The sequence below is a fragment of the Dermacentor silvarum genome, chromosome 10 (assembly GCF_013339745.2).
Source record: "Dermacentor silvarum isolate Dsil-2018 chromosome 10, BIME_Dsil_1.4, whole genome shotgun sequence".
NCBI classification, from domain to species: Eukaryota; Metazoa; Arthropoda; class Arachnida; order Ixodida; family Ixodidae; genus Dermacentor; species Dermacentor silvarum.
Window position 1 is genome coordinate 120,067,452 of NC_051163.1, and position 72,089 is coordinate 120,139,540.

General features: G+C 47.2%; 1 long non-coding RNA gene across 1 annotated transcript; it reads right to left on the reverse strand.

Annotated features, from left to right (window-relative positions):
• Positions 1-1,757: 1,757 nt before the first annotated feature.
• Positions 1,758-28,445, reverse strand: LOC125940812 (uncharacterized). The gene is made up of 3 exons (XR_007464022.1): positions 28,085-28,445; positions 26,450-26,613; positions 1,758-1,940 (listed from the first exon to the last, which is right to left on the reverse strand). It is a non-coding gene; the product is annotated as an uncharacterized LOC125940812 (long non-coding RNA).
• Between the last annotated feature and the right edge of the window lie 43,644 nt (positions 28,446-72,089).

Here is a 72,089-nt window from a genome sequence, read left to right on the forward strand (position 1 = left end):
CATGAATACACAAATAATACAATGCAACGTGAGAGGACTCCTACACAACCTCGATGACGTCAAAGAAATCCTACACAGATTTAATCCTAAGCTGTTGTGTGTTCAAGAGGCACACGTTAAATCTACCCACACACTAAACAATTTCTCACCCATAAGGGTGTAAATCAGCTTGTCCCCAGACGAACACCCTTTGCCACCTATTGGGTGCTTAAAAAAGGGTGCTAGAAAAGGGTGCAGAGGCCAGCACCCTTAAGGAAGGGTGCACAGCATAAAATTTTAAAGGGTGTAGTGGTCGCACCCTTACTAAAGGGTGCTATTTCACCATAACACCCTATAAAATGGGTGCTGGAAGGGTGCTCCACATTGATTCACCCGAGAAGCAAAAGCCGAGGATTGATGTACGACCGCAAATGTGTCCACAAAGGTAGAATGCTCTACTTCGCAGACAATGCCGCGTGACAGGCCGCTTGCTAGCAACTGATATTTGGACAAAACAATGTATATATATATATATATATATATGTAGTGGGACAATATGCATCTTTCCCATCCATGAATGACACTTGTCACGGATTTCATAAATGTTGTATAGCTATACCTATTTGTGGACCAAAATGCACAGCATCAATCCAAGGCTCCTGCGTACCTGCACACATGCATGCCCAGGAGATGGACGCTTGGTCTCCATCCAGACATGCATGCCATGCAAACAAAAAATTGATTCAGGAAAACAATGCATAGGGACCATTCGTTTCCAAGGAAATATACGATTGTTGAACTGTAACAGTCATATTTCCCTTGCAACAAAGGCAGAGAATATACACTATACAGCACCTGGTCATCTCTTGCTCATTTGAGAAATGCGTGGCACAGGTGGGTTTTTGTACACATAAGATTGCGGAATAGTTTTGGTATCAAAGTAAATTTATTAAGAACGTCAGTAAAATAACGCAACACAAATACATATCACCTGACCTATTTTAATACAGCATTCAACTTCAAAAAGAACAGTTGCTAACTTTGCATATGGGAAATGATCCGCAGCATCGTGTATACTCCGCTCACCTACCACAACAGTATATGAGATCAGCTTTCGTAACTACGTAATAAGCGAGAAGTACGTATCAACCTTCTAGAGCTTTTATTTTTTTTACGACTAGAATCTTGCTTAGTTATTGAAAGTTAAAAAGAGCTAATGATGTAATGCAAAAGACAGTTTACCTGTAACATTTAGATAAGAAAGTGTTGAATAGTTTAACCCTTTCTGTAATGCATATGAAAAATGCCAACAGTGACCGAGACCAAGGAACGCCCCACATGGAGAATGCTTCTAAGTTTTAACAATTTGTGGTGCTGACAATAGAAAATTGTTAGTGTAATCATTTTATGGCTGACAGGTAAATGATCAGAAAGCAGAAAACCACATGCTGCCAGTGGGATCCTAACTAACCACATCTGAAAATAATTACACTAATAATTTCCAACTACTAACACTGCAAATAAAAAACGAATAGCGTTGCCATAAGCTTGCCTTGTTATCGGTGACTGTTGGCTTCCTTCATATGTATTGCAGAAATGGTTAGACAAAACAAAACTTGCATCTGAAAATTACAGCTAAACTCATGATGAGGTAACAGTGCACAGCTTCAGCACATTAAACATGGCACACATTTGACAACATTGTTCAAGAACTTTGTAGCCACTACTCTAGGGGTACTCAATGTGAGCCCAAGGAAAATACGCTCCAACACCAGAAGAGTGTTGAACAGCTTGCGGTCGTACTGGATATTGAAGAGCCAGTAAGCAGATAAAACAGCCGCCAGCCCCTCCTCCCCATTTTTCACTGCAAACATCTCGCGGTCCACCTTGATGTGGAGGTCAGCCTCTTCAACGTCTTCTCCAGAAAATATGATGCAAGAGGTTGCAGGAACGCTCGGGTCCTGTAGTGGCAAGAAAAAATATTGCATCATCACCAACAGACCATGAATAGTATATTGTCACCTCTTCCTACTTATTCACCCTTTATAAAGCTATATGCAGGTTATACACGATTTCAATGTAAAAAAACAATGTTAACAATACAAATGGCTAGTTGACATTTATGGACCCAATTTTGGTTTATGCCCGACGCAAATTTTGGGACCACACTCGGCAGTGTCCAGACTTCTTGAGATGGAGGCTTTATTTTATAATAATATGTTCCACAGGATTTGCTGAGGCCAAAATTTGCACAGAATTTGCTTAATTTAAACATTGCTGAGAACTAAAACAGCGCACTTCTCTTGCAAGCTGTTTTGTGCATGCCATTTTAAATTCCACTTTCACAAAAAAGTGAGTGCATTACAAGGCAGAAGCAAAAATTGCATCCATAATCCTTCATGTGATAACACTGAGGACAACACTGGAAACTATCTGGCATATATATATTGAATAAAATGTGATAAGACGATTTATTAGACGTCTCACGCAATCGAGGCAGTCCACGAACGCTGATGGTGCGCACAGCGACAGACGCAAGGGCACTTCTTCCTCTTCTTCACTACAATGGCCCCCGGGAGAGATGAGCCATCCTGGCGACCTACGGCGTAGGTAGGATCAGGGGGTCATAGTATGGCTTAAGTCGGCTGACATGAACCGTGTCACGTCCGCGATGTCTGAGGTCGTGTGATGGCGTCACAGGCTCGACAACGTAGTTGACAGCCGAGGTACGGTCGATGACGCGGTAGGGACCATCATAGCGTGCAAGAAGTTTGGTTGAAAGGCCAGGGCTGTGAGGTGGGATCCACAACAAAACAAGGGAACCAGGCGGAAAATGTGGTGTAGGCACGTTACTGTCATGCCGCAGCTTTTGGCGACCTTGGGCGGCGGTCGTAAGGGTACGGGCGAGCTGCCTACAGTCCTCTGTGTATTTGGCGGCTTCAGACACTGGCGTGCATTCAGAAGCGTCGGGTCGGTATGGGAGTAGGGTGTCCATTGTACACGAGGGCTCGCGACCATATAACGGAAAGAATGGCGAAAAGCCAGTGGTAGCTTGTGTGGCGGTATTATAGGCATACGTGACGAACGGCAAAACAGTGTCCCAGTTACTGTGGTCCGAGGCAACGTACATAGTCAACATGTCACCGAGTGTGCGGTTGAACCTCTCTGTCAAGCCGTTCGTTTGCGGGTGGTAGGCGGTAGACTTGCGGTGAACGATGCTGCATGCAGCGAGAAGGGCTTGTATTACTTCGGACAGGAACACACGCCCCGGGTCGCTGAGCAGTTCGCGTGGTGCTCCATGTCGAAGAACGAAGTTCCGCAAGATGAAGAAGGAAACGTCACGCGCAGAAGCCGCCGGAAGTGCGGCAGTCTCGGCGTAGCGCGTCAAGTGGTCGACGCCTACAATTATCCATCGGTTACCCGAGGAACTGTACGGAAGTGGCCCGTATAGGTCTATGCCGACGCGATCAAATGGCCGCGCCGGGCAGGGGAGCGGCTGTAACTCGCCAGGAGGGCGCTGTTGAATTTTACGCCTTTGGCACGCCGTGCAAGCGCGTACGTACTGGCGCACGAAGTGATACATGCCCTGCCAGTAGAAACGCTGCCTCAGCCGAGTGTACGTTTTCACAACGCCGGCGTGACCATTATGAGGAGCGGCAAGAAAATAAGCGCATATGTCAGTACGCATGTGTCGTGGTATCACAAGCAGCCATTTGCGACCATCAGGCAAATAATTTCTGCGGTAAAGGACGTTGTCGTGGACAGCAAAGTGAGCGGCTTGGCGACGAAGTGTTCGAGAAGAGGGTGTGACGGATGGATCGTGGAGGAAATTCAGCATAGTTGAAAGCAGGGGATCCTTACGCTGCTCGGCCGGCATATCAGCGACGTTGATCGTCGACATGGATGCGAAGGGCGTTGACACTGAAGCCACATCGGAAGGTAGCGGGGATCGGGAAAGCGCATCGGCGTCGGAGTGCTTTCTGCCCGATCGGTAGACAACGCGGATGTTATATTCTTGTAAGCGAAGTGCCCAGCGGCCGAGGCGACCTGACGGATCTTTCAACGAGGACAGCCAGCAAAGGGCGTGGTGGTCGGTAACAATGTCAAAAGGGTGACCATATAGGTATGGACGAAATTTGACGAGAGCCCAAATAATGGCCAAGCACTCTTTCTCTGTGACAGAGTAGTTGGCTTCTGCCTTCTTTAAAGTGCGACTCGCATATGCGACGACGTACTCGTCGTAGCCGTCTTTCCGTTGCGCTAGGACTGCACCAAGTCCGATGCCACTGGCGTCCGTGTGTAGCTCTGTGGGCGCTGTCGGATCGTAGTGTCGAAGAATCGGCGGCGAAGTAAGTAGACGACGTAGTTGCTTGAAGGCGTCGTCACACGAAGTTGACCACGCGGAGATGCCGCTGCTAGCCGTAAGCAAATTGGTCAGTGGTGCGATAATAGTGGCAAAATTGCGCACAAAACGCCGAAAGTAAGAGCAGAGCCCTATAAAGCTGCGGAGTGCCTTAAGAGTAGTGGGCATCGGAAACTCTGCGACCGCGCGAAGCTTGGCTGGGTCAGGAAGTACACCATCCTTCGAAACAACGTGTCCCAATATTGTTAACTTGCGGGCAGCTAAACGGCACTTTTTGATTTTGAATTGGAGGCCGGCAGAGGTGAAACAGGTCAGGATCTCACGCAAGCGAACGAGGTGCGTCGGGAAATCGGGCGAAAACACGAAATATCATCAAGATAGCATAGACATGTTTTCCACTTGTAGTTACGAAGGATAGTGTCCATCATACGCTCGAAAGTAGCGGGCGCGTTGCAGAGCCCGAATGGCATTACGGTAAATTCATACAAGCCGTCGGGCGTGACGAAAGCGGTCTTCTCGCAGTCGTCTTCAGCCATCGGCACTTGCCAATAGCCGGAGCGAAGATCCAAAGATGAAAAGTAAGCCGCGCCTTGTAGGGAGTCGAGGGCGTCATCTATCCGAGGCAGCGGATAGACATCTTTACGAGTTATCTTATTGAGCCGACGGTAATCCACACAGAAGCGTATTGAGCCGTCCTTCTTGCGTACTAATACTACAGGAGACGCCCAAGGACTCTGGGAAGGCCGAATGACGCCACGATGCAGCATATCGTCGACTTGCTCGGTAATTATTTGTCGCTCGGCTGCCGACACGCGGTATGGTCGCTGGCGTAATGGTGGATGGGAACCAGTGTGGATGCTGTGAGTGACGGTCGCCGTACGTCCCAGGGATGGTTGGTCGCAATCAAACGACGAGCGAAAATTCTGAAGAAGCGCGAGGACTTGCTGGCGGTACGCAGGTGGCAGATCGGCGTCCAAGGCCGATTCAAGAACGTCTGATGACGACGACGACAATGATGATGATGATGATGAGGCGCACAGCAATGGAGAAGTGAGGGCGTCGAGCTCTTAACAGGCCATGTCGTCGGTAGTATCGAGAATGTGAAGCGGGTCAAGGGGCTGAACACGACCAAGGGATTCTCCACGCAGTAAGGTCACAGGGGATTGAAGCGGGTTGCACACAAGCATAGTGGATAATCCAGATACAGTGTTGAGGACGGCAAATGGTAGAGGTAGAGCCTTGCGACGTAGAAAAATAGGCGATGGTGTAAAAAGCACCGTAGCGTCTGGCGCGGCGGAGCAAGATACGGGCACAAGAACCGACATTTCGGGTGGTATGTTTGTATCGGAGACAACCTTGAGCTTGGCGGCCTTACTTTCAGAAGGGTCAGGCAGCGAGGCTTCGGAAAGCGGGAAAAGCACCACTTCGGCCCGAGCACAGTCGATGATGGCACGATGGTGAGACAAGAAGTCCCAGCCAAGAATGATGTCATGTGAACATGAAGGAAGCACGAAAAATTCAACAACATAAACAACATCGGCAATGAGCACTCTTGCGGTACATTGAGCGAGCGGCGCTATATGCTGCGCACTCGCGGTACGCAGTAGCAAACCAGACAACGGCGTGGTGACCTTGCGGAGCTTGCGACAAAGCTTTTCGTCCATAACAGAAACCGCAGCCCCAGTATCAATAAGCGCAATTGTGGCGGTTCCTTCAACCAAAACGTCCAGTAAATTGCGTGGTGACTGTGCAGGCCTTGCAGAAGTCGCGAAGCTGGCAGTTCGTGCCTGCAGAACTGCAGCAACTAGTTTCCCTCGCTAGGTGACTGGCGACGACGTAAGGGGGAAAGCGAGCGACGACGTGGTGACGGAGAACGATGGTTGCCGAAAGGGCGTCGAGAAGACGGCGGATACTCTGGGTCGGGATGCATGGAATGGCCGGTAGCATCGTGGGAATATCCATACCCAGGCGTTGAGACAGCAGGGTTAGTAGGTGGCATGCGACGATGGCAGAAGCGCGCGACATGGCCGGCGAAACCGCAAGCGAAACATATGGGTTGCTTGTCGCGTGTGCGCCAAGGGCTCTGAACTTGGCTTCGAGGCGGAATAGGAGGCGACACGGGAGTTGGCACTGCTTGAGGTCGCACTGTCGCAGGAAATGCGAATGTCGGCGGCGCAGGGCGCGCTGCGACTGCGGCAGGGGCGTAGCCAGCAATTTTTTTCGGGGGGGGGGGTTCACCGGCCCGACCGGGGGGGGGGGGGGGGCAAGCGTCTGCTTTCCTCTACGTGGCGTGATCGATAATAAATATCGGTACTTTAAGCAGACTCTATACATGTATATCAAAGACATGGGACCCCCCCCCTCCTCCCTCGCGTGTGCTTGTGAAGAAAGTAAGTAAAAAGTAAAGCAAGCTCAGTACAATACAGTAAGCACGACAGGTACAGTGGGCGTTTGGAGCAACGGTCTCTCATCGCGCCACTGAATGGACCAGTCTTCGAAAACGCATCATTGAGACGACCCGCCCGATCGGAGAAGCCATCATTAATTGTTAATCTTCGTTAAGCGTAGGTGATGTCGTCCTCGTCGGGGCGAAGTGCGTTTCACAAGTCAAGGCCGGCTATACACGTGAAAATGCATGCGTGACCAGGCTATACCTACTCCCATAGCAATAACTTGTTCGCTGCGTCCTTGCGCTAGAAAACTTAAGAAGGCGCAAAAGCGGGGAAGGCTTTTTTTTTTTCGAAGCTTTCGTCGCCCTGCTCCCTCATACGAGAAGGTTGCATTTCCTGCGGCAAGTGCATGGGCCGCTGTGTCTTCCGCTGTGTGCGAGTGTGCAGCCGTCATTTGCCTTTACGTCAACAGATTCAGAATTGTACAGAATATTTCACCGCACAGCATAGATATGGCATGTGTACGCATTTTAAGTTCCCCGCAGGGGCGTCTGCGTAAGCAGGCGTTTGGTGCGTTGCGACACCACGTACCCGAGCACATGAGGGTTGGACCCTCCCGCGTGTAGCCGTGCGCGGCTTAGCCGTGTTCGGGGAAAAGGGGATCCTGGGGGTTGAGCCGATGCCGGGTGTTTGGACCTTTACGGCCCCTCGGCAGAGGCAACACACCTCTTTGGCCTCTGCTTCACGTAGACGGCACCCCCGGACTGACCCACCCGGGGGAAACCGGTGGTCGCCTTTTCCTGTCCCCCTCTCCAACCTTTTGCTTTCCTATCTCCTTTCTTTTACTCTCCTATCATCTCTTCTCTTCCGTCACTTCCTAATTTTCACAGGCGGCTTGGGTTAACCTTGTGTATGTGCCCTCTCTTGGGTATCTTATATTGGGTTATAGCAGCAATGCACGGCTGGCGTCTGCAGCCTTACACGTTAAGTGTTGCAGCGTCCCCTAGTTGGGCTCCGTGGTGGGTGGCCGCCATTGCCGCCGAAATAAACGATATTAACATGGGAACACCTGCATTTCCCCGTCTACTTGATCGTCACCCTCACAAGAGGGGACGCACCGATGAAATATTAAGCCTTTTCAAACCTAAAGAAATTTTTCCTCGTTTCCAAGTTGTACATAGTGAAAAAAACAGAAAAACCAGCTAGAACCCTATCCCCTTTCCTAGTTGCAAAAGGCCTGACTGAAGCACTTGGCCCTGGCTATAAGGTCACCAAAATGGCGAGCGGGGACCTCCTCCTTGAGATCCGTGATAAAGAGCAACACAGTAAAATAAACAAGCTTGTGGCATTTGGAGACATTCCTGTTACCGTTTCACCTCATCGGTCTATGAATACAGCACGAGGAGTAGTGTCTGATGCAGATCTTATCGACTTGTCCGAATCCGAACTATTGGAAGGCTGGAAAGAACAAAATGTAACCAACGTACAGCGCATCATTATCAGACGAGACAACAAAGAAATTCCTACAAAACACCTGATTTTGACCTTTGCCACTTGCGATCTGCCACAAACCATAGAAACCGGATACACAAAGATAGCTGTCAGACCATACGTACCTAATCCAAGACGATGTTTCCAATGTCAACGATTTGGCCACGGCTCGCAGAGCTGCCGTGGTCGACTCACATGTGCGAAATGTGGAACCCAAGGCCATTCCTCAGACAACTGTGAAGCGACACCGCACTGTGTAAACTGTGATGGTGAGCATCCAGCTTACTCCCGATCTTGTCCCAACTGGAAAAAAGAAAAGGAAATTATCACTCTAAAAGTACGTGAGAATATCTCTTTCAAGGAAGCACGTAAAAGGTGCTTACCTTTCCACAGCACAACCTATGCTGATGCGACGCGTCAGGGGGCAGCGTCGCACCGGCCTCCGCCACTTGTCCGGCCTGCGCACAGCGAGCGGTCGGCGGTGGCGCCCCCCGCCCCGGTGGTGGCAGCAGTCCAACCTGCTCCACCCACCCAGCCACAGAGACACGCTACCCCAGGTACCTCGGGTCTCAAGACCAAGCCTCATCAGGCGAGGTCTGAAAAATGAACAAGCAGCCCGCACGTGCGGGCATCCAGTGCCTCCCAGGAGGCGATGGAAACAACACCGGTACCTTTGGTGCCGAAGAACCGGCGTGGCTCTCTCGAGCGCGCCAAAACAAACAAAAAACCCATAACAGGGCCGGACGACGGTCCTGTTACCTAAGACACTACACACCTGAACACAGAACACTCCTCCTCTCTTCAATAAGATGGCGGTACAAATTATTCATTGGAATGCCCGTGGCATTCTAAACAACTTAGATGACATCAAGGAAATAATACAAGAATTTAATCCTAGGCTGTTCTGTGTTCAGGAAACACACCTAAAAACATCAAATACAAATTTCCTAACACGCTATACATTATTCCGCAAAGATCGCGATGATGGTCACACCGCGTCTGTCGGCGTGGCCATTATAGCACAGAGGTCAGTTGCTTGCCAACACCTCCATCTTAAAACAAATCTAGAGGCTGTAGCAGTTAGGGCAATACTCTTTGACAGGTTGGTGACAGTCTGTTCATTGTACGTACCACCTGAACATCGTTTGCAACTTAGAGAACTTGAAACACTTGTTAATCAGCTCCCTGAACCATTCATTTTAACAGGAGATCTGAACGCCCATAACACGATGTGGGGCGACTTGCGCTGCGACGCAAGAGGGCGTATTGTAGAAGACTTCCTTTTGTGTTCTGGTGCGGTTCTGCTGAATAAAAAAGAACCCACCTTTTACAGCGCCACACATAAGACATTCTCTTCAATAGATTTAACCATAGCTTCTCCAACTCTGATGCCATACCTTGACTGGAAGATCATAAAAAACCCTTATGGAAGTGACCACTTCCCTATTGTTTTAAATTTAACAAAACAAGCTGGCTGCCCTCCACAGGTTCCCCGATGGAAAACCGACTCGTCGAACTGGGAACTGTTTGAAAAGATTACGTACTTGAAGTGGGATGATTTGGTTTCCTTTAATATAGATGAAGCTGTGGAATATTTGACAGGTTTTATCATAGACGCCGCTGAAAAATGCGTAAAACAAACTAACGGACTTGCTAATAAGCGTCGCATACCTTGGTGGAATGAGGAATGTAAAGAGGCACGGAAAAAACAAAATAAAGCTTGGGGCCTGCTCCGCGACTCTCCAACTGCGGAGAATCTCACTAATTTCAAACAGGCAAAATCACAGGGCAGGAGAATACGCCGACGTGCTAAGCGGGCTAGTTGGGAAAGGTACATAAGTAGCATCAATTCTTACAAGGATGAGAGTAAGGTGTGGAACAGAGTGAACAAATTAAAAGGCCGGGAAACACTACCACTTCCCTTAGTAAACACTCAAGGTGACAGTATGAAAGATCAAGCTGATTTCCTGGGCGAGCATTTTGAAAGCATTTCCAGTACATCCCACTATGAGCCAACTTTCCTAAAGTTCAAGGAACACGCAGAGCGGGAGCGCCTCAAACGAAAGGGCACAACAGAAGTGACCTACAACCGTCCATTTAGTCTCGCAGAACTCAAGGCTTCTCTCAGTTCTTGCAGCAACTCAGCACCAGGTGGTGACCGCATAATATACGAAATGATCAAGAACCTGCACTCAGAAACATTAAACACGCTTCTGTGTCTTTACAATACCATGTGGTCATCCGGACATATTCCATCCTCATGGAAACAAGCCATTATCATCCCAATTTATAAACAAGGCAAAGACCCTGCATTAGCCAGCAGCTATAGGCCAATAGCACTTACAAGCTGTATGTGCAAGTTATATGAAAAAATGGTGAACCGGCGTCTAATCTATTATCTGGAAAGCAACCGTCTACTTGACCCCTTCCAATGTGGTTTCAGGGAAGGTAGGTCAACAATAGACCACCTCATTCGCATTGAGGGAAACATTAGAGACGCTTATATACACAAACAATTCTTTTTATCTGTATTTCTGGACTTGGAGAAAGCCTATGACACAACATGGCGATTCGGAATCCTTCGAGACCTATCTGCAATGGGTGTACGCGGCAACATGTTAAACATGATAGAAAGTTACTTGACTAACCGCACATTCCGCGTTAGAGTGGGCAATGCCCTGTCCAGAAGCTTCATTCAAGAGACTGGTGTGCCACAAGGGGGCGTGCTTAGTTGCACCCTCTTCATTGTGAAAATGAATTCCCTTCACAAAGCCATACCATCCTCTATGTTTTACTCAGTATATGTCGATGATGTGCAGATAGGATTTAAGTCTTGTAACCTTGCAATATGCGAGCGTCAGGTTCAGCTCGGACTGAACAAAGTTTCAAGATGGGCAAAGGAAATGGTTTTAAGCTAAACCCCCTCAAAAGCTCCTGTGTACTTTTCTCTAGAAAGAGAGGCTTAATACAAGATCCTGATATTATGCTCCACGGACAACACATACCAATCAACACTGAACATAAATTCTTAGGCGTTATACTCGACTCGAAACTGACATTCATTCCTCACATCAAGTATATCAAAACTAAGTGCCTGAAAACAATGAACATCCTGAAAATACTGTCACACACAACATGGGGTAGCGACAGGAAATGCCTCACGAACCTCTACAGGAGCCTTGTACGATCGCGTTTAGACTACGGCGCTGTAGTGTATCATTCTGCTGCCCCCAGTGCACTCAAGATGCTCGACCCTGTGCATCATCTTGGTATCCGCCTTGCCACCGGTGCCTTCAGGACAAGCCCTGTCCAAAGCCTCTATGTCGAGTCGAACGAATGGTCCCTTGATCTACAACGGTCATATTCTAATTTTAATTACTTTCTAAAAGTACATACTGATAAAGACCATCCTTGTTATTCTATCATCAACGATATGACCTCTGCAACACTTTTTCATAACAAGCCTGCAGCGAGAGAGCCATTCTCGCTCCGTGTGAGGAGGCTGAGTGAAGAAATGGACGTCCCGCTTTTTGAAAATCGCCTAATGGCTCCTGCTAAGCCGTTACCGCCGTGGTTGTGGCGCACCATTGACTGCGACACGTCATTTGTGGAGGTAACGAAGCACGTTCCAGAGGCCCACATTCGTATGCATTTCCTAGAGTTACAATTTAAGTACTCGTGCCCAGAATATTACACAGATGCATCTAAATCACATGCCGGCGTATCATATGCAGTCGTCGGCCCAAACTATTCGGAGTCCGATGTTCTCCACCCTCACACAAGCATCTTTACAGCAGAGGCGTATGCACTATGGTCCGCTGCGAAACACATCAAGCAGTCAAAACTACATAAGGCGGTCATATACACAGACTCATTAAGCGTCGTTAAAACATTGACATCATGCTGCAAACACAAAAATCCAGTAATTGTTGAACTTTTCTCTCTCCTATGTGCTATTTATGCCTCTGGCCAACATGTAACGCTATGCTGGGTGCCTGGACACAGAGGTATTGAAGGTAACGTGCTAGCAGACAGAATGGCAACTTCCTTAGATACAAAATCTTGCGACATATCCATAGGTGTTCCATTTGTTGACCTAAAGCCATATTTGCGGAAAAAACTGAGAACGTACTGGCAACATCAGTGGGACGCTGAAATTCTTAATAAGCTCCACGTGGTTAAGCCACATTTGGGGTATTGGCCATCACTGACCAACTCAAGACGAAGTGATGTCCTATTCTGTCGTCTGAGAATAGGGCACACTTATGGAACACATAGCTTTTTGTTGACTGGCGGTGAACATCCATTGTGTAGTAGATGTGGAGACACCCTCAGTGTTCAGCATGTCCTCCTGGAATGTCGCGAAGCACAAGCCGAGAGGAAAAGACACTTCCCCTTAGCGTACAAGCAGTGTATACCACTTCACCTAGCACTGTTTCTAGGCAGAGAACCGCTATTTGACATGAAGTCTGTCTTAGCCTTTTTAAATGACGTTCGTACACTCAATGTATTCTGCCCAAGAAATTCGTAGCACGGCCTCCTGCGAGAGGCCGCTGTTGCGATGTCAACCCTTGTTTATAGCACATGCCTCCGGCCCTTGTACTCAAGGTACCTGGTGAGGCTGTTGTGCTACTGGTCATCCATCACTTTTTCATTTTTAAATACGTGTAATGTTATCACAACCTTCCACCTTTCAACTCATAGCATACGCCACTTCAGTCACTATCATTATTTTATTACCTATATGTTTTACGCCATTTACAGCGACAGTTTTTAGGCCCCTTTACAGCCATGTTACATCTACCATGAGAAACTCATTGCCCGCGTCATAACAGCTCATCGATTACATTACCACTTGTCATGGCGCTCTTTGGCCATACCTGGCCCTTGCGCCATAAAACACCACACATCATCATCATCAACGCATTTTAAGTAGTGCGTGCAACTCATTTCTGCTTCACTTACGCCGGTGCTAACAGCAAGCGGCCTTGTACCTCACAGGATCTCGACTGATTGGTGTACTAGTGATTAGAGCACTGCACGGGCTCGGGCTTACCCGAAAGCCCGGGCCGGGCCGGGTAGAACTGTTTTTTCACGGGCTCGGGCCGGGCTCGGGCCGGGCTCGGGCACGGCGTGTACTTTTTGACCCGGGCCCGGGCCGGGCTCGGGCTTTCTGGTGGTGTGCATGTAACGTGCAGCGAGTTATTCTCGGGCGTCTCAATTCTGAAAAACATTATTTTTCGGTCTCGGGCCGGGTTCGGGCCGGTTTAGAGTCGGGCTCAGGCCGGGCTCGGGCCTAAGGTAAAGGGGTGGCGGGCCGGGCCGGGCGGGTAACGTAGATTATTTCCGGGCCCGGGTCTCGCCATAAAAGTTTTGATCGGGCTCGGGTGGGCCGCCCAACGTAAAAACGGGCCCGGGCCGGGCCCGGGCTGAAAAAGTCGGCCCGTGCAGTGCACTACTTGTGATGCATGCAGGAATGAACTCCGGTCTTGTTCAGTGCATAGTGCACATAATCAATTTCTCAGGACGCGTGAACTACGACGAGAACTGTCAGCGCCTGCAACAAGAGTTTACTTACGCTGTACTGCGCACAGCAGTAATCCATGCTTGTCGGCTGTCTGTTTCGTTCATTCTGTTGCGAGTCGGTGGAATTTCACTGCTGGCATCAACCCTTCGTGTGTACAATGCTGGTTTGGGATTCCACAACACAACAGTAACAACCAGCCTTCTGTAGGGGCGCAATCGCATACAAGAGACGTTTCGCGCGCAGACTGGCTACGTTCACACTTAGGAAGCGGCAAGCGGGCGGAAAGGCCAAAGCGGTCGGAAAATCTTTTCCGCGCATGTCCAAGTTGTTCACATTTGTTTTGCTAACGCCGCTGCCGCTTTCGTCCAAATCCATCTAGTCTGCGTACGTGTGTCGGCGTGGTGGCGCTCATTATCGCATTATTTCGAGCGGTATGTTCATTCATTGACCCACCCGTCATCAAAAGTGATCATTTTGTGCAACTTCGCGTGTCATTTGCGACCTTCGGTAAATTCCTCGTTGGCGTTCCGTGATTCTCCTCACACGGGCGCGGTAGCGCTGAGTCACAGGTTGGTGCCTAGGCGTGATTATATTTCTTTAATAGCTTTTATTTACAAGTTGTAATAACATTTCATCATTTCGTATTATTGTCGGCGCCTCCAGGACACCAAAGCGGCAACGGGAACACCAAAGCTAAAACCCGGGCGGGCCCTTGTGTTGGGGCTCGCCGAAGCCTGCGCGTCCTACGTGAGACCTACGCTCCCAATCTATCGTCGCGACGAGAAAAGCACCCCGCGACTTCTGCAACATACCGTACACGTGCACGAATTATGGAGCGCCAACGAGGAATCTGCCCAACTATTGTCTGCCGTGGAAGTGGAAGAAGAAATGGCTTTTATACTTCTACCTACTTGTTTTCTAGAAATGGACAATGAATAAACGAAAGACGCGGACACCTTGGAAACGGTGGTGGTGGGTTCGCCTGGCTTTGCAAAAGCGTGAGACGTTGGGTCACGCCAAGGCTTCGTTGCCGCACCTCCGGTCGCGCGACGTTGAATACTATCGCGAGTATTGCTGACAGTACGTTTTAGTACCACTCTTATCGTAGAGCAAGGGGTGGTTCTTGATCGCGTCGATCAGCATTGCAGCCTACACTTTTGGTGCCATGTTCAATTTTACGACCGGTTGTTTACATCCTGGTGTAGCTTCCGGTCGAGCAGAACGACTTTCCGCCGCGTTTCCACTTCGCCATAGCGAAAAAATCAGTCCGAGACCGATTTGGCTCGCCGCTTGTTTTTCTGTCTGTTTTGCCGCCTATAGCGGGTGGATGTTTGCAAGATTTTGCCGCTTCCGACAGCTCCGAGACCAAGTGTGAACGTAGCCTAAGATCCTGCGCGAGCGCGGCCTAACCGGCACCTGAAGGGAAGCGGCGGAAATGTATACGGAAATTTCGACCACCTGGGGTCTTTAACGTGCACCTAAATTTAAGTAAACGGACCTCGAGCATTTTCGCCTTCATCTAAAATGCGGCTGCCGCATTTGTTGCTTTAGAATGCGGCCGCCACATTCTCGCCCAATACCTCAGAGAGCGTCAAAGCCTTGACAAACACCGTGACAGTTTTTTTCCATATGCAGAAATGATTCGCTTTAAATTACCAACCCAAACGGAAGCGCCCAGGAATAAAATTGTGATAGAGTAGCACCGGTTCCTTGAATTATGTCAGCGCGAAGCGATGTGAACAAAGGGTGGGTAAGTGGGGCGGGGGGGGGGGGTTGCGGAAAAAATTTCGGGGGGGGGGGGGTTTGAACCCCCCCCCCCTGGCTACGCCCCTGGACTGCGGCATAGGTCAGAGGTGCCGCTACGGGAGGACATGGTTGAACCAAAGGTAGCGAGTCGGCAAGTTCCTCGCGAATGGCTCTCCTAATGGGAGCGGCCAGAGATGTGTCAGGCTGTAGGGGTCGAGCGCTGAGAGGCAGCATAGACAGTTGGCGCGCCACCTCCTCACGAATAAAATCCTTAATCTGAACGGAGAGTGAGGATTCTGGCGAGGAGTTGGAGGGAAGCGTGAGGCCCGAGAGAGAGTGGCCGGGTGGAACAGCGCTGCGCGCAAGGACCCTCTGGCGACGCAGCTCATCGAAGCTCTGGCAAAGAGTGACGACAGCTGCGACAGATGAAGGGTTTCGCGCGAGAAGCATTTGAAATGCGTCGTCCTCGATGCCCTTGAGGATGTGCTTCACCTTGTCCTCTTCACTCATGGTAGAATCGACGCGGGCACAAATATCGACGACAGCCTCTATGTAGCTGGTGTAGGTCTCGCCGGGCTGTTGAGCGCGCTGGCGTAGACGCTGTTCAGCACGGAGCTTTCGTAAGGCTGGGCGGCCGAAGACTTCCGTGAATGCTGCCTTGAAAGCGGACCAGGTTTGGAGGTCCCGCTCAAGATTGCGGAACCAGAGGTTCGCAACGTCAGCAAGATAGAAGATGACGGAACGTAACTTCGTCGGGTCATCCCACTTGTTGTTCTCACTGACGCGCTCATAGGTAGAGAGCCAATCTTCCACGTCTGTCTCACCGGCTCCGCTGAAGACGGGGGGGTCCCGCTGCCGCTGGACGGCGCCGCAAATGATGGGCGCGGCGGAAGCTGCAGGCGGATTGTCGGTAGGCTCGAGCATGGTAGCGGCTGAAGCAGTCGGCAACGTTCGGCTGCGAAGTTCCAGGGTGAGGTCGGGGATTGCAGCACCTCCACCAAATGTGATATGACGATTTATTAGACGTCTCACGCAATCGAGGCAGTCTACGAACGCTGATGGTGCGCACAGCGACAGACGCAAGGGCACTTCTTCCTCTTCTTCACTACAAAATAAATACTTTTTGCAATTTAGGAAGGTGATTGGCCCTTGAAAGTGGCATTTTCAGTTCCATTTTTAAAGGAGTAGACACCTTATTTTAGTCGCATGTTTTCTTCTTTTAAATGATGCGGTAGACATAATAAATGGTTGGCCATATGGTATTCGCATTGCCAAATAATTATTATTTGAATTTATTTTCTCATGTTCCAATTTCAGTTTTATCAATCCAACGAGGGCTGTGACGTGCAGTTGAGGTCACGCAAGACATGAAAAAACGACAATATAATCACTGATATAGTTTCTATTCACTACAACGCTTAAACACGTTTCAAGAGCTATAGACCACAAATGATGTATCAGCAGTTATATTGCAGCTTTCTTGCTGTCTTGCGTGACCTAAACACCAACTACACATCAAAGGCATCGTTAGGATGAAATCAAAACAAAATCATGGAATAAATTCAATTATAAATTATTCTGCGTTCGTAGGCCAATAATACTGGGTGATCATGAATATTAATGTCCAATGCATCATTTAGAAGAAAATATGCATGCAAAAATTTGGTCCTTAAACTATAAATTCTTGGTGAGCTATTGTCCTATACAACTTCATGTTATTTCTGGCACCTAGTTCCAAGACATATTTCAGGTTCTTTGTCGCTATTACTTCGTGGTTGCTCGGGCCCTGCTCATCACCACACTTGTAAATGAAGTCTCTCTCCAGTCCATTGGCATTCAAAATTCCAGTAATGTTATGCTTGCTCAGGCCCTGGTCGTCACCCCCCTTGTAAATAAAATAATCTCTTCAGTCCATTGACATTGCAAATGCCAGTAAGGTTAAGCGTATAAAGTCTGAAGACGCAACATGCTGTGCATTCATAATGGTAGCTGGCAGCTCCCCGGGGAACACTTTTATGCTTTTAGAGTACTTGCTTTACGTATTTATTCACTACTTTGTTTGAAATATGATTCTTAAGATTGTTTTTATATTATTGGCTCCCAAAATTGGGGGAACCACCTATACAATAGTGCAGCCATTGTCCGTATATGGTATTTATCTACCATGTTTATGTGCCATATGTTGCTAGGTAGCAAATACACAATAACCAACAATTGCTTAAGAAAAGTAAAAATTTCCTGAAAAAGAAACACTGCTTAAAAACATCAGTAAAAATGCAAACAAATGCAAATTATACAGTGGATTCTCTTGCCCAGAGAAGTCATGGCTGCTTCAGGTCCAACGTGATTTATTTGATTTAACCAAGCGCACCACCAGTTGGCAAGTGTTCCCCTCAAGCACTAGCTGTAGAATGAAATCTCAGTGCAGTTTTTGGAACTATCACAGGCGCACCATATGGCAAGGCTTTATGACGTCCCTTACCAGACAGCAGCAGTCCTCGAATAACAACCATATATTTAGGGAGTAGGACCTTTGGTCATTTTTTTATTCTACAAACTTTTTCTGTGGTTGTTGTCAAGCATGTTTATTTTTTTCGGTGAATTATTGACAAATGAAATATTGATTTTTTCAAAAGTCACTAAGAATCCAAATCTCAGCGTTCTTGTTCGCGTTAAACGTTTAACCAGCCCCGCAGGGGCGTCTGCGTCAGCAGGCGTTTGGTGTGTTGCGACACCACGGGGGTTGGAACACACCAACACACGGGGGTTGGACCCTCCCACGCGTAGCTGTGCGTGGCTTAGCCGTGTCTGGGGAAAGGGGGATCCTGGAGGTTGAGCTAATGCCGGGTGTATGGACCTTTAAGGCCCCCCGGCGGAGGCAACACACCTCTTTGGCCTCTGCTTCACATAGACGGCACCCCCGGGCTGACCCACCCGGGGGAAATCGGTAGTCGCCTTTTCCTGTCCTTCTCTTCAATCTTGGTCTTTCTCTCTCACTTTCAATCTATCCTGTCTTCTTTTCTCTTCCATTTACTTCCAGCATTCCTGGCGGCGAGGGTTAACCTTGTGTGTTATAACCACCCTTGGTCATACGTATTTGGTTATAGCGGGTGCGTACAGCTGGCGTTTGTGGGACTTGTGTTTACAGGTCCTACATCGTCCCCTTGTTGGGCTCCATGGTGGGTGGCTGGCGTTCCTGCCGAAAAATTATTATTTTTGATGGCTTTTTCTTTCCCTGCATTACCAGATCGCCCCCTTAAGCGGGGGCGCACCGAAGATGTATTGAAATTTTTTGGCCGGCAAACTGAAAATTTCCCTCGATTCCACGTAATCCATTGTGAAAAACCCGAAAAGGCGGTGAGAACGATCTCACCTTTTCTTGTTTCAAAATGCCTGACAGAGACAATAGGGGCCGGCTACAAAGCTACGAAATTGGCTAGCGGCGACCTTCTTCTTGAACTCCGAGATATCAAACAACATGAGAAACTGCAGAACCTCGTATCAATTGGAGACTTTCTTGTCACTGTGACCCCACACCGCACTATGAACACCAGTCGTGGCGTTGTTTCGGATGATGATTTGATGGAGCTAAGTGAGGCAGAACTATTAGAGGGATGGAGTGACCAAAATGTGATCAATGTCAGAAGAATCAAGATGAGGCGTGACGGAAAAGAAATTCTGACCAAGCATCTTATTCTAACCTTCGGCTCAAGTGTACTGCCCGAGACTATCGAGGCAGGCTACATAAAGCTCAGAGTCAGGCCGTATATCCCTAATCCCCTGCGATGTTTCAAATGCCAGAGGTTTGGCCATAGCTCACAGAGCTGTCGAGGTCGAACTACTTGTGCCAAATGCAGTGCTTCTGAACACACATCTGAGTCGTGCAACAATACTCCACATTGTGTAAACTGTGATGGCGAGCATGCCGCATACTCGCGGTCCTGCCCATCCTGGAAAAAAGAAAAAGAAATTGTCACGATTAAAGTCAAACAAAACATTTCGTTTAAAGAGGCACGAAGGCAGGTGTCCTACCTCACAAAAACCAGCTTTGCCGATGTGACGCGTCAGGGGGCAGCGTCGCAGCGGCTTCCGGCTGCCGTCCGGCCCACACGTAGTGAGCCGGCGGTGAAGCCATCTGCCCCCTCGGCGGCTGCAGCTAGCACTGCTCCGCCATCCCAGAAGGGGCCATCGACCTCCGGGCTGGTGGCCTCCAAGGTCTCGTCCCTCGAGACGAGGCCTTCACCGCGATCAAACCGTTCTCAAGAGCGGGTGTCCAGCGCTCCGCAAGAGCCGATGGACACATCTTCCAGCCAGACGGCGCAGCCAGCGCCAAAGGAGCGGCGAGAATCCCTCGACCGCTCCAAAAAAGAAAAAGCCCGCATCACAGGGCCCGACAAGGGCTCTGTAAGTTAAGTTAGTGTTTTCACACGAGACACACAGCACAAACATTGTCTGCAACATGAACACACAGATACTACAGTGGAACGTCAGAGGATTACTTCGTAACCTCGACGACATCACAGAACTCATACATAAATTTAATCCGAAGGTGCTGTGTGTCCAAGAAACACACTTAAAGCCTAACCAGTCCAACTTTCTGAAGCAATGTGCCATTTTTCGTAAAGATCGTGACAATGCTTCTGCCTCGTCCGGAGGTGTAGCCATAGTTGTAAATAAGTCTATTGCCTGCCAACAGTTTGCCCTACACACGCCTCTCGAGGCTGTATCCGTGCGAGCGATTTTATTCAACAAGCTTATAACCATTTGCTCCATTTACATACCACCCAACCATCACCTGAGTAAAACGGAATTTTACAGCCTCATCGACCAGCTCCCAGAACCATACATTATCACTGGTGATTTTAATGCTCATCATACTCTTTGGGGAGACTCGCGATGCGACGCGAGAGGTCGGCTCATCGAAAACTTCCTTGTTAACTCCGGTGCGTGCCTGTTCAATAAGAAGGAACCAACATATTACAATATCCATCATAGTTCATATTCATCAATAGACCTGTCAATTGGCTCTGCCTCACTTTTCCCTGACTTAGAATGGCATGTAATTAAAAACCCATTTGGAAGTGATCATTTCCCAGTAACCCTAAACTTAGTAACCGAACATGACTCTCCTCCCCATGTCCCTCGCTGGAAACTGGCCTCAGCTGACTGGGAATGCTTTAGGGAATCCACGTACTTATCACGAGATTTTATAAATAATTTTACTATAGATCATGCCGTATCATATTTTACTGCTTTTATCATTGACGCCGCTGAGAAGTTCATTCCTCAAACAAGTGGCACTTCATTCAAAAGACGGGTCCCCTGGTGGAATAACGATTGTAGACAGGCACGAAGGAAACAAAATAAAGCTTGGGGCAAACTACGTGAATGTCCTACGGTTGAAAACCTAACAGAATTTAAACATGTTATGTCCCAGGGAAGAAGGACGCGAAGACAGGCTAAGAGGGCAAGTTGGGAGAGGTTTCTCTCAGGTATCAATTCGTATACTCAAGAGGCAAAAGTATGGGACAGGCTAATGAGGCTAAAGGGAAAAGAAATCCATCCGTTGCCGCTAGTGAACGACAAAGCGAACAGCTTGGAAGGCCAAGCTGACGCTCTTGGCGAACACTTCGAGCGCGTGTCCAGTTCGAATAATTATTCTGACGCATTCCTTAAGCACAAACAAATCGCAGAACGCAAGGCTATTGACCGTAAATGCAGACAGAATGAACCCTATAACATGCCATTTAACATCGCCGAATTGAGAGCCTCCTTGACTGCCTGTCGGAGCTCTGCACCTGGACCCGACAGGATCATGTACGACATGATTAAACACATTCACAGTGATACTCAAATAACGCTACTCGCACTTTTCAATGCTATATGGGCTGCCGGATACCTACCTACTGCATGGAAAGAATCCCTTGTCGTTCCGATTTTAAAACAAGGACCCCACATTAGTAACAAGTTACCGCCCAATAGCCCTCACAAGTTGTATCTGCAAACTCTTTGAAAAAATGATAAACCGTCGCCTTTTACACTTCCTTGAGTCAAACAAAATTCTTGATCCATATCAGTGCGGCTTCAGAGAAGGACGGTCTACAACCGACCATCTCGTGCGCATCGAAGCAAACATTCGTGATGCTTTCATACATAAACAATACTTCTTATCCGTGTTCCTCGATATGGAAAAGGCGTACGATACGACCTGGCGTTACGGAATCCTACGCGATCTGTCGGCAGTGGGCATCCGCGGTAATATGTTAACCATTATTGAAAGCTACCTACACAACCGCACATTCCGGGTTAAAATAGGTAATGCACTGTCGCGTCCATTTATACAGGAAACAGGTGTACCCCAGGGAGGCGTGCTCAGCTGCACACTGTTTATCGTGAAGATGAACACACTTCGTGCCTCATTACCACCGGCTATTTTTTATTCTGTCTACGTGGACGATATACAAATGGGCTTCAAGTCCTGTAACCTGACCGTGTGCGAGAGACAGGTACAGCAGGGGTTGAACAAAGTGTCTAAGTGGGCAGACGAAAACGGTTTCAAAGTTAACCCCCACAAAAGTTCCTGTGTTCTTTTCACAAGAAAGAGAGGCCTGATTCCAGATCCTTGTGTAGGACTGTGTGGACAGCAAATACCTGTGAACAAAGACCACAAGTTTTTAGGCATTATACTTGACTCTAAGCTAACTTTCATCCCATACATCAAATATCTCAAAGCAAAATGCCTAAAAACAATGAACCTAATGAAGATTATATCTCACACAACATGGGGCAGCGACAGGAAGTGTCTATTGAACCTTTATAAGAGTCTGATTCCTTCACGACTAGATTATGGGGCTGTAGTATATCACTCTGCCGCCCCAAGCGCACTGAAGATGCTAGATCCCGTTCACCATCTAGGTATCCGACTGGCCACAGGCGCTTTCAGAACAAGCCCTATTGAAAGCTTACATGTAGAATCGAATGAATGGTCACTCCATCTGCAGAGATCATACACCAGTTTCACATATTTCCTCAAAGTACACTCTACTCATGAACATCCGTGTTCTAAGACCGTTAACGATTTGACGTGTACTACACTTTTTCATAATCGACCCTCTGTGAGACGGCCTTTTTCACTGCGTGTGAGGGAGCTTAGCGTTGAAATGGATGTCCCACTCCTCGAACATCGCATAATGCCTCCAGCTAAACTGCCACCTCCTTGGGAGTGGCAGGTGATAGAATGCGATATATCTTTTGTAAAAGTTACAAAGTACGCAGCAGACATCGAAATTGGAATGCATTTCCGTGAACTCCAATCTAAGTATTCGTGTGCTGAATTCTACACTGACGCATCAAAGTCGCACGCTGGCGTATCTTACGCGGCAATTGGTCCCTCTTTCTCTGAATCGGACGTATTGAACCCTTATACAAGCATCTTTACTGCAGAAGCCTATGCGGTGCTGTCTGCGGTTAAACACATTAAGAAGTTAAAACCACAGAATGCAATAATATTTACGGACTCCTTAAGTGTCGTAAAGGCACTAATGTCTATAAGAATACACAAAAATACTGTTTTTATTGAGCTTTACACATACCTGTGCAATATTTATTCATCTGGTAGACATGTGACAATATGCTGGGTTCCTGGCCATAGAGGCATTGAGGGTAATGAACTGGCAGACAAAGTGGCCACATCAATTACATCTCAAGCAATTCATCTTACCGCTGCTATTCCTGCCATAGACCTCAAGCCTTTTTTGCGAGCGAAACTGCGAAACCACTGGCAACGCTTGTGGGACGCCGCAACAAATAATAAGCTCCACTTGATTAAACCACAGCTAGGCTTCTGGCCCTGTACAACAGAAACACGACGAACTGATGTCCTATTCTGTCGTCTCAGAATAGGACACACATATGGTACTCACAATTTTCTGTTGACTGGTAACGAGCCTCCAACCTGTGGTCGATGTGGTGAGAGGCTGAGCGTCCTCCATGTCCTCCTGGAGTGTCGGGAAGCCGAAACAGAGAGAAGAAAACATTTTCCTCTTGCATACAGCTATTGTGTCCCGCTCCATCCGTCCATGTTTCTTGGTAAAGAACCACTTTTTACAACCAAAGCAGTCCTTGCATTCTTGAACGATGTTATCCTACATGTCATAAGCCCAATAAATTCGTAGCGCATCCTCTCGCCAGAGGATGCCGCTGTGACAGTAGTTCAGTATAGCACCTGCCTCCAGGCCCTTGTGGTTCAAGGGCTCTGTTTAGGCAGTAGTGCTTTTGCCAATTACAACATGTGAAATAACTTGAATATCTTCACTCTTTTTTCAATGCATTCTTCATTTTCATAGTAAACGTCATTGATCATTGTCATAACCTTATTACATGTAGATTTTACGCTCTTTACAGCGACTATTTTTAGGCCCCTTTACAGCCATGCTTCATCTAACGTTTTATCCACGCCTGATAATTTACTATTCATGTACCACTGACACGCTATTATCATCGCCTTGGCGCTCTTTGGCCACATCTGGCCCTTGCGCCAATAAACCCTACTAATCATCATCAAACGTTTAACCAGTAATTATCGTGTAATGGTAATGCTTCGAGCTATGCTTGTGGAAGGAATTGCTATCATTAAAAAAATAACACGAATTAAGTAAGGTAGCCAACAGACAAAACCGCAAGTGGAAGTTTTACTTCTCTAAGGACTATAGGCTGACATGTTAGCACTGGCTGGTCACGGTGGGTTCAGCAAATGACATGACGTAAAAAAAAACACCCTTTTCCCTTGATGTGCTAGTGAAACTCGTGGAAACTGTTCGAGTTTTTGTGTATATCGAAAGCCTACACACACACCGGCAGATACCTGCAGTTTGGCTCAAACCACTCCATATCCCACAATACATTGGTAGTCGCAACGCAACTGAAAAGACCATCTGCAGTTCAAGAGAGGAGAGAAAAATATAGGAGAAAGCGATTATCATGGACCTCTTGAACAATGGCTACAAAAGAAGCTTCATTCACCACGTGTTGCAACAACTTGACCTGGGCGCCCACACACCCCTCAAACACTTTCCTACACGAACCGTCAGTATTACTGCCTTCCGTCAGCCATCCCTTCGGATCTCCGTCACGTACATTTATGGTATAAGCAAACAGCTAGCATGAGTGCTGGGAAAGGAGGGTATCCATGTTGTGCAAAAACCCACATCAACGCTTCAGCGGCTCATACCACGACTATAAGATCGGCCTCCAAAAGAAGTTCCCATGATTAGTTTACCAGGTGCCTTGTGCCTGAGTGCTACACCTCCTACATCGGTGAGACGAACTTCCCAGAAAGCATTCAGCTGCACAAAAACGATGTAGGCAGTTTCAATGCAGAGCGCAACGCCCTCGCAGAACATTGTGAGAAGCATGACCGTCGCATTAACTTTGACGGCACCAGTGTCATTGGCACTAAAGCTAACCACATGAGGAAGCTCTACCTAGAATCGTGGTATATGCAAGCCATGCAAGGAAACCTGAACAAATTCACGGGAGCACTTCCAAGCGTATAACTGCACGACCTTCAAAGCCACCGGCAAGCACGACAACAAAGAGACCTAGACCAGGAAAGGTGGAAAGCACAACACAAGACTGCTCAAGAACGATATGTGTGGTCTTTCCGAGCGTCAGTTTTAAATTAAATCAAATCTTGGCTGGAGAGTCGTCCTTTACTGACAATTTTTTTAATAAGCCTGACAGACTTCTGTAGATGTTTACCTTTATAACTAAGATATGCACTCGCGTGTGCACTGCAGGTGTTGCAAAAATGGTGCGCTGCACTTTGACAGTGCTAACATTCTAGATGAAAGCAAAGATCACACGTAAACTCCTGGAAGCGCATCATACGAGGAAAAGATGCAATACCTCCGTGAGCAAAGCTTCAGTTTGCTTGTACAGATCAAAATAAGACCTTTTTCTGCCTCAAGATAAGATGCACCTTAGAGTGTATGTCGGCCCTAAGTTCACCATTGAGACACGTCTTTCGTTTCGCATTGTGTGCATGCATGCACGATGCAGCGTTTATATTTAGCCTGCCATGTTGCAAGAAATTGTTTGCGAGGTCTTGCGCTGCAGTTATGTCCTCGAAAAATCTAGTTTTTTCAGAGATCACGTGGACCTGACTACGCAGACTGAGAACTTATCTTCACAGGAATTCAGGTCGGCCATTTAAAAGTCGTTTATTCCTTTTTTAATGGGCCCAGATATCTGTTCCGATATAAATTAAGCTTGCCGTGTTTGACGCAGAACTATCACAGTAAAGCACAGTGCGTTTATGATTAATTTTGAGCTAAGCTCATGGGTACTAAACATTCATTGTAGCAGAACAAACTCGCAAGAAACTTATCTGCTCTTGCACAAAGATGACAGACCATTAAGTTCTTTGACATTGAAAGACAGAATCCGAAGTGCTGCAACTGTTAGGATGCCTCCAAAGCGAAAGGTTTATAGCGAACACTTTAATGTACTTGTTTAGTATCTTCCTAAAGTTCCCTAAATCTGTGACAAAGGTTGGTTTTGAAAACTATTAACGCTGTGATTTTCTGTCACTAAAAGCAAATGAACACTGGTGCTAGGGTAACATCCCCTTATTTATGTCGACTGCACCTTGAAGACCTTTCCCGTCAAGAATATTCTGTGCCTGCCATGGCACAGAATATTCTTGATCTACGCATGTAACTGTGCAACACTACGCCAGTTTATTTCCATTCCACAGATCAAACAACCTACCATTAAAGAATTTAAGTTTTAGAGAAGATATGAGTTGAAAACCTGAAGAACTGTCTTAAAAGAACCAAATAATTGAACACAGATGTAGTCTAATGTTATGCCTATGAGACGAAACCCTGCAAAAATAATGTCACGGAGTGTAGGTCTAAAAGCTGCCGATGAAGCCTTTGTAACAGTACTCACGTCGTGTTCGCATCCTCTCCGGTGACATCTCACGAGCCTTTTGAAGTGATGCCATTACACTTGCTTCGCAAGGGATGTGTTTCATTTCTGCCATTTTCACAATTTTGTTGATCCCTTTTGCAATACAAGGTGATGGGTCAATCTTAGTCAGTCTTGCAAAGTCACTGCAAAATTGCAAAAAAAGATGTGTCCGAAGTGCACTACAAGAACCAAGCAAATACATAGCAGTTATTTTTACCATCATGTTATCTACAAGCACACAATTTACATTGAAGATTTGGCAAACGACAGATGTAAACAATCCAAGTGAGCACTCTGACCTCACGAAATAGAAATGGCATTTTTCTTCTGAAGGTGTATGAGAAACTGAAAATTTCTAGTCACACAGAAAAGAAAACCAAGTTATGGTGCTCATTTCATTGTTTACTCTTTTTTTATTGAAATAAAAATGAATCGAGTTGCCCCCATGTCTTAGCCACCACTACCCTTTTTCGCTTAACACAGAAAAGTTTTAAAAAATTGTCGCAGTTTCACCCGAAAGGCGAAGCATCAATTGCGATAGCAAATTAGTAGAGAGCTATACGGAGTAAGCATAGTAGTTTTATCAGCTGTATAAATTTGGACATGCAGCAGCATCAGCAACGCGCAGTACTGTTGTCGACGCCGTCGTCGTGCCCGCGTTCGCACCGAACGTGCCCGGCGTTGGTGACTGTTGCCGGTGCCTCTGCGGGTGGCTCGGAGGTTTTCGATGAGATCTGAACAGGACACTCGTCGAGCAGCGCCGGAAGTCTTTACCCACCTTCTGTCTCCCAACGTTTTTACATAAATAGGGATTTGGTGCGGCAGCTAAACGTCGCCTCCCCTCCCTCCTTTCCCCCACCCCCGGCCTTTCACGCCATGGAAGAAGTCGTATTTGCTCTCTCTCTCTCTCTATATATATATATATGGTGATTGTAAAGGAGAAAAGAGATGCTTAATTCTGCAGCCCTTCATGGAGCACAGCGCAGAAGCGCGTTTGTCTTCCGCCATGTGTTCGCTCGCCATGAAAGTGCGCGTCCCTCGCGCCCTTTCAGTCGCACATACAGCATACGGCGATTTCATCACCGTTGACGTCATACGGAACCTCACGGCGACGGCAGAAATCCGCTTTGGAGTGTCCATGTAATTGCTATCGCAATAATAAAAAAGAAAGTCTTGCTTTCGGTAAGTTCAAAAGTTATCTCTTCAACACAGTTCTCTAGTATTTTTCACACATAAGCACTATGCACACACACACACAATGTAGTTCAGTCAGTATTCATCACAAATGCCAGTGTCTTCATACAAGCGTTGAACGACTTTCATTGATTTGTGGTGTAACTTTTGATGGCCAAGCGTCTGTGGCGCAAGGACAGCCTTGGTGACATAGCTAATGAGTCTTCTGCCCGAATACATTAGAGCACTAACTTTTTCATCAGATAAATATGTAGAGAGCAGTAGTCTTTTTTTTAGTACACTAGAACATGTGTGTGCATTAAAATTAGTTTTTAAACCATTTACAAAAGCTCTAGTTCTTTTTGAATGCAGCCGCCTCCACAACCATGCAGGCTAAGTTAATGTAAATGCTGTTTCATACATAGTAGCAAAAGTACTTACCCTCTCAAAGCTCATCATGTATGGGTACTTCCTCTTCGCCTCATGAATATTATTTATCAAGGCCATCCTTTCAATGATTTGATCCTCGTTAGGGGAGCATTTGTGACATTCACAACTGAGCCAGTCCGTGTGCATTGCAAAACTTGTTTCGTCTTCTCCGGCTATTGTAGAGATAGCAACATCCTGAGGGAAGCAACACCAATATAGCTGATTGCAGCATAACTACACCTGCACTATGCAAGGAAATATTTCAGTAATGTTCAAGAGGTATTGTCAAAAGTTAACGGCCTCATTTACAATCCTTTTTATGTGATACATTTACACCAACACACAACTACGTAGGATTTCGTCAACCATGAAAATAGCTAATTAGGTGGATTAACATATAGCCTTGTTCCCACCTGCTAGACAGGCAGCAAACCCACAAAGGACTGTGGTCGAGCACCAAATAACTTTATTAGTATCCCAAAGGCCTCGTTTCAACTGTATCCTTCCCCGCAGGGGCGTCTGCGTCAGCAGGCGTTTGGTGTGTTGCGACACCACGTACCCGAGCACATGAGGGTTGGATCCTCCCGCGTGTAGCCGTGCGCGGCTTAGCCGTGTCTGGGGAAAGGGGGATCCTGGGGGTTGAGCCGATGCCGGGTGTTCGGACCTCTAAGGCCCCCCGGTGGAGGCAACACACCTCTTCGGCCTCTGCTTCACATAGACGGCACCTCCAGACTGACCCACCTGGAGGAAATCGGCAGTCGCCTTTTCCTGTCCCCCTCTCAACACTTTTTCTTTCTCTTTCACTGTCTCTTCTTTCCTGTCTATTATTATCTTCTCTTCACTTCCAAATTTCTGGGCGGCAAGGGTTAACCTTGTGTGGCTAGCCAGTCTTGGTTATGCTGTATTTGGTTATAGCAGTGATGTACAACTGGCGTTGGCAGGATTCCGATTACAGGAACTCCTGTCACGTCCCCGCGTTGGGCTCCTTGGTGGGTGGTTGGCATCGCTGCCGAAAATCCCAGCTATACTCATGGACAGTGCCTTCCCTAAACTCCCTGATCGCCCTCAAAAACGAGGGCGCACGGAAGATGTATTTCAATTTTTTGGCAACAGAGCACAAAACTTTCCACGATTTCACGTCATCCATTCTGATAAGCCTGAAAAGACAGTGAAAATGATCTCACCCTTCTTTGTCTCGAAGTCTCTGACTGAAGTTCTTGGCCGAGGTTACAAAGCATCAAAAATGGCAAGCGGTGATCTGCTTCTAGAGCTCCGCGATCAGATACAATACGAAAAACTGTCGAAGTTAGTGTCATTTGGGGACATCCCAATAACACTGACACCACACCGTACTATGAACACCACGCGCGGCGTTGTTTCAGATGATGATTTAATGGAGCTAACCGAGGCTGAACTATTGGAGGGCTTCAGTGAGCAGAATGTAATAAGCGTTAAAAGAATTAAGATGAGGCGCGACGGGAAAGAAATCAAGACTAAGCACCTGGTGCTCACTTTCGGCTCAAGTGTCCGGCCCGAGTCCATCGAGGCCGGATACATCAAACTTCGTGTCAGGCCATACGTTCCAAATCCTCTCAGATGCTTTAAATGCCAGCGATTCGGCCACAGTTCTCAGAACTGCCGAGGCCGGCAAACATGCGCGAAATGCAGTGCTCATGAACACTCATCTGAGTCTTGTGAAAACTCGCTACATTGTGTGAACTGTGATGGGGAGCACGCCGCATACTCGCGGTCGTGCCCATCCTGGAAAAAAGAAAAAGAAATTGTAACGATTAAAGTAAAGGAAAATCTAACGTTCAAGGAGGCACGCAGGCGGGTATCCTACCTGCCAAAGAACACATTTGCAGAAGTGGCGCGTCAGGGGGCAGCGTCGCAACGGCTTCCGGCGGCTGTCCGGCCCGCACACAGTGAGCCGGCAGTGACGCCATCCGCCCCTCCCCAGCGGCTGCAGCTAGCGCTGCTCCGCCAACTCACAAGAAGGGGCCATCGACCTCCGGGCTGGTGGCCTCGAGGGCCTCGTCTCTCGAGGCGAGGCCTTCTCGTCAAACCAACCGCTCGCAAGAGCGCGTGTCCAGCGCCTCGCAAGAGGCTATGGACACAACAACCAGCCAGACGGCGCCACTTGCGCCTAAGGAGCCGCGAGAGTCTGGCGATCGTTCCAAACAAGAAAAACACCGCATCACCGCGCCCGGAAAGGGCTCTGTGAAGTAATTCCTCTTTCTTAACACACAGCACAAAACCCACATTCAACATGGATACACAAATATTACAGTGGAATGTCCGAGGACTCCTCCACAATCTCGATGACATCAAAGAACTGCTACATAAGTATAATCCAAAGGTGGTGTGTGTCCAAGAAACACACCTGAAACACACGCAAACAGATTTTCTCCGACAATACGCCATTTTTCGTAAGGACCGCGATGACACAGTCGTGTCTTCCGGTGGTGTGGCTATTGTAGTCGACAGAGGTGTTGCCTGCCGGGAACTAAAACTTCGTACGCCCCTAGAGGCAGTTGCCTTCCAAGGGGTGTTGTTTGACAAGCTGGTCACTGTCAGCTCTATATACATCTCTCCCAATTATCAACTACATAAAACCGAATTCCAAAACTACATAAATGAACTTCCGGAGCCATACATAGTTGTCGGAGATTTCAACGCACATAACACTTTGTGGGGAGACTCACGTTGCGATGCGAGAGGTCGCCTGATTGAAAATTTTCTGTTTTCTTCAGGCGCATCATTACTTAACAAGAAAGAGCCTACGTATTACAGCATTACACATAACACATATTCATCCATTGACTTAAGTATAGCATCGAGTACACTAATGCCATACCTGGAGTGGTCTGTTCTGAAGAACCCCTTTGGGAGCGACCACTTCCCAATTATGCTAGGCTTAACAGAACATGGTAGATGCTCGCCACACGTTCCCCGATGGAAGGTTGACTCGGCTAACTGGGAACTTTTCCGACAAATAACATATTTAAGCCGTGATGACATTGCCTCTTTAACATAGACGATGCTGTGGCGTATATAACAGGTTTTATCATTGACGCTGCTGAAAGGTGCATACAACAAACTAATGGACTAGCTAACAAACGTCGCCTGCCTTGGTGGAATGATGAATGCCAGAAAGCGCGAAAAAAGCAAAACAAAGCCTGGGGATTGTTTCGCAACTCCCTAACAGCTGAAAACCTGATAAATTTTAAACAAGCAAAGTCACAGGGCCGAAGAACGCGTCGACGTGCAAAGAGAGAGAGTTGGGAAAGGTACATTTCCAGTATAAATTCATACACCGACGAAACAAAAGTCTGGAACAGGGTAAATAAACTAATAGGCCGAGAGTCACATCCTCTACCCTTAGTAAGTAGCCAAGGTGATAGCCTGGAAGACCAGGCGGATTGTCTAGGTGAACACTTTCAATATGTATCAAGCGAATCGCATTATACAGACACTTTCCTGAAGTTCAAAGAACGCGAAGAGCGGCAGCCTCTTAACCGCAAAGGTTCTTCGAGTGAGGCTTACAATCAACCATTTAGCTTAGCCGAACTTAAAGCATCTCTCGCTTGTTGTAACAACTCGGCGCCAGGTGGCGATCGTATCATGTACGAAATGATTAGGTACTTACACCCCGAAACACTGACAACACTCCTGTTTATTTTTAATGTCATGTGGACGGCTGGCTGTATTCCGTCCTCATGGAAGAAGCCATAGTCATCCCGGTACTTAAACAAGGCAAAGACCCGTCCTTAGCCAGCAGCTACAGGCCAATAGCTCTAACAAGCTGCCTGTGCAAGCTGTATGAAAAAATGATAAACCGGCGTTTAATTAGTTTCCTAGAAAATAACAAAATACTAGACCCCTTCCAGTGTGGATTCCGAGAAGGTAGGTCGACAATAGACCACCTTGTTCGCATCGAGGCAAACATCAGAGATGCGTTTATTCATAAACAGTTTTTACTTTCTGTATTTATAGATTTAGAGAAAGCGTACGACACGACATGGCGCTTCGGGATTCTGCGAGATCTCTCTGCGATGGGGGTCCGCGGTAATATGTTTAACACAGTCGAAAGCTACTTGTCTAACCGCACGTTTCGCGTAAGAGTGGGTAATGCATTATCTAGAACATTCACCCAGGAGGCTGGCGTGCCGCAAGGGGGTGTACTTAGTTGCACACTTTTCATTGTAAAAATGAACTCCCTGCATACAGTCATTCCACACAGCATGTTTTATTCTGTGTATGTCGATGACGTGCAGATAGGTTTCAAATCATGCAACATTGCTATCTGCGAACGACAGGTACAGCTTAGATTAAACAAACTGTCTAAATGGGCTGATGTAAATGGATTTAAAATAAATGCAAAGAAAAGTACGTGCATGCTTTTCTCAAACAAAAGAGGTATGAGTGCCAAATCTCACGATTAATCAAGAGGAACTATCCGTGAGCAGTGAGCATAAATTCCTGGGAATAATTCTAGACTCGAAGCTTACCTTTATCCCCCACCTTAAATATTTGAAGGCAAGGTGTCTGAACGTTTGGTGTGTTGCGACACCACGGACCCGAGCACATGGGGGTTGGACCCTCCCGCGTCTAACCGTGCGCGGCTTAGCCGTGTCCGGGGAAAAGGGGATCCTGGAGGTTGAGCCGAAGCCGGGAGTTTGGACCTTTATGGCCCCCCGGCGGAGGCAACACACCTCTTTGGCCTCGGCTTCACGTAGACGGCACCCCCGGACTGACCCGCCCGGGGGAAATCGGTAGTTGCCTCTTCCTGTCTCTCTCTCCCTCCAGCCTTCGTCTTTCTCTCTCACTTTCCATCTGTACTGTCTTCTCTTTACTTCGTTTTTACTTCCAACTTTCCAGGCAGCAAGGGTTAACCTGGTGTAGTACATCCAACCTTGGGTCTATTATATTAGGTTATAGCAGTGATGTATAGCTGGCGTCTGCGAGTGTGACTAAAACCTTGTAGCGTCCCCTCGTTGGGCTCGGTGGTGGGTGGCTACCATCGCTGCTGAATAACAAGAAATTAAGTAATGGGTACTCCCTTTCCTCCCCTACCTGATCGCTCTCTCAAGAGAGGGCGCACCGATGTCACGTTTCAGTTCCTGAGCCAAACCAAAGAAAACTTTCCTCGCTTCCATGTACTGCACAGTCAACAACAAGAAAAATCAGCTCGAGTAATTTCCCCGTTCCTTATGTCCAAATGCCTTGCAGAAAAGCTTGGCCCAGGCTACAAAGCAACAAAAATGGCAAGTGGAGATCTGCTTCTCGAAATCTGCAGCAAAAGCCAACACGATAAATTGACGACTCTTGAGAAAATCGGGGACATTCCGATAACAGTCACGCAGCATAAGTCCATGAACACTGTTCGTGGGGTAGTCTCAGACGACGACTTGATCGACCTTAGTGAAGTGGAATTGCTAGAAGGCTGGAAAGAGCACAATGTGATCGATGTGCAAAGAATCAAAATACGCCGTGATGACAAAGAAATACCTACCAAGCACTTAATTCTGACATTTGGCTCGAGCAGACTACCTGAATACATTGAAACAGGATATATCAAAATACGCGTCAGGCCATATATACCAAACCCACGGAGATGTTTCAAGTGCCAAAGGTACGGCCACGGATCTCTGAGCTGCCGAGGGCGGCTCACCTGTGCTAAGTGCGGTGACCATGACCATCCCGCTGACGACTGTAACAACGAACTCCACTGCGCAAACTGCGACGGTGGGCACCCCTCATACTCTCGTTCTTGCCCTGCTTGGAAAAAGGAAAAAGAAATAATAACACTGAAAATCAAAGAAAACATCTCGTTCAAGGAAGCACGAAAGCGTTTCTCAATAGTGCAGTGCACTACGTACGCCGATGTGGCACACAAGGGGGCAGTGTCACAACGGTCGAAGGCGACCGCTCGGACCTCACATGTAGGGCCGGCGGCTCCGCCTCCCGCCCCCAAGGCGGACGCGGCAGATGCCGCTCTGCCATCTTCGAAGACGGGCCAGCAGCCTAGTGGCTCGGTGGTCCTAAGCGCCTCTCCTCGTGAGGGGAGGCCTAAAGTACATGTCACTTCGCGCACAGCGCGCTCATCCAGTGCCTCCCAGGAGGCAATGGACACAAACCCAAGCCTCTCGGCACCATCGGTGTCGAATGAGCGGCGCAGCTCTCTTGAGCGTGCCGCAAAAGAAAAGCCGCGAATAACAGGTCCCGGAAAGAAAAGCATGACATAAATGTTGAAATCTTGGCATGCAGAGTACGCCTCACCTCTATTTATTTGTTATTATGGCGACGCAGATCCTTCAGTGGAATGCTAGAGGTCTACTGCGTAACCTTGATGACATTAAGGAACTGCTAGAAAAATATAACCCCAAAGTACTCTGTATCCAAGAGACACACCTAAAATCAATCAACACAAACTTTTTTAAATTCGTATGTCACATTTCGTAAAGATCGCGATAATGCCCTTGCCTCGGCAGGTGGTGTCGCAATCATCACTGTAAACTGTATTGCTAGCCAGCAGCTGATGCTTCAAACCCCTCTCGAAGCTGTTGCCATTCGTGCGATTGTACTTAATAGGCTTGTAACAATCTGCTCCATGTATATCCCTCCTGACTATAAACTCAACAGCTTAGAGTTCCAATCTCTCATAAACCAGCTTCCGGAGCCATTTATCCTAGTCGGTGATTTCAACGCACACAATCCGCTCTGGGGTGACCCGCGGTGTGATGCGAGGGGCCGCATGATAGAACAGTTTCTCTTGAACTCCGGTGTATGCCTACTGAATAAGAAAGAGCCGACATTTTACAGTATGACACACAACAGTTACTCTGCGATAGACCTAGCTATCTGCTCTGCCACACTTCTGCCCTGCCTGGAATGGAACGTAATTAAAAACCTATATGGCAGTGATCATTTTCCTATTTGTCTTAAAACATCAGAACAACATGATCTCTTTACACGGACCCCTCGATGGAAACTAGAATCCGCTGATTGGGCAAAATTTCACCAAATAACTCAGATGCCTCGAAATGCTCTTAACGATTTTAATATCAACGATGCTGTCACCTTTTTTACCGCTTTTATAACTGACGCCGCATTCGAGTGCATACCACAAACAAAAGGGGCTCCAAAAAAGAGACGTGTTCCCTGGTGGAATGAAGATTGTAGGACTGCCCGTAAGAAGCAAAATAAGGCTTGGGGCTTGCTGCGAAAGTCCCCAACCGCAGAAAATCTCCTAAATTTCAAACACGTGAAGTCGCAAGGCAGGAGAACGCGACGTAAAGCTAAAAAAGAGAGCTGGGAAAGATTCATCTCGAGTATAAACTCCTACACGCAGGAAGCAAAAGTGTGGAACAGACTACACAAATTATCAAGTCGGCATCCTTACCTATTGCCATTGGTGGACAATCAAGGCGACAGCCTTGAAGACCAGGCTAACGCACTTGGGGAACATTTTCAGCGTGTATCTAGTTCGGCCAATTATTCAGAGGCATTTCTCAAACATAAAGCAGTAGCGGAAAATAAGGCGTTGAACCGTAAATGTAGCCCCAATGAACCTTATAACCTACCATTTAGAACTGCCGAATTCAAAGCTGCCTTGAACACATGTATGAAATCTGCCCCGGGACCTGATAGAGTCATGTACACAATGATTAAACATCTTCATCCTGACACACAAGTAGCACTACTGTCCCTTTTCAACACCATCTGGGCAGCAGGTTACATTCCAGATTCATGGAAAGAAGCTATTGTGGTACCTATCTTGAAACAAGGAAAAGATCCGTCCTCAGTCGCAAGTTACCGGCCCATAGCATTAACAAGTTGTATCTGCAAGTTATTTGAAAAGATGATTAATCGTCGGCTTTTACATCTCCTTGAAGCAAACAAATTACTTGACCCATATCAATGTGGGTTTAGAGAAGGTCGTTCCACAACCGACCATCTCGTCCGCATTGAAGCATGCATTCGTGACGCTTTCGTCCACAAACAATTCTTTCTGGCCGTGTTTCTTGACATCGAAAAAGCATATGACACAACCTGGCGCTACGGTATTTGAAGGATCTCTCAGAAATGGGCATCCGTGGTAATATGCTTAATATAATTGAAAGTTACCTATGCAATCGTACATTCCGTGTTAGAGTTGGCGATGCCCTGTCCAGGCCATTTATTCAGGAAACTGGTGTACCACAAGGTGGTGTACTTAGTTGCACTCTGTTTATAGTAAAAATGAATTCTTTGCGTGCATACATGCCACGAAATATATTTTATTCTACTTACGTTGATGACGTGCAAATAGCATTCAGGTCCTGTAATCTGGCAGTCTGTGAGCGACAGATTCAACTTGGCCTCAATAAAGTATCAACGTGGGCGTTCGAGAATGGATTTAGGTTAAATCCACTGAAAAGTTCCTGCGTTCTATTCTCAAGAAAGAGAGGCCTATTCCCGGATCCTGACATAGAGCTGCTTGGACTGCGATTGCCTGTGAACACCGAACAAAAGTTTCTAGGCATTATTTTAGACTCCAAACTAAACTTCATTTCACACATAAAACACCTAAAGAACAAATGCCACAAAACAATGAACATCCTTAAAATTTTGTCGCACACAACATGGGGCAGTGACAGAAAGTGCCTCATGAATCTATACAAAAGCCTTATACGCACACGCTTAGACTATGGGGCCATAGTGTATCAGTCTGCCACTCCAAGCGCTCTAAAGATACTGGACCCTGTTCACCATCTAGGTATCCGCCTGGCAACCGGTGCATTCAGGACAAGCCCAATAGAAAGTCTTTACGCAGAATCAAATGAGTGGTCACTGCATCTGCAGAGGTCGTACTCCAGTTTCTTGTATTATCTGAAAGTACACTCTAACGAGAAGCACCCCTCTTATTCAGCTATAAATGATACGACTAGCGCCACCCTCTTTAGTAACCGACCTGCAATAAGACAGCCCTTTTCATTGCGTTTAAGGAACCTCAGTGAGGAAATGGGTGTTTCAGTCTTTACAACTCCTCTAATGGCGCCCGCACAGCTGTTACAGCCGTGGAAATGGCAAATTGTTGAATGCGATACATCATTTGTAGACGTAACAAAACACGCCCCAGATGCGCACATACATATGCACTTTCGAGAGCTTCAGTCAAAGTACAGCTGTCCAGAGTTTTACACAGATGCGTCTAAGTCACAAGCCGGCGTATCTTACGCGGCTGTTGGCCCATCATTTTTGGAATCTGACGCTCTACATCCCGAAACTAGTATCTTCACGGCAGAGGCCTATGCAATACTGTCAGCTGCTAAACACATTAGGAAAGCAAAGCTCCCAAAGGCCATTATTTTCACAGATTCCTTAAGTGTCGTCAAAACGTTACAATTACTACAAAAACAGAAAAATCCTGTTATAAACGACCTCTATTCTCTGCTCTGCAATATGTATGCCTCTAATCAACTGGTTGTAATATGTTGGTTGCCTGGGCACAGGTGTATAGAGGGTAATGAGCTTGCCGACAAAATGGCAACTTCCATAGCAACAAAACCTAGCAATTTGTCTATACCCGTTCCTGCCACAGACTTAAAGCCATTTCTACGCAAAAAACTCAGAAACTATTGGCAACACTTATGGGATGAACAAACGCTGAATAAACTCCATGTAATTAAGCCACTTTTAGGCAACTGGCCATCATTAACAAAGTCACGACATACTGAAGTTCTCTTTTGCCGCCTTAGAATAGGACATACATGTGGTACACATTCATACCTTTTAACTGGTGTTGAACCCCCTCTCTGTGGCAGATGTGGGGAAAGGCTGACCGTACTCCACGTCTTGCTGGAGTGCCGGGAAGCAGAAACAGAGCGTAGAAGGCACTTTCCTTTAGCATACCAACAACATGTCCCCTTACATCCGACACTGTTTCTTGGCCCAGAACCTCTGTTTGAAACCAAGGCAGTGCTTAAGTTTTTAAATGATGTTGTGCTGCATGTTATTAGCCAGAGAGATTCGTAGCCCTCCCTCTATCTAGAGGGTATGGCTGCGAGCGTACTGTTTTTGTAGAGCACGTCCCCCACGCCCTTGTGCCCAAGGGTCTCAGTGAAGTGGGAGTGCTAATGGAAGCGATTCCATTTTTTAAGTATTATTTCTCTCTAGCGTATATTTTATGGTCATCGGTCTAATCACTCGTCATTAGCATTCTTTTAACACTTGTATTTTATACACCTTACAGTGACTATTTTAGGCCCCTATACAGCCTCGTTACATTTTTCACCTTTCATACATCGCAGCATTGACTTCCCCATACCATTTCTTGGCGCTCTTTGGCCATCCCTGGCCCTTGCGCCAAAAAACACTATACATCATCATCATCATCATCAAGGTGTCTGAAGACGATGAACCTTCTAAAAATTTTGTCGCGCGCAACATGGGGTAGTGACCGAAAATGCCTACTGAACTTGTACAACAGTCTTGTCCGCTCACGCCTTGATTACGGAGCTATAATTTATAATTCCGCAACGCCAAGTGCATTAAAAATTCTAGACCCCGTTCACCATCTGGGCATCCGCCTCGCGACCGGTGCTTTCCGAACAAGTCCGATCCACAGCCTCTACGTAGAGTCGAATCAGTGGTCACTTCATCTGCAGCGTTCATATAATAGTTTTACATATTTTCTTAGAGTACACGCGAACATTGAACATCCCTCTTATTCAACCATAAACGACATGACCACTGCCACACTCTTCCAAAATCGACCGGCATCGAGAAAACCGTTCTCGTTGCGTGTGCGGAATCTTAGCGAGGAAATGGGTGTTCCGTTGCTTGAACACTGTCTTATGGCTCCAGCGAAACTGTCACCGCCGTGGCAGTGGCAGCTCATAGAGTGTGACACATCATTCGTGGAGGTCACTAAGCACGCACCAGAGGCACATATCAAAATGCATTTCCTTGAACTCCAGTCCAAGTACACATGCACAGAGTTTTATACAGACGCTTCTAAGTCACGTGACGGAGTGTCGTATGCAGCCGTCGGCCCATCCTTCTCGGAATCCGGTGTACTCCACCCGGAAGCAAGTATCTTTACGGCTGAGGCTTATGCACTATTGTCAGCTGTGAGGCATATAAGGAAATCTAAACTTCAAAAATCAATCATATTTACAGACTCTCTAAGTGTCGTAAACGCTTTAAAGTCACCCTGTAAACAGAAAAATCCTATACTCATTGAGCTCTATTCCGTACTGTGTAGAGCATATGTATCTAACCAGCATATCATTATATGCTGGGATCCCCGCAGGGGCGTCTGCGTGAGCAGGCGTTTGGTGTGCTGCGACACCACGGACCCGAGCACAAGAGGGTTGGACCCTCCCGCGTGTCGCCGTGCGCGGCTTAGCCGTGTCTGGGGAAAGGGGGATCCTGGAGGTTGAGCCGATGCCGGGTGTTTGGACCTTTAAGGCCCCCCGGTAGAGGCAACACACCTCTTCGGCCTCTGCTTCACATAGACGGCACCTCCAGACTGACCCACCTGGAGGAAATCGGCAGTCGCCTTTTCCTGTCCCCCTCTTCAATCTTTTGTCTTTCTCTCTCACTTTTCCATCTGTCCTGTCTTCTAGTCACTTCTTCTCACTTCCGAATTTCTGGGCGGCAAGGGTTAACCTGGTGTAGCTATCCAACCTTGGGTATTTTATATTAGGTTATAGCGGCGATGCATGGCTGGCGTCTGCAAGCATTCCATCCTTGTAGCGTCCCCTTGTTGGGCTCGGTGGTGGGTGGCTACCATCGCCGCTGAATTTAGCAATTTCATATGGCAAATCCTTTTCCCCCACTTCCTGATCGCTCCCTGAAAAGGGGGCGCACCGATGACACTTTCAACTTTTTCATGAAACCCAAAGAAATATTTCCCAAGTACCATGTCATTCATAGCCAACACGAAACGAAGACAGTCTGTACTATATCTCCATTTGTCGTAGCAAAATGCCTGACAGAAGCAATCGGCCCAGGTTACAAGGTAACTAAGATGGGAAGCGGAGACCTGCTTCTGGAAGTGCGTGATAAACCCCAGTATAACAAATTGTCTAAACTTGTTGCATTTGGTGACATCCCCGTCTCAGTGGGCCCTCACAGGTCAATGAACACTGTATGTGGTGTCATCTCGGATGACGACCTTCTAGAACTCAGCGAAAGCGAGCTGTTGGATGGATGGCAAGACCAAAACGTAGTAAAGGTTCAAAGAATTAAGTTAAGGCGTGACGACAAGGAAATTCCCACAAAGCATGTAATTATCACGTTTGGAACAAGTGACCTTCCAGATTCAATCGAGACGGGATATTATAAGCTCCGTGTACGACCGTACATACCCAATCCGCGCCGATGCTTCAAGTGTCAGCGTTTTGGGCATGGGTCTCAGAACTGCCGAGGGCGCGCTACTTGTGCAAAATGTGCTTCTAAAGAACACGCCTCAGATAACTGCACTTCCACAACCCATTGTGCCAACTGTGACGGAGACCACCCCGCCTATTCGCGATCGTGCCCGTCATGGAAGAAAGAAAAAGAAATATTACAGCTCAAAGTCAAGCTAAACATTTCCTTTCCAGAGGCGCGCAAGCGTTTTTCTGCTCACAACCAGTCCAGTCCTTCCTACACCGATGTGGCGCGCCGGGGGGCAGCGTCACATCCTGCGGCGGCTGCCCGAGTCACACAGAGTGTGACAGCGGTGACACCATCAGCCCCCCTGGCAGGAGCAGCCAGTGCTGTTCCGCCCCCTACATCGCAGGGCCAGCAGTCCTCCGGGCCTGCCGGTCCCAGGGCCACTGCTCGTGCAGACCGGCCCCAAAAACCCCCTAGTGTGCCCGCGGAGCGGGCAGCAGCCAGCGCCTCTGACGAGGCAATGAATGCAATCATCACTACTCCGGCGTGCCAGGCGCCGAAGGAACGGCGTAGCTCCATGGAGCGCGTCGGGAGAAAAGAAAAATCCCGTATTACGGGGCCTGGAAAGGTCTCGTGAACTAACTTCTATCTTTCTGTACACACATCACTAACTTCTTTTCCATTATGGATACCCAAGTATTACAATGGAACGTGAGAGGACTTCTACGTAATCTTGACGATGTTAAAGAACTCCTCCGCAAATTCAGTCCAAAGGTGATGTGTGTACAAGAAACACACCTAAAATTAACACAGACGAACTTTTTAAGGCAATATGTCACTTTCCGCAAAGACCGCGGACGCTCTCGCCTCGTCAGGGGGTGTGGCCGTAATGGTCGATAAGGGCGTTGCATGTCAGCAATTAAGCCTCCGAACGTCCCTTGAGGCAGTTGCTGTCCGAGCATTGTTGTTTGGTAAACTAGTCACAATTAGCTACATCTACATTCCCCCTTCCCATCAGCTTTCCAGAACAGAATTTCAGAGCTTCATCGATGAACTTCCTCCGCCATACATAGTCGCTGGTGACCTTAACGCTCATAGCCCCCTGTGGGGCGACTCTCGTTGCGATGCGCGAGGGCGCCTTATAGAAAATTTCTGTTTTCTTCAGGTGAATGTGTATTGAACAAGAAAGAACCTACGTACTACAGTATTACACATAACACATACTCGTCCATAGACTTAAGCATAGTGTCGAGCACTCTAATGCCATACCTGGAGTGGTCCGTCCTCAAGAACCTCTATGGAAGCGACCACTTCCCAATTATGTTGAACTCAACGAAACGAGATGGATGCTTGTCACCACCTCCTCGATGGAACATGGACTCGGCGAACTGGCAATTGTTCCGAGAGCTAACACACTTAGGCCGTGATGTCATTGTTGCTCTTAACGTGGACGACGCCGTAGCATATCTAACTGGTTTTATTATTGACGCTGCTACAAAATGTATTAAACAAACTAGTGGACTGGCTCAGAAGCGCCGCATTCCTTGGTGGAACGAAGAATGTCGTAAAGCCCGCAAAAATCAAAACAAAGCTTGGGGATTGCTTCGCGATTCTCCTACTGCTGAAAATCTTATTAACTTCAAACAGGTTAAATCGCAAGGCAGAAGGACACGTCGACGTGCAAAGAGAGAGAGTTGGGAAAGGTACATTTCTGGAATAAATTCCTACACAGACGAGGCAAAAGTATGGAACAGGGTGAATAAATTAAAGGGCCGTGAGACGAACCCGCTGCCCTTAGTGAGTACCCAAGGAGATGGCCTGGAGAATCAGGCAAACTGTCTGGGCGAACAATTGCCATACCTCCAGTGCATCTCATTATACACAAACATTCCTGAGGTTCAAAGAACGCGCAGAGCGACAGCCCCTCGATCGGAAATGTGCCCGAAATGAACATTACAACTGCCCGTTCAGTTTAGCTGAACTTAAAGCTTCTCTTGCTTGTTGCAACGGTTCGGCACCAGGTGCTGACCGTATCATGTATGAAATGATCAAGCACCTACACCCTGAAACACAAAAGACACTTCTCTCTCTTTTTAATGTCATGTGGGCTGCTGGTTCCATTCCATCTTCTTGGAAAGAGGCTATAGTAATCCCCATACTTAAACAGGGCAAGGACCCGTCCTTACCTAGTAGCTACAGACCCATTGCTTTGACAAGCTGTCTGTGCAAGCTCTTCGAAAAGATGATTAACCGGCGCCTAATCTGTGTCCTAGAAAGCAACGGAATACTAGATCCTTACCAATGTGGCTTCCGGGAAGGTAGGTCGACTACAGACCACCTTGTCCGCATCGAGGCAATCATAAGGGATGCCTTTATACACAAACAGTTTTTTCTCTCCGTATTTCTTGATTTAGAGAAGGCATATGACACCACATGGCGCTTCGGTATTATCCGAGACCTTTCCGCTATGGGTGTCCGCGGCAACATGTTGAGTACTCTGCAAAGCTACCTTTCTAACCGTACCTTTCGTGTAAGGGTGGGCCAGGCCTTGTCTAGGTCTTTCACCCAGGAAACTGGTGTCCCGCAGGGCGGTGTGCTTAGCTGTACACTGTTTATTGTGAAAATGAATTCTCTACGCGCGGCTATTCCACGAACGATGTTCTACTCTGTATATGTAGATGATGTCCAGATTGGTTTTAAATCGTGCTACTTTGCTGTCTGCGAACGACATGTCCAGCATGGCTTAAATAAAGTGGCTAAATGGGCTGATGAAAACGGTTTTAGGTTGAGCCCACAGAAAAGCACATGCGTCCTTTTCACTAATAAGAGAGGAATAGTACCAGACCCTGCTATTGAGCTGTCTGGTACCACATTACCTGTAAGCAAAGAGCACAAGTTTCTAGGCATCATATTGGACTCAAAACTCACATTCGTTCCGCACATCAAATATTTGAAGGCTAAGTGCCTGAAAACAATGAACTTATTGAAGCTGCTGTCGCGTACAACATGGGGCAGTGACAGGAAATGCATTTTGAACTTGTACAGGTGCCTTGTCGGCTCACGACTTGACTACGGGGCGATAGTTTACCAGTCTGCTGCACCCAGCGCTTTAAAAATGTTGGATCCTGTTCACCATTTAGGAATCCGCCTCGCGACTGGGGCCTTCAGGACAAGCCCCGTACAAAGCCTTTATGTGGAAGCGAACGTGTGGTCGCTCCACCTTCAGAGGACTTATGCCAGCTTTACATATTTCCTTAACATAAATTCAAACCGTACACATCCTACCTATTTTACCATAAACGATACCACATCTGCCACACTATTTAATAATCGACCAACAGCGAAGCAGCCCTTCTCGCTACGCGTGAGAAAGCTCAGTGAAGAAATGGGTGCTGCACTACTTGAACATTGCCTAATGCCTCCAGCGAAGCTGCTACCGCCTTGGCAGTGGCAGCTGGTTGAATGTGACACATCGTTTATTGAAGTCACAAAACACGCGCCAGATGCACACATTCAAGTGCACTTTTTAGAACTAAAGTCAAAATACTCTTGCCCTGAATTTTACACAGACGCATCAAAGTCACATGCTGGCGTTTCCTATGCGGCAGTCGGTCCGTCCTTCTTGGAATCCGATGTACTTTATCCCCACACAAGCATCTTTACGGCAGAGGCCTATGCAGTACTATCGGCGGTGAAACACATTGATAGATTGAAACTCCAAAAGGCTGTAATATTTACCGACTCCTTAAGCGTTGTTAAAGCGTTAATGATGCCGTAAAAACATAAACACCCTGTAATTATGAACCTCTACTCACTGATCTGCTCTGTTTATGCATCTAAACAACAAATCATAATATGCTGGGTGCCTGGGCATAGAGACATCGAGGGTAATGTTCTTGCCGATCAAATGGCCACATCAATAACATCGCACGCTATTAATCCTACCGCTGCTGTCCCTGTAACAGATTTGAAACCTTTCTTGCGGAAGAAACTGCGAAGCTACTGGCAACGTTTGTGGGATGCGCAAACAAATAATAAGCTTCACTTGATTAAGCCACAGTTAGGTTTCTGGCCCTCTGCATCAAAAACACGGCGAACTGATGTCCTATTCTGTCGCCTCAGAATAGGACACACATATGGTACCCACAATTTTCTATTGAATGGTAATGATCCTCCAACCTGTGGTAGATGTGGCGAGAGGCTCACCGTTCTTCACGTCCTCCTGGAATGTAGGGAAGCCGAGAGAGAGAGGAAGAAACATTTTCCTCTGGCATACCGCTGTTCTATCCCTCTTCATCCTGCTATGTTTCTTGGCAAAGAACCGCTTTTCACTACCAAAGCAGTCCTCGCTTTTTTGAATGATGTTGTCTTGCATGTTATCAGCCCAAGAAATACGTAATGCATCCTCTCTCAAGAGGATGCCACTGTGATAATAGTTCAGTTTAGCCTCTGACATATCTTAGTATATCATCAATCTTTTACAATGCATCCCTCGTATCCATAGCACACTTCATTAGTCATTGCCATATTCTTAGTAACTATAGATTTTACGCATTTTACAGCGACTATTTTAGGCCTCTTTACAGCCATGCCACATCTGTTTTATCCACACCTTCTAATTCACCATTCATGTACCACTGACACGTCATTATCATCGCCTTGGCGCTCTTTGGCCGCATCTGGCCCTTGCGCCAAAAAACTCCAACAATCAATCAATCAATCAATTATATGCTGGGTGCCTGGCCATAGAAGCATTGAGGGTAATGTGCTAGCTGACCGAATGGCTACATCAATAACATCGCACGCTACTAATCCTACAGCTACTGTTTCTGCAACAGATTTGAAACATTTCTTGCGTAAGAAATTGCGAAGCCATTGGCAACGTCTGTGGGATGAAGAAACAAATAATAAGCTTCACTTGATTAAGCCACAGTTAGGTTTCTGGCCCTCCGCAACGAGAACACGGCCAACTGATGTCCTATTCTGTCGTCTCAGAATAGGTCATACATTTGGCACCCATAGTTTTTTGTTGACCGGGGATGAACCACCAACCTGTGGTAGATGTGGTGAGAGGCTAACCGTCCTCCACGTTCTCCTGGAGTGTCGGGATGCCGAAGCAGATAGAAAAAAACATTTCCCTTTAGCTTACCGCTATCATGTCCCTCTGCATCCCAGTATGTTTCTTGGTAAGGAACCGCTGTTTAGCACCAAAGCAGTCCTCGCTTTCTTAAACGACGTGGTACTGCATGTTATAAGCCCAATAAATTCATAGCGCATCCTCCCTGCAGAGGATGCTGCTGTGATAGTAGTTTTGTATACGCACATGCCTCCAGGCCCTTGTGGTTCAAGGGCTCTGTTTAGGCAGTAGTGCTTCTGTCCAATTACTACATCTTAAATATTTCAAATATCGTGTCTTTCTTTCTCAATGCATTCTTCATTTCATAGTACACCTCATTAGTCATTTCCATGATTTTAGTGCATGTATATATTTTACGCATTTTACAGCGATTATTTTTAGGCCCCTTTACAGCCACACTTCATCTACTTCTCAGAATTCATCGCTCCACTGCACACTCACAAACACTGGCATGGCGCTCTTTGGCCATAACTGGTCCTTGCGCCATAAAACACCACACATCATCATCATCAACTGTATCCTTGCATTTTGTTGCAATTGGTCTTTCTGATTTATGGTATTTAGTTTTGCCTAGCTAAATTGATTTGTTAAATATTTGGTCAGCCTAAATTGAATCACGAATCCAAAATACTTTGATACCACCTCAAAACAGAGAGCACTAAAAAGACAGAATTAAATTCTGAGCGCTTCTACTCAGTGAAAATTAGAAATAGTTGAAAGCCCCCGCAGGGGCGTCTGCGTCAGCAGGCGTTTGGTGAGTTGCGCCACCACGTACCCCAGCACACGAGGGTTGGACCCTCCCGCGTCTAACCGTGCGCGGCTGAGCCGTGTCCGGGGAAAAGGGGATCCTGGGGGTTGATCCGATGCCGAGTGCTTGGACCTTTATGGCCCCTCGGCAGAGGCAACACACCTCTTTGGCCTCTGCTTCACGTAGACGGCACCCCCGGACTGACCCACCCGGGGGAAATCGGTAGTTGCCTTTTCCTCTCTCTCTCTCCAATCTTCGTCTTTTCCTCTCACTTTCAATCTCTCCTGTCTTCTTCTCTCTTCCATTTTCTTCCAACATTCCTGGCAGCAAGGGTTAACCTTGTGTGTCATAACCACCCTTGGTTATACGTATTTGGTTATAGCGGGAACGTACAGCTGGCGTTTGTGGGGCTTGTGTCTACAGGTCCTACAGCGTCCCCTCGTTGGGCTCCATGGTGGGTGGCTGGCGTTCCTGCCGAAAGATCATTATTTTTCATGGCTTTTTCTTTCCCTGCGTTACCCCGATCGCCCCCTTAAGCGTGGGCGCACCGAAGACTTATTCAAATTTTTTGGCCGCCAAACTGAAAACTTCCCTCGGTTCCACGTTGTCCACTGTGAAAAACCCGAAAAGACGGTGAGAATGATCTCACCTTTCCTAGTTTCAAAATGTCTAACGGAAACATTTGGCGCAGGCTACAAAGCATCAAAGATGGCTAGCGGCGATCTCCTATTGGAACTCCGCGATAAGAACCAACATGACAAGCTCCATAACCTAGCCTCATTTGGGGACATCCCAGTGACAATTACCCCGCACCGCACGATGAACACCACCCGTGGAGTGGTCTCCGATGACGACCTGATGCATCTGGAAGAAACTGAACTATTAGAAGGCTGGAGCGAGCAAAACGTAATCAATGTGAAGAGAATCATGCTACGGCGCGATGGAAAAGAGATGAAAACAAAGCATCTAATACTTACATTTGGTTCAAGTGTGCTTCCTGAAACTATTGAGGCAGGGTACGTGAAACTCCGGTAAGACCATATGTTCCGAACCCTCTGCGATGTTTTAAGTGCCAGCGATTCGGCCACAGTTCGCAGAACTGCCGAGGTCGACAAACGTGTGCGAAATGTAGTGCCAATGAACACCTCGCTGAATCATGTGAAAACGCCCTCCACTGTGTGAACTGTGACGGGGACCACGCCGCGTACTCGCGGTCGTGCCCATCATGGAAAAAAGAAAAAGAAATTGTCGCAATCAAAGTAAAGAAAACATCTCATTCAAGGAGGCACGAAGGCGGGTATTATCCCTGCCCAAGAACACTTTTGCCGAAGTGGCGCGTCAGGGGGCAGCGCCACAACGGCTTCCGGCGGCTGTCCGGCCACACGCAGTGAGCCGCCAGCGACGCCATCCGCTCCCTCGGCGGCTGCAGCTAGCGCTGCTCCGCCATCTCAGAACAAGGGGCCATCGACCTCCGGGCTGGTGGCCTCAAGGGTCTCGTCCCACGAGACGAGGCCGTCACGACACACCAACCGCTCGCAAGAGCGCGTGTCCAGCGCCTCGCAAGAGGCGATGGACACAACAACCAGCCAGACGGCGCTGCCAGCGCCTAAGGAGCGGCGGGAATCTCTCGACCGCTCCAGAAAAGAGAAACCTCGCGTCACGGCGCCTGGAAAGGGCACCGTGAGCTAGTCTTCATCTTCTGAACACACAGCACAAACTCCTTTTCAATATGAACACGCAAATATTACAATGGAACGTTAGGGGTCTCCTTCATAACCTTGATGATGTCAAAGAGCTCCTTCTTAAATATAGTCCGAGGGTGCTGTGTGTCCAGGAGACGCATCTCAAAGCAGAGAACACAAAATTTTAAGGCACTATGCCATTTTTCGCAAGGACCGCGACGACGCTACCGCCTCGTCGGGCGGTGTCGCTATAATAGTAGATAAAGGTGTTGCCTGTCGGCAATTGAACCTCCGAACTTCCCTTGAGGCAGTTGCTGTCCGAGCAATACTGTTCGGTAAGCTAGTCACAATTAGTTCGATTTACATCCCTCCTTGTTATCAACTTTCCAAGACACAGTTTCAAAGCTTCATTGATGAACTTCCTCCGCCATACATAGTTGTCGGTGATGTGAACGCTCATAGCCCCTTATGGGGCGACTCTCGTTTAGATGCGCGAGGACGCCTTATAGAAAATTTTCTGTTTTCTTCAGGTGCATCTATACTTAACAAGAAAGAGCCAACTTATTACAGCGTTACACATAACACATACTCAGCCATTGATTTAAGTATAGTATCGAGTACTCTAATTCCGTATCTGGAGTGGTCTGTTCTCAGGAACCCGTTTGGGAGCGACCATTTCCCAGTTATGCTAAACTTAACAAAACAAGATACATGCTTGCCACATTTTCCTCGATGGAACATGGACTCGGCCGACTGGGAAATGTTCCGAGAGCTTACGTATTTAGGCGGAGATGAAATTGCTGTTTTTAATGTAGAAGACGCTGTTGCATACCTAACAGCTTTCATTATTAGCGCTGCAGCTAAATGTATTAGGCAAACTAGCGGAATAGCTAATAAGCGTCGCATCCCATGGTGGAACGACGAATGTCGGAAAGCGCGCAAAAATCAAAACAAAGCTTGGAGATTGCTTCGCAATTCTCCAACTGCTGAAAACCTCATTAATTTCAAACAGATAAAATCACAAGGTAGGAGAACACGTCGACGTGCAAAGAGGGAAAGTTGGGATAGGTACATCACCAGTATAAATTCGTACACCGATGAAAGAAAAGTCTGGAATCGGGTAAATAAACTAACAGGTCGGGAGTCGCATCCCCTACCCTTAGTAAGTACACAAGGTGATAGCCTCGAAGATCAGGCGGATTGTCTAGGCGAACATTTTGAATATGTGTCAAGTGCATCGCACTATACCGAAACATTCCTGAGAATCAAAGAAAGCGAAGAGCGGCGGCCCCTAAATCGCAAAGGCTCATCGAGTGAGGCCTACAATTCTCCATTTACTTTAGCTGAGCTTCAAGCATCTCTCGCTTGTTGCAACAACTCAGCGCCAGGTGGGGATCGTATCATGTACGAAATCATTAGGTACTTACACCCCGAAACACTGAAAACACTCTTGTCTCTTTTAATGCCATGTGGGCGGCTGGCTGTATTCCGTCTTCATGGAAGGAAGCCATAATCATCCCCATACTTAAACAAGGCAAAGACCCGTCCTTGGCCAGCAGCTACAGGCCAATAGCTCTAACAAGCTGCCTGTGCAAGCTGTATGAAAAAATGATAAACCGGCGCCTAATATGCTTCCTAGAAAATAACAAAATTTTGGACACCTTCCAGTGTGGTTTTCGAGAAGGTATGTCTACTACAGACCACCTTGTCCGGATTGAGGCATATATTAGAGATGCTTTCATACATAAGCAGTTCTGTCTGTCTGTATTTCTAGACCTAGAGAAAGCTTACGACACCACATGGCGCTTTGGAATTCTCCGAGATCTTTCCGCAATGGGTGTTCGTGGCAATATGATCAACACAATCGAAAGTTACCTCACTAATCGCACATTTCGCGTAAGGGTGGGCAGAGCTTTGTCTAGGTCATTCACACAAGAAACTGGTGTGCCGCAGGGCGGTGTGCTTAGCTGCACACTATTTATTGTAAAAATGAATTCCCTGCGTACAGTCATCCCACGCACAATGTTTTATTCGGTTTATGTCGATGATGTGCAGATAGCCTTTAAGTCATGTAATATTGCCATCTGCGAACGACAGGTACAGCTGGGAATTAACAGATTGTCCAAATGGGCGGAGGAGAATGGTTTTAATGTTAACGCTCAGAAAAGCACTTGCATACTCTTTACAAACAAGAGAGGCGTAACGCCTGTCCCAAGTATACAAATCAAAGGAGATGCGCTCTCTTTGAGCAGCGAGCATAAGTTTTTAGGAATCATTTTAGATTCCAAGCTTACATTTATTCCTCATATTAAATATCTGAGGACAAAATGCCTGAAGACAATGAACGTTCTAAAACTTCTGTCCCGCACAACATGGGGCAGTGATCGAAAATGTTTGCTTAACTTGTATAGGAGTCTTGTCCTCTCCCGGCTTGACTACGGGTCTATAATTTATAATTCTGCAACGCCAAGTGCATTAAAAATACTAGATCCCGTTCACCATCTGGGTATCCGCCTCGCGACCGGTGCCTTCCGAACAAGTCCGATCCAAAGCCTCTATGTAGAGTCTAACCAGTGGTCACTCCATCTGCAGCATTCATATCGCAGTTTCACATATTTTCTGAAAGTACAAGCAAACAATGAACATCCTTCTTATTCAACCATAAATGACGTTACCGCTGCCACACTCTTCCATAATCGACCTGCAGCGAGAAAGCCATTCTCCTTGCGTGTGAGGAACCTCAGTGAGGAAATGGGTGTTCCGCTGCTTGATCATCGTCCTATGGCTCCAGTGAAACTGTTACCGCCGTGGCAGTGGCAACTCATAGATTGCGATACATCGTTTGTAGAGGTCACTAAACACGCACCAGAGGCACACATTAAAATGCATTTCTTAGAGCTTCAATACAAGTACTCGTGTACAGAGCTTTACACTGATGCCTCCAAGTCACATGCCGGGGTGTCTTATGCAGCCGTTGGCCCATCCTTCTCGGAATCCGGTGTACTCCACCCGGAAACGAGTATTTTTACGGCTGAGGCCCATGCACTGTTGTCGGCTGTGAAGCATATAAGGAAATCAAAACTTCAAAAGGCAATTATATTTACGGACTCCCTAAGCGTCGTAAAAGCATTGATGTCACTCGGTAAACAAAAAAATCCTGTACTTACTGAGCTCTATTCCGTTCTCTGTGAAGCGTATTTATGTAACCAGCATGTCATTATATGCTGGGTGCCTGGCCATAGAAGCATTGAGGGTAATGTGCTAGCTGACCGAATGGCTACGTCAATAACATCACACGCTATTAACCCTACAGCTGCTGTCCCTGTAAGAGATCTGAAACCTTTCCTGCGAAAGAAACTGCGAAGCCACTGGCAACGCTTGTGGGATGCTGAAACAAGTAATAAGCTTCACTTTATTAAACCACAGTTAGGTTTCTGGCCCCCCGTAACGAAAACACGGCGAACTGACGTCCTATTCAGTCGGTTGAGAATAGGACACACGTACGGAACCCACAGTTTTTTGTTGACAGGTGATGAACCACCAACCTGTGGTAGATGTGGTGAGAGGCTGACCGTCCTCCATGTCCTCCTGGAGTGTCGGGAAGCCGAAAGAGAAAGAAAGAAACATTTTCCTCTCGCATATCGCTATTGTGTCCCTCTGCATCCCGCTATGTTTCTCGGTAAAGAACCACTTTTTAGCACCAACGCAGTCCTTGCTTTCTTGAAAGATGTTGTGTTACATGTTATTAGCCCAATAAGTTCGTAGTGCATCCTCTCTCTAGAGGATGTTGCTGCGATAGTTTTTTAACTGCACATGCCTCCAGGCCCTTGTGTTTCAAGGGCTCTGTTTAGGCACTTGTGCTTCTGGCCAATTCTTGTATCTTAAATTTTTTGTAACTCGTATCATTCTTTCGCAATGCATTGTTCATGTCCATAGTACTCATAATCACTCATTGCCATAATCTTATTACTTATAGATTTTACGGACTTTACAGCGACTGATTTTAGGCCCCTTTACAGCCATGCCACATCTAATGTTCATATAATTCCCTATTCATCTACCACCAACAAGCCATTACCATCGTCTTGATACGAACTAATACTGTCATGGCGCTCTTTGGCCATACCTGGCCCTTGCGCCACTAAACTCCAACAATCATCATCAGAAATAGTTGAAAGCATTATCAAATGAAAATACTAGGGTCACCATTAGCTTGCTACACGTCATCCTAGATAAACAAATCAACATATTGTATTTCACTGCGGAATGCCCCCCACGATCTTTTGCACTTTGTGCCACTGGAGCTCCACTGTGGCTGTTTCTTCACTGCCCTTCCTGCGTGACCCAAACTTCGTGTGGTTCTCGCCCACACAACCATCCCTAGGGAGAACTCTTCGCTGATTCTTGAATCTGTAGCGCAAGGCTACCTTCCAGGAGTCCCGCGAGTTGCATGAACAATAGAATAATATTGTGCTCCAATTCAGAGGTCACTTATTGTAAAGGGCCAAATGAAATGTTTAGTAAGCATCATAGAAACAAGGAAAAGGCAAAGCAGTGCAAACAACACAAATGACAGAACACATGCTGATACTACCAATTGAAAGTGGTTTTATGATCATGTGCAATAAGTTCTCTCAAGAAAGAACAGAAAGATTAATGACACCCCAAAAAACAAAAGTCAGACACAATTTCTGAGAGAAAAGAACTTAAGATTTCAGGTAGAGCAGTTTCTTTACGAGTGTGGTCGAAGGCGGGCTGACGCAAGTCACTCCCCTCATGTAGATGATGAAAGCTTCATAGGTTTCCCTAGGTGTTTTTCCTTGATATTAAAACGCACGTCTGGTGAAGCTTCTGTCCGCAGTTATTACGTTTGGAGTGTATGGGAATATTGCTCTCTGTTCCAGCCTCAATGAATTTGTACGCTCAAGGATTTTTACGATAATGGATGTGCCCAGAATCACATTGTCTAGAATCCCCACAGCTGGCTGCCCCAAGTAAAATAACAATTTACTTACAGCTCTACTTTCTACTACGTCCCTCAGTTGTGGGCTGTAAGCACACAGTACGCAAATTACTACATCTGGAACTTTCTCACCAGCAAAACTATTTTATCATCTTAGCAACTCGGCCAATAAAAAAGATAACAAAAAAATTTGGCGGTGCTCCGAATGCTCTGATGTATACAATGTGCAAAATACGCATGCTGCCACTCCAACCACGTTCCACCTACATATGCTCTTGTCATTATCAAACAGCAGATGCAAAACACGTAGCAGGTGCATTTGAAGTGGAAGCGTGCTCTAACTGTCTCCAAATTTCTCAACGAAACTTAAGCTAGTTTAAGGCTACACATGCACATACCTCGACAGCCCCACGGGGGGTCTTCAGAAAAGTTCTAGCATCTTTTGGAAGATTCCGGAAAAACCCGTGTGCTCTTAGAAGTCGGAGAGGCGGTGTCAGGGACCTGTGAGTAATGTTACATTGTAGAGCCCACTTTGCAAGCGAAGCTGCGAAATTTTAGCTGCTAGTGCTTTGGCTTCCTGCCCGTTCTGCGGTTTCCAGCACGTCAGCGTTAAATACATCGGAAAACCGTTCTTCTGAATCCTCACCGGCTTCGGATAGTCACCAGTCGACGGAAACCTCCGCATTACGATCTGAACAATCTGAGCTGCTTTCTGTGCAACCTGGGCCGGTATTTTGTAGCGATGCCTTATGCTTTATTTACTAGTCTTAACATCCACCACTCACGGCCAGCTGATCCAGTTGATAACGTGAACGGACCGTCGCTCTGACCACTGACCAAGTGCGAAAAGCGCGAAGGGACATTAGCATCCGGAAAGGCATCGCTACAAAATACCAGCCTTGAACAATAGACTGTAGCCGCGCTACTGCTAACAGGCGTTGCGCTTACTGCACTGAAGCTAGGATACTCGCTTTCGGAGTAGCTCGCTTGCGGTTCACTTTTGGGCACGCTACTGCTAGCCCGTCGCGAACGCTTACTGAGCTGCCGGTACGCAAGGCTGTCGCCGGCCTCGACAGGCTGGCCAAGCGCTTCAAACAATTCGGCAACCTCGCGGCGTGCTCTGCTCTTGACATATCTCAACATAGTGTTCATAATCAATACACATAGGCGTGCTAGCTGCGCTAACAAACGTTTACTTACCGTTACGAGACAAAGGGCTGCTGTTCCCACCGGAGCTCACATCGCGTCTTCTGTGCCGCTGCTTTCGATGTTGCGATAAACAGACGTTCAAAGCTTGCGGTTCGTACGACTTTCCGATCGGTGGGCACTCTGGAGGACCCCAGTGACGATCACGCAGCCCTAGCCCCAACACCAATTCAAAAAACTAATGAAAACACGCGACTTCAATTTCACTCCGGCTCCGAGAAGAATGATGCCATCGCAACGCAATTTGCAAATACGCCGCCAAAGCAGGCAGAAGGAAAACGCGAGACGTTGCGCCACAGCTGCTTCTTGCCAATTCTTTATAATTGCTACTATAATTACGGTATTATTTTATAATATTAAATGTAATATTATGTAATAATAATTATACAAAAAACACAACGTTCAGAAGGTTTTATCTTTAAAGTATAAACGAAAAGCTGTTGATTATTGTAGGCGCCGTTTTGTTAAGGACAATTTACAGGACTTTGGCGTGAAATTTGAAATATTACGTTCATTTGCTAGAAAAAGTTATTTCGAAGAAACAAACAATTAGCACAATACTAATACCGATTGCTATACCTACACGTGCACCAACCAAAAATTATCGAATTGGGGTAGGCAAGAGATAAAGGCGAACTTTGGACGCAATGATTTATAGCGCGTCGAAACAAAAAGATAGCACTTATGTAATATTGTTTATATTTCAGGGAACTGTCACTACTTGAGATTATTTAAACCAGTAGGTTGTGATGTAAACTATACAAAAGCAACAAAATAAACAACACAATTATATTAAAATAGGGCATCAGATATTAAAATAATAAAATAAAATAGCACAGCAATTATATAATAGAGATTTAGACACAATGTCGTGTGCAATATTACGAGGCTGCGCGGGGAATATGCTTATATTATGGAGTGGATTGCAGATAAGCCTTGAAGGTCAATCATATAAATTAACACGACAGCGTTAAGGACCCCGTGTCGCAGAAAATGCGGCGTTGGTGTCGGCGTAAGCGCCGGCGTCCGTGGTAGAGAAAATCATCCCGGACCACCCCGACCGCGCAGGCCCTTCGTGTGGCGCAAGGTGTTAGTGAACAAAAATTGAATTTCTCACAGTAAAATCCGTCAGAAAAAAATGGTAAAGTACGACTTAACCACAACTTACAGCCATGGTGATATCGGATTATAATTTGAATGTACGAGAAAACAATTCTGGTACGAGGAAACGCAAACAAAAACCCCTTTTCCAGCATTTTTACTATACCAACAGTGGTGCGCTCGGGTAGTTTACTTGCAAAAATCCTATCCAGATGTCGCTCGCATCCTCGACAAGGTCAAATTGGAACTTAGCCTGCCTAATGTTCTGAACACGCGCGGGCGCGTCGGGGCCATAGGAAACAATTAATAAAATACTTAAAAGGTCCCAGGGCCTTCACATTTTAATATAAGACCACTTATATTGCCCCTGTAAAAACGTCTTCCCAGCAACCCATTTCTGTTTAAAAGTGAAGCCCACTTTAAGGGGATTTGTGTAAGTTTGGTCTTTTAAGCTGGATTTCCCACATTCTGTGTTGCAGTGAAGTCTAGTCATAAAGAAAAATGCGATGCGAACGGGGCCCGATAACTCTCGCGTTCCACTCTTAACGGCGAAGCTTAAGCTTCCCTCCATTTTTCGTTTGCTGCCCGAGATTTCAATATAATTCTTAATTACTTAAACGTCTCAGGCATTAAAATATATTATACTATAGCACTTCCTAACGTCGGGGTAAATCTATTCATAATTTCATATCCCTAACTTCGGGCGTGTTAAATATTAATAATAACAATAATAATAACAATAAAAACCCAATAATAACAATAACAGTACACACCGCGTAAGTGCATACATACATACATTCATACATACATTCTGCACGCCTACGAAACGTAGGAGGTATGGTTCAAGTGCTAAGTGTACCAAATAATTTTATGGTGCCTGAATGATATCCTATGTACATCCATAGTACGTTATCTGGTAGTCTAACATTCATGTAGATAATACATCTTTAGACATCCATGCATTTCCTTATAAAAAGGTACCTACTCGAGACGTAATATGTACGTCACCTCAAGACGTTGACGTTGGGATCAATTATAGACCTTGAAGAGAGGTTCGTGGTTCACTGGGTATGACTGAGATGTCGGCTTTTTATATTTTGTGAATCTCCGAAATCTATGTGGAAACAGAAGTTGCACCATTCACTGCAAGAAAATTTATCACTTTTATTTGCCGCTGCTATATATTTGCACGAGCAATATGCATATGGAATTACAATGCATTTTCGAAGGATGACATAACAAGCTCGTATTTTGCAAGACATATTTATCCTGCACAAAAGCCATATTGTGTTCCCGTTGTCCTGTTGGTTTAATCTTTCTTTGTAACCTGTGTACAAATATACTACACTGCATGTACAGTCGTAGACAAAAGTTTGTACGCCACGTGTTCTGCAAACGAAGCCGATAGATTTATTAACCGCTGGCTGGAGGCCGCACTTGCGGTGAAAGTCAAAATGCTGTTATTTCAGCTCCCCAAGTGCCGTACACAGCCGACGGTAATGAGCTTGCGCCCCCGCAGGGGCGTCTGCGTCAGCAGGCGTTTGGTGTGTTGCGACACCACGGACCCGAGCACACGGGGGTCGGACCCTCCCACGCTTAACCGTGCGTGGCTTAGCCGTGTCCGGGGAAAAGGGGATCCTGGGGGTTGAGCCGACGCTGAGTGTTTGGACCTTTAAGGCCCCTCAGCAGAGGCAACACACCCCTTTGGCCTCGGCTTCACGTAGACGGCACCCTCGGACTGACCCACCCGGGGGAAATCGGTAGTTGCCTTTTCCTATCCTCCTCTTCAATCTTCGTCTTTTTCTCTCACTTTTAATCTTTCCTGTCTCCTCCTCACTTCTGATTTTCTGATCTTCCAGGCAGCTAGGGTTAACCTTGTGTGAGATGGCCAACCTTGGTTATATCATATTTGGTTATAGTGGCTGTGTACAGCTGGCGTTGGCAGGTCTTGTTTATAACAACCCTGTCACGTCCCCTTGTTGGGCTCCGTGGTGGGCGGCTGGCACCGCTGCCGAAATCACGCTAATTTGTATGGCTTCCTCATACCCTAAACTCCCTGATCGCCCTCTCATAAAAAGAGGACGCACCGATGAATCGTTCAGCTTTTTCGCTAAGACCACCGAAATTTTCCCACGTTTCCACGTGATTCACAGTGAATCCCCCGGTAAAATCGTAAGAACAGTATCACCTTTTGTAGTTGCTAAATGCCTGACTGACTCTCTTGGTCCTGGTTACAAAGTAACGAAAATGCCCAGTGGTGACATCCTCCTCGAAATCCGTGACAAAGCACAGCACTTTCGTGCTGTGCTTTCTGGCAAAACTTGTCTCGTTTGGTGACACCCAAATTTCTGTAAGCCCTCATCGTTCTTGAACAGTACACGAGGGGTAGTATCAGATCAAGACCTACTAGAATTGACTGAGGCAGAGCTCCTAGAGGGCTGGAAAGAGCAACACGTGACGAATGTGCAGCGAATCAAGATCCGGCGAGACGACAAGGAAATTCCTACAAGACACCTTATACTTACTTTTTGTACTAGCACGCTCCCCGAACAAATTGAAACAGGTTACATGAAAATAAATGTCAGACCTTACATTCCGAACCCTCGACGCTGCTTTAAGTGCCAAAGATTCGGTCACGGCTCTCAGAGCTGCCGGGGCCGTACTACCTGTGCAAAGTGCGCATCACACGACCACCCTGCGGACAACTGTAACGACCCACCCCACTGTGCAAACTGTGGGGGTGAACACCCGGCATATTCACGCTCCTGTCCCTCATGGAAAAAAAAAGAAGTTTTAACACTTAAAGTAAAAGAAAACATTTCCTTTAAAGAAGCACGAAAGCGCCTCTCATTTGTGGGGCCTTCTTTCTCCGAAGTGGCACGGCAGGGGGCAGTGCCACAACGGTTCTCGGCGGCCGTTCGAACCACGCAAAGTGGCCCGGCGGTAGCGCCACCCGCCCCCACTGCGGGATCAGCTAGTGCTGTTCCGCCATCCAGCAAGAAGAGCCAGCAGTCCTCCGTGCCTGCAGGCTCTACGACACCTAGGGCCTCTGCTCGTGCAGAGAAGCCCGAAACACCCGTGAGCGTGCGCCGCGAGCGGGCATCCAGCGCCTCGGCGGAGGTGATGGATACGTCACAAATCCCACCGGCGTCTCAGACGCCGAATGATCGGCGCAGCTCTCAGGAGCGCGCCAAAAAAGACAAACCCCGCATCACGGGGCCCGGAAAGGGCCTTGTGGGCTAACACAGATTTCCCCTCTTAAACACACAGCACAACACACTCCCACTATGGATACACAAATACTATATTGGAATGTCAGGGGTCTTCTCCACAACCTCGATGACGTTAAGGAACTCCTACATAAACATAATCCAAAATTGCTGTGTGTTCAAGAGACACATCTGAAACATTCACACACAAACTTTCTTCGCCAGTACTCCATCTTTCGAAAAGACCGTGACGAGGATAACGCCTCGTGTGGCGGTGTAGCAATCGCTGCAGACAAGTCTGTAGCTTGTCATCATGTAGCCTTGCAAACACCCCTTGAGGCAGTGTCAGTTAGGGTAGTTCTTTTCAATAAGCTGGTAACTGTTTGTTCTATATATATACCCCCAAGCTATCACCTCATCAAAACAGATTTTTATAACCTCATAGATCAACTGCCGGAACCCTACCTACTCGTGGGTGATTTTAATGCTCACAACACCTTGTGGGGAGACTCCCGATGCGACGCGAGAGGTCGACTCATTGAAAATTTTCTTGTGACCTCTGGTACCTGTCTCTTTAATAAGAAGGAGCCCACCTATTACAACGCCCAACACGATTCGTATTCATCGATAGACCTTGCACTTGGATCCGCTTCCCTTCTACCTGACCTTGAATGGAACGTCATCAAAAATCCTTTTGGAAGTGACCACTTCCCTGTAACTTTAAACTTAATAACGCAGCATGACAACCCTCCCAGTATTCCTCGATGGAAATTAGCATCTGCTGACTGGGAGCATTTTAAAGAATCAACTCATTTACCACGAGATTTTATAAACAATTTTAGTATCGACGATGCTGTTGCATATTTTACCGCTTTTATTATTGATGCTGCTGAAAAGTGTATCCCACCCCGCAGGGGCGTCTGCGTAAGCAGGCGTTTGGTGTGTTGCGACACCACGGACCCGAGCACATGGGGGTTGGACCCTCCCGCTCTTAACCGTGCGCGGCTCAGCCGTGTCCGGGGAAAAGGGGATCCTGGAGGTTGAGCCGAAGCCGGGAGTTTGGACCTTTATGGCCCCCTGGCGGAGGCAACACACCTCTTTGGCCTCGGCTTCACGTAGACGGCACCCCCGGACTGACCCACCCGGGGGAAATCGGTAGTTGCCTTTTCCTGTCTCTCTCTCCCTCCAACCTTCGTCTTTCTTACTTTCACTCTTTCCTGTCCTCTCTTTATTTTCCTTTTACTTCCGACTTTGCGGGCAGCAAGGGTTAACCTTGTGCATTATATCCTGCCTTGGGTATATGTATTTGGTTATAGTGGTGGCGTACAGTTGGCGTTTGCAGGACCTGTCCCTTACAGACTCTGCAGCATCCCCTTGTTGGGCTCCATGGTGGGTGGCTGGCGCCACCGCCGAAACTCATCCCACATATATGGATAGCTCCTTTCCTGCACTTGCTGATCGCCGCCCGAAACGGGGGCGCACCGAAGAAATATTCCAATTTTTTGGCCGACAAATTGAGAACTTTCCACGATACCACGTGGTACATAGTGAGAAAACTGACAAGTCCGTGAGAGTGATCTCACCCTTTATTGTTGCAAAGACTCTGACAGAGACTATAGGACCAGGTTACAAGGCGACGAAGTTGGCCAGCGGTGATCTCCTTCTGGAACTCCGCGATAAGAAACAACATGATAAACTACAGAATCTAGTGTCGTTTGGAAATTTTCCTGTGACTGTGACCCCGCACCGCACCATGAACACCTCCCGCGGTGTTATTTCTGATGACGACATGTTGGAGCTCACTGAAGATGAACTTCTGGAAGGATTTAAGGAACAAAATGTTTTGGCTGTAAAACGAATCAAGATGAGGCGCGATGGTAAGGAGATTCAGACAAAACACATAATTCTTACGTTTGGTTCAAGTGTTCTACCCGAGACCATTGAGGCCGGATACGTCAAACTACGTGTCAGGCCATACGTGCCAAACCCGCTCCGATGCTTCAAGTGCCAAAGATTCGGCCACAGCTCTCAGAACTGCCGAGGCCGACTGACATGTGCTAAATGTAGTGCCACTGAGCATCTCTCTGAATCATGCGAAAACTCTCTCCACTGTGTGAACTGTGATGGGGAGCACGCCGCATACTCGCGGTCGTGCCCATCCTGGAAAAAAGAAAAGGAAATAGTGACAATTAAGGTAAAAGAAAACATAACTTTCAAGGAGGCACGCAGGCGGGTATTGCACCTGCCAAAAACCAGCTTTGCCGAAGTGGCGCGTCAGGGGGCAGCGCCACAGCGGCTTCCGGCGGCTGTCCGGCTCACACACAGTGAGCTGCCAGCGACGCCATCCGCCCCCTCGGCGGCTGCAGCTAGCGCTGCTCCGCAACCCCAGCAGAAGGGGCCATCAACCTCCGGGCTAGTGGCCTCCAAGGCCTTGTCCCTCGAGAAGAGGCCTTCACTGCGAACAAACCGCTCTCAAGAGCGGGTGTCCAGCGCTCCGCAAGAGCCAATGGACACATCTTCCAGCCAGACGGCGCAGCCAGCGCCAAAGGAGCGGCGAGAATCTCTCGACCGCTCCAAAAAAGAAAAAGCCCGCATCACAGGGCCCGACAAGGGCTCTGTAAGTTAAATTAGTCTCTTTTTTAAACACACAGCACAAAAACACTTCCAACATGAATACACAAATAATACAATGGAACGTCAGAGGACTCCTACACAACCTCGATGACGTCAAAGAAATCCTACACAGGTTTAATCCTAAGGTGCTGTGTGTTCAAGAGACACACCTTAAACCTACACAATCAAACTTTCTCCGGCAATACGCCATTTTTCGTAAAGACCGCGATGACACAGTCGTGTCTTCCGGTGGTGTGGCTATTGTAGTCGATAGAGGTATTGCCTGCCGGGAATTAAAACTTCGTACGCCCCTAGAGGCAGTTGCTGTCCGAGGGGTGTTGTTTGACAAGCTAATCACTATTAGTTCCATATACATCCCTCCCAGCTATCCACTTAATAAACCGGAATTTCAAAACTACATAAATGAGCTTCCGGAGCCATACATAGTTCTCGGAGATTTCAATGCACATAACACCTTGTGGGGAGACACGCGTTGTGATGGAAGAGGTCGCCTAATTGAAAACTTCCTTTTTTCCTCGGGAGCATGTTTACTTAATAAGAAAGAGCCAACGTACTACAGCGTGGCGCATAATTCATACTCCTCTATAGATTTGAGTATCGTGTCGAGTACACTAATTCCGTACCTGCAGTGGTACGTTCTGAAGAACCCCTTTGGGAGCGACCACTTTCCAATTATACTAAGCTTAACAAAACAAGATGGTTGCTCGCCACATGTTCCCCGATGGAAGGTTAACTCTGCTAACTGGCAACTTTTTAAAGAAATAACATATTTAGGCCGGGATGACATTGCGTCTCTTAACATAGACGATGCTGTGGCGTATATAACACGTTTTATCACTGACGCTGCAGAAAGGTGCATACAACAAACTAATGGACTAGCTAATAAGCGTCGCCTGCCTTGGTGGAACGAGGAATGCCAAAAAGCACGTAAAAAGCAAAGAAGGCCTGGGGTTGTTTCGCAACTCCCCAACAGCCGAAAACTTGATTAATTTTAAACAAGCAAAATCGCAGGGCAGGAGAACGCGCAGACGTGCTAAAAGAGAGAGCTGGGAAAAGTACATCTCCAGCATAAACTCGTATACAGATGAAACGAAAGTCTGGAATAGGATGAATAAATTAATAGGTCGGGAGTCACATCCCCTACCCTTAGTAAATAGCCAAGGTGATAGCCTGGAAGACCAGGCGGATACTCTAGGCAAACACTTCGAATATGTATCGAGTGAATCGCACTATACACAATCTTTCCTGAAGTTCAAAGAACGCGAAGAGCGGCAGCCCCTTAATCGCAAAGGTTCATCAAATGAGGCTTACAACCGACCATTCAGCTTAGCCGAACTTAAAGCATCTCTCGCTTGTTGTAACAACTCGGCGCCAGGTGGCGACCGTATCATCTACGAAATGATTAGGTACTTACACCCCGAAACACTGACAACACTCCTCTCTCTCCTTAATGCCATGTGGGCGGCTGGATATATTCCTTCCTTGTGGAAAGAAGCCATAGTCATCCCAATTCTTAAACAAGGCAAGGACCCGTCTTTAGCTAGCAGCTACAGGCCAATAGCGCTAACAAGCTGCCTGTGCAAGTTGTATGAAAAAATGATAAACCGGCGCTTAATCTGTTTCCTAGAAAATGACAAAATACTAGACCCCTTCCAGTGTGGCTTCCGAGAAGGTAGATCAACAATAGACCACCTTGTTCGCATCGAGGCAAACATCAGAGATGCGTTTATACATAAACAGTTTTTACTTTCTGTATTTATAGATTTAGAGAAAGCGTACGACACGACATGGCGCTTCGGGATTCTGCGAGATCTTTCCGCGATGGGGGTCCGTGGAAATATGTTAAACACAGTCGAAAGCTACTTGTCTAACCGGACGTTTCGCGTAAGAGTGGGCAATGTTTTATCTAGAACATTCACCCAGGAGGCTGGCGTGCCACAAGGGGGTGTGCTTAGTTGCACACTCTTTATTGTAAAAATGAACTCCCTGTATACAGTTATTCCACGCAGCATGTTTTATTCTGTGTATGTCGATGATGTACAGATAGGTTTCAAATCATGCAACATTGCTATCTGCGAACGACAGGTACAGCTTGGATTAAACAAACTGTCTAAATGGGCTGATGTAAATGGATTTAAAATAAATGCAAAGAAAAGTACGTGCATACTTTTCTCAAACAAAAGAGGCATGACACCAGTGCCAAATCTCACGATTAATCAAGAGGAACTATCCGTGAGCAGTGAACATAAATTCCTGGGAATAATTCTAGACTCGAAGCTTACCTTTATCGCCCATCTTAAATATTTGAGGGCAAGGTGTCTGAAGACGATGAACCTTTTAAAAATTTTGTCGCGCGCAACATGGGGTAGTGACCGAAAATGCCTCCTGAACTTGTACAACAGTCTTGTCCGCTCACACCTTGATTACGGAGCTATAATTTATAATTCCGCAACGCCAAGTGCATTAAAAATTCTAGACCCCGTTCACCATCTAGGCCAATCCAGAGCCTCTACGTAGAGTCAAATCAGTGGTCACTTCATCTGCAGCGTTCATATAATAGTTTTACATATTTTCTTAGAGTACACGCGAACATTCAACATCCCTTTTATTCAACCATAAACGACATGACCACTGCCACACTCTTCCAAAATCGACCGCCATCGAGAAAGCCGTTCTCTTTGCGTGTGAGGAATCTTAGTGAGGAAATGGGTGTTCCGTTGCTTGAACACTGTCTTATGGCTCCAGCGAAACTGTTACCGCCGTGGCAGTGGCAGCTCATAGAGTGTGACACATCATTCGTAGAGGTCACTAAGCACGCACCAGAGGCACATATCAAAATGCATTTCCTTGAACTCCAGTCCAAGTACACATGCACAGAGTTTTATACAGACGCTTCTAAGTCACGTGACGGGGTGTCGTATGCAGCCGTCGGCCCATCCTTCTCGCAATCCGGTGTACTCGACCCGGAAGCAAGTATCTTTACGGCTGAGGCCTGTGCACTATTGTCAGCTGTGAGGCATATAAGGAAATCTAAACTTCAAAAATCAATCATATTTACAGACTCTCTAAGTGTCGTAAACGCTTTAAAGTCACCCTGTAAACAGAAAAATCCTATACTCATTGAGCTCTATTCCGTACTGTGTAGAGCGTATGTATCTAACCAGCATATCATTATATGCTGGGTGCCTGGCCATAGAAGCATTGAGGGTAATGTGCTAGCTGACCGAATGGCTACGTCAATAACACCGCACGCTACTAATTCTACAGCTGCTGTTTCTGCAACAGATTTGAAACATTTCTTGCGTAAGAAATTGCGAAGCCATTGGCAACGTCTGTGGGATGCATAAACAAATAATAAGCTTCACTTGATTAAGCCACAGTTAGGTTTCTGGCCCCCCGTAGCGAAAACACGACGAACTGATGTCCTATTCTGTCGTCTCAGAATAGGTCATACATTTGGCACCCATAGTTTTTTGTTGACCGGGGATGAACCACCAACCTGTGGTAGATGTGGTGAGAGGCTAACCGTCCTCCACGTTCTCCTGGAGTGTCGGGATGCCGAAGCAGATAGAAAAAAACATTTCCCTTTAGCTTACCGCTATCATGTCCCTCTGCATCCCAGTATGTTTCTTGGTGAGGAACCGCTGTTTAGCACCAAAGCAGTCCTCGCTTTCTTAAACGACGTGGTACTGCATGTTATAAGCCCAATAAATTCATAGCGCATCCTCCCTCCAGAGGATGCTGCTGTGATAGTGGTTTTGTATAAGCACATGCCTCCAGGCCCTTGTGGTTCAAGGGCTCTGTTTAGGCAGTAGTGCTTCTTTCCAATTACTACATCTTAAATATTTTAAACATCGTGTCATTCTTTCTCAATGCATTCACCATTTCATAGTACACGTCATTAGTCATTGCCATGATTTTAGTGCATATATGTTTTACGCATTTTACAGCGATTATTTTTAGGCCCCTTCACAGCCACACTTCATCTACTTCTCAGAATTCATCGCTCCACTGCACACTCACAAACACTGGCATGGCGCTCTTTGGCCATAACTGGACCTTGCGCCATAAAACACCACACATCATCATCATTTCTGAGATACCGGCAACAAGTCGAGCGACTGCCTCTGTATCGGAAAGGAAACAGAAATGAACCTTACAACCGTCCATTTAACATGGCGGAATTTCAGGCTGCACTAAACGGTTGTAGCAGGTCCTCTTCAGGAAGTGACAGAATACTGTATGAAATGGTCAAACACCTAAATCCCGACACCCACAAAACACTACTGTCACTCTTTAATTCCGTGTTATCTGCCGGCTACATTCCGTCCGCCTGGAAAGAAGCAATAATCCTTCCAATACTAAAAGAATGCAAGGACCCGACTTCGGTCACCAGTTACAGGCCTATAGGCGTCTTGCGCTGGAGTTTGAGGTAGAGTAGCGGCGCCTGGTGGCGGCGAAAAACGTCATCTGGGTAGTACCAGCTTGAGTAGTATTGAGCCCTGGCTGTGGCGAAGCACGTTTCTAGCCCGAGTTTTGCGTCGATTCACACTTTTTTTCTGCCCTGTTGCGAGCGCGAAAAGGCTCGTCACTTCTCACAGACCACGCTGCGAGCTGGCCGCAGCCTATAGTTTAACGAAAACGGACTCTCCGTGTGCCGTGGGACGTAATGCTGGAAGCACAAGACATCGGCGACGCTGATCCCGCAGGGGCGTCTGCTTCTGCAGGCGTTTGGTGCATGGCGACACCACGGACCCGAGCCAACGGGGGGGTTTCGACCCCCTCCCACGTGTCGCCGTGCGTGGCTTAGCCGTGTCCGGGGAAAAGGGGATCCTGGGGGTTGAGCCGAAGCCGGGTGTTTGGACCTTTACGGCCCCTCGGCAGAGGCAGCACACCTCTTCGGCCTCTGCTTCACGTAGACGGGCTGACCCAAAACCGGCTGGTCGCCTTTTCCTATCCCCCTCTCTGCCCTTTTTTCTTTCCTATCTCCTTTCTTTACTGTCCTGTCTCCTATTCTCTTCCGTTACTTCCACGTTTTCATAGGCGGCTCGGGTTAACTTTGTGTATGTGCCCTCTCTTGGGTATCTTATATTGGGTTATAGCAGCAATGCACGGCTGGCGTCTGCAGCCTTACACCTTAAGTGCTGTAGCGTCCCCTAGTTGGGCTCCGTGGTGGGTGGCCGCCATTGCCGCCGAAATAAACCGAACTAATATGGGAACACCTGCATTTCCCAGTCTACTTGATCGTCACCCTCACAAGAGGGGGCGCACCGATGAAATATTAAACCTATTCAGACCAAAAGAAATTTTTCCCCGATTCCAAGTTGTGCACAGTGAGAAAACTGAAAAACCAGCTCGAACCGTCTCCCCTTTTCTTGTTGCGAAAGGCTTGACTGACGCCCTTGGCCCAGGTTACAAGGTCACCAAAATGGCGAGCGGGGACCTCCTGCTTGAGATCCGTGATAAAGCGTAGCAGAATAAATTGAACAAGCTTGTGGCATTTGGAGACATACCTGTTACCGTCTCACCTCATCGGTCTATGAACACAGCACGTGGAGTAGTGTCTGATGAAGATCTAATCGACTTGTCCGAAACCGAACTATTGGAAGACTGGAAAGAACAAAACGTAACAAACGTACAGTGCATCATTATCAGAAGAGAAAATAAGTAAATTCCCACTAAACACCTGATCCTGACTTTTGCCACTTGCGATCTGCCACAAACCATAGAAACTGGATACACAAAGTTAGCTGTCAGGCCATACATCGCCAATCCCAGAGGATGCTTCCAATATCAAAGATTTGGCCACGGCTCGCAGAGCTGCCGTGGTAGACTCACATGTGCGAAATGTGGAACGCAAGGTCATTCCTCAGACAACTGTGAAGCGACACCTCACTGTGTAAACTGTGATGGTGAGCATCCAGCTTACTCCCGGTCTTGTCCGAACTGGAAAAAAGAAAAAGAAATTATCACTCTCAAAGTTCGTGAGAACATCTCCTTCAAGGAAGCATGTAAAAGGTGCTTGCCATTCCACAGCACAACATATGCCGAGGCGACGCGTCAGGGGGCAACGTCGCACCGGCTTCCGCCACCTGCCCGGCCCGCGCGCAGCGAGCCGCCGGCTGTGGCAGCCGCCCCTATGGTGGGAAGCGGCCAAGGCTGCCTTGCCATCACCGAACTTGGCCACACCAGTGGCCCCTGCTAGCTCTGGCAGCAGCCAGGTTAGCACGGAGGCTAAGGAGGTACCGTCAACCTCCGCAATGGTGGGGACAAAGGCTTCGTCTTCCGATGCGAAGCCAAACCGACGTACACATCGCTCGTTAGAGCGAGTGTCCAACGCCTCGCAAGAGGTTATGGACACAACTTCTCAGACGGCACACGGAGTGCCTAGGGAGATGCGACTCTCCCAAGAACGCTCCAAAAAAGACAAGACACCAGTTACATCGCCTGTAAAAGGCTCTGTAAAATAGGCTGTACACACCCCTTGAAACACACAGCACCTTTTATTTTCCTCCAACATGAATAAAATAATGCAGTGGAATGTTAGGGGACTAATCCACAACCTAGACGATATCCAAGAACTTCTCAGTAAATTTAATCCAAAGGTGCTGTGTGTTCAAGAAACACATCTAAACTCCAGAAACAGCAACTTCCTACGTCAGAATATTGTTTTCCGAAAAGATCGCGAGGTTTCTGCCGCATCATCTGGTGGTGTGGCCATCATACTCGACAGAAGTGTAGCCTGTCAGCAACTTCCACTTAATACGGCACTTGAGGCGGTCGCCGTTCGTGCTGTACTTCTGGGTAAACTCGTTACCATTTGCTCGCTCTCCCCCGCAGGGGCGTCTGCGAAAGCAGGCGTTTGGTGTGTTGCGACACCACGGACCCGAGCACATCGGGGGTTAGACCCTCCCACGTTTAACCGTGCGTGGCTTAGCCGTGTCCGGGGAAAAGGGGATCTTGGGGGTTGAGCCGAAGCCGGGTGTTTGGACCTTTAAGGCCCCTCGGCGGAGGCAACACACCCCTTTGGCCTCTGCTTCACGTAGATGGCACCCCCGGACTGACCCGCCCGGGGGAAACCGGTAGTCGTCTTTTCCTATCTCTCTACCATCATCTTCGTCTTTCCCTTCCACTTTTAATCTGTCCTGTCCTCTCATCTTTTCCATTCACTTCGACTTTTCCTGGCGGCAAGGGTTAACCTGGTGTGGCTGTCCTACCTTGGGTATACCATATTGGGTTATAGCAACGGCATACTGCTGGCGCTGTGCAGACTTATGTTCTGCCACGTCCCCTTGTTGGGCTCCGCGGTGGGTGGCAGACGCCGTTGCCGAACAAGTAGTTTCTTTCCATGGGATGCCCGAACCCTTTCTCAACCGATCGTGCCTCGAAAAGGGTACGCACCGATGCAACATCACTATTCTTGAACAAAAACAACGAACGTTTCCCGAAATCCCACGTCCTCCACTGCGAACAATCATCTACAAAAGCTAGAACAATTTCACCATTTCTTGTGGCCAAGTGCCTAAGAGAGACCATTGGAACTGGTTATAAGGTAACAAAGATGGCAAGTGGAGATTTGCTCCTGGAACTAAAAGACAAGGAACAGCGTTTGGTAATATCCCTGTTTCTGTGAGCGCGCATCGAACTATGAACACAGTCAAAGGCGTAGTATCCGATGAAGACTTAATGACACTGAATGAAGAAGAACTCCTGGATGGATGGAAGGACCAAGGCGTGATCCACGTGCAGCGCATCACAATCAGAAGGAATGACAACGAAATCCCAACAAAGCATTTAATACTCACTTTCAGTTCAACCACATTACCCGAGACTCTTGAAACCGGCTATGTAAAACTTCATGTTCGACCTTATATTCCGAACCCGCGACGTTGCTTCAAATGCCAAAGATTTACTCACGCATCCCAAAGCTGCCGAGGGCAGCTTATGTGCGCAAAGTGCGCCACAACTGGTCACTCTTCTGAGCATTGCAAAAATGACGAGGTACATTGTGCGAACTGCGACGGCAGTCACCCGGCATACTCCAGAGCTTGTTCAGCCTGGAAGAAAGAAAAAGAAATAATTACTGTAAAAGTGAAGGAGAATATCACATTCCGCGAAACACGTCAACGTATCTCCTCGTTGTTCTTGCTTAAAACATCTTTCGCCGAAGTGGTGCAACGGGAGGCGGCACCACAACGGCCTCTGGCGGTAGCCCGGACCACACCAAGCGTGCCGAGGCTAACGCCACCCGCCCCTAAGGTGGGAGCAGCCAACGCTGCCCTGCCATCTCTCAAAGTGTCCACACCAGTGGCCTCTACAAGCTCCGGCAGCAGCCAGGCCACCGCAGAGGCCACAGGAGTCCTGTCGACCTCCGGTACGGTGGGGACGAAGATTTCGTCGCTCGAGACGAAGTCTTCCAATTACAGGGCCTGACAAAGGCCTTGTAAAGTTACTCTCCTCCCTTTTGAGACACACAGCGCATTTTGTTTTCCTCCAACATGAACACAATAATGCAGTGGAATGTTAGAGCACTGGTGGTGTGGCCATCATACTCGACAGAAGTGTAGCCTGTCAGCAACTTCCACTCAATACGGCACTTGAGGCGGTAGCCGTTCGTGCTGTACTTCTGGGTAAGCTGATAACCATTTGCTCGCTCTACATACCCCCACATTACCCTTTACACAAGCATGAATTTCAATCATTTATAGATGAATTACCAGAACCTTACCTCGTTCTTGGCGATTTCAATGCACACAGCAGCTTGTGGGGCGACACGCGTATCGATGTGCGAGGACGCCTAATCGAACAATTTCTTTTCTCTTCTGGTGCGTCTCTCGTGAATAAGAAGGAACCCACCTACTACAATCTCGCAAACAAAACGTTTTCTTCCATTGATCTCAGTGTAGCCTCCCCGTCTATATTTGGTGAACTTAAATGGGAGGTTATAAAAAATCCTTACGGGAGTGACCACTTCCCGATACTGCTGAGATCGCCATTACAAAACGAACTTCCACCACAGGCACCTCGCTGGAAGCTGGATATGGCAGATTGGGAGAAATTCCAGTCTTACAAGTAGTATCTCGTGGTCTGACATATCTTCGCTGGGAATTGATGCTGCCGTCGAGTATCTTACATCCTTTATAATTGATGCCGCTTCTGAATGTATACCAGAAATAAGTGGTGCGACTTGCAAACGCTGTGTCCCATGGTTGAACGACGAATGTCGGAACGCTCGTAGGAAGCAGAACAAGGCGTGGGGGTTGCTAGGCGACTCCCCAACTGCGGAGAATCTTGTCAATTTTAAGAAAATTAAATCGGAGGGCCGAAGAACGCGCCGACAGGCCAGGAGAGAGAGTTGGGAGAAGTTTTTATCAGGCATCAACTCATATACAGAAGAGGGCAGAGTCTTGAAGAAAGTTAAGATAAACGGGCTACAAACTTATTCACTCCCGTTGGTAAACACACAATGCGACAGTCTGGAAGACCAAGCTATCTGCCTGGGAGCACATTTTGAACATGTGGCAAGCTCATCCCTTTATTCGCCAACATTTAAAAAACACAAGGCTACAATAGAAAAACAGAAAATAGAAAGAAAATGCACCGGAGACGAGGCATACAACCAGCCATTTTGCATCGCTGAGCTATATGCATCGCTTAGTTGTTGCAACAAGTCTGCCCCAGGCTCTGACCACATAGTTTATAAAATGCTAAAACACCTTCCCCATGAAACAAAGAAAACTCTCCTCTGCATTTACAATGCTATATGGTCCTCCGGCAAGATCCCCGCCGCCTGGAAAGAGGCCATTGTCGTCCCTATACTGAAGCAGGGCAAGGACCCATCGTCTGTTTCGAGTTACCGGCCTATAGCACTAACAAGCTGTCTTTGCAAACTGTTCGAAAAATTAATAAACCGCCGATTAATACATTTCCTCGAATCAAACAAACTACTTGACCCGTACCAATGCGGGTTTCGAGAGGGTCGATCCACCGCCGACCATTTGATACGTATTGAAACGCAAATTCGTGAAGCTTTTGTCCATAAGCAGTTCTTTCTGTCTGTATTCCTTGATATGGAGAAAGCCTACGACACCACGTGGCGGTTTGGAATACTTAGAGACCTCTCACACGTTGGTATACGTGGTAACATGTTAAATGTCATAGAAAGTTATTTATCTAATCGCACACTCCGTGTTCGTGTGGGAAATGCTGTATCAAGACCATTTGTGCAGGAAACTGGAGTGCCACAGGGCGGGGTGCTGAGTTGCACTCTATTTATCGTAAAAATCACTTCTTTGCGTCTGTATATCCCAAGAAACATGTTTTACTCTGCATACGTCGATGATGTACAGTTAGGTTTCGCCTCGTGCAATCTTGCAGTCTGTGAGCGACAGATTCAGCTCGGTCTGAACAAGGTGTCTAAGTGGGCAGACGAGAATGGATTTAGCCTTAACCGACAAAAGACCACCTGCGTCCTGTTCTCCAGGAAGCAGGGTCTGCACCCCGATCCTGACGTTCAGTTGCAGGGACAACGTGTGGCCGTAAAAACAGAACATAAATTTTTAGGTGTGATTCTAGATACGAAACTTACATTTATGGCACACATACAGTATATAAGAAACAAGTGCATGAAAATAATGAATATTCTAAAAGTGTTGTCACGCACCGTTTGGGGTAGTGACACAAAGTGCCTTTTAAATCTGTATAAGAGCCTCATACTCACACGACTAGATTACGGCGCCATAGTGTACCATTCCGCTACGCCAGGCGCCCTAAGGATGCTGGATCCTGTACCATCTAGGCATCCGCCTAGCCACTGGTGCCTTCAGGACAAGTCCTGTGTCAAGCTTGTACGTAGAAGCGGACGTGTGGTCGCTTGACATGCAACGTTCATACTTAAGCCTTGCGTATTTCCTGAAAGTAAATTCGAACTCGGAACATCCGCCCTTCTCAATCATAAATGATATGACC